The 72,089-nt window shown below is 42.4% G+C and overlaps 2 long non-coding RNA genes and 1 pseudogene across 2 annotated transcripts; 2 read left to right on the forward strand and 1 right to left on the reverse strand.

The window, feature by feature from the left end:
- Positions 1-2,255: 2,255 nt before the first annotated feature.
- LOC120296826 lies at positions 2,256-44,341 on the forward strand (annotated as a pseudogene).
- On the reverse strand, positions 38,592-43,775 carry LOC120296827. Its single transcript, XR_005553593.1, has 3 exons — positions 42,723-43,775; positions 40,677-40,715; positions 38,592-39,066 (listed from the first exon to the last, which is right to left on the reverse strand). It is a non-coding gene; the product is annotated as an uncharacterized LOC120296827 (long non-coding RNA).
- Positions 44,342-45,712: 1,371 nt separating the features above from the next.
- Positions 45,713-46,105, forward strand: LOC120296828. The gene is made up of 2 exons (XR_005553594.1): positions 45,713-45,845; positions 45,881-46,105. It is a non-coding gene; the product is annotated as an uncharacterized LOC120296828 (long non-coding RNA).
- Positions 46,106-72,089: the final 25,984 nt, after the last annotated feature.

Raw genomic sequence — 72,089 nt, forward strand, 5'->3', positions numbered from 1 at the left:
GGAGGAGGATCTGTTCTGTTGATGGAAGGGGGGAGGCTCTGTGTTTCCTCTGCTTTATTCTTTAGTCTTTTGATGCATTAGGGTGTGAATGGAGGAAGGAATGTGCCATGGGTCATCTGCCTTATCTCCACTCTGCTCTGGTAGGAGCAGGATGTCATGAAATGAAACCTATAGGATTACGCCTGGGAACTCTGCTTATCACCTTGGTTCCCATAACAACCTCACACCTGGGGATTGGATGAAATTAAACTGGACATTTGGCCGTTGGGGTGGGGTTTGAATGGGATGCTTTAGTATAATGTTTTGTGTGGGAAAATATCAGATCTTGCTTTATTTTCTTGCTATCATTGCCTCTCAATAAAAGTTCCTTTTGAAACAATGCCTGTTTCAAGAATTCTGCTTTCTTGGGAGGATTAGTTGAAGTAGGACCTTACAACTTCCTCTCAAGATGGCTGCTGCACAGTAAGAGTTTCTTCTTCCATTTACCATTGATATCTTGATTTCACTTCCAAAGATTCTAATTCTCTCTGGAAGCAATTGAAGTCACTTGGCATATACATCTTCCAGTGAAGCAGTTTCATTTTCTAAGCATGCCTGAGTATTAACTTTCACTTTTTGGATTTATTTTATTTTGCTTTAAAAGTTGATTGGTGGTTGAATGCTGATTTATCTCAACCCCTTGTTGGATTCTAATTGCTTTTTTCTTTTTACTTTTTGATATATTATTCTAGATAACCTCTGTCCCTTCCATATGGAAGCAAGGCAGCATTTGCGTGGGTGAAGAGCTCTCAGACTCTCACCACTAGATTCTGTATTTTTTGAATTTGCAAAATATCTGGAATTTATTTTTATTGATTTTTTTCTTATAACCTTCTTATAACTGAAATATAGAGGAAAACATATCTTGACTGTTCTTGTTCCCTGGTCAAGTTTCACAGATTAAAATAGCTGAAGAGTGGCTGAAATCTAAGAAAGGAGAGTGAGGAAATACTCAGCCTTTAGCTGAATTTCTCTTTAAAAAACTGGACGAGACTATAATCTTTTTGCAAGAAATGTTAGGGCATGGAACTTTGGATGAAGACACACAGAAGGACTTTGATCCAGTTTGAGATCAAAGAGATATTTTTGCAGCTGGAGAACTAACAAAATGGATTTCATCTGTTGTCCCAAAGCTCAAGCCTATATGTTTCTACTACAATATCCAGCCTCTGACTGAAAAGGGAAGTGACAAATTCTTTTCTTCTATGAAGATTGAGAGAGACTGGATGGATTTATTACAGGGTGGGAGCTAATGTAGTAATGTAGATCAGTATTCAACTAGAGGGGATAATCTGTCTATATGTATTGTTTTGATGCACCTTTTTAAAATGTTTTGATTGTTTTTGTTTTTTGTCTTGTTTTTTTCTTTTTCTTTTTTTGTTTTCTGTGGGATTTTTTCTTTGGGGTTTTCTATTTTGTATTTTAACCTTGTCTTGAATAAAATAAAAATATAGATTAAAAAGAAAAATAAAAGATTTCTTAAACTCTTCCCCATCATCATAAAGGTCAAGCTCTCGACATCTGATAAACTTCACCTTTCAGCATATTAAATTACAACTTAAAATGCAAGACGGCAGCTTCAGTCAGATGATGGGAAAAAGCTTTGTCATCATGTTATGTGGAACAATACAATCATGCCTGGGAGATCACGCTTAACCATTTCCAGGATCTGAGTTAGTCACTGAGTGATTTGGCTTTATTGTTTAAAAGTTTTCTGCCCCGAAATGCTGATTTGGTATCTATCATCTACTCCCATTTACAGAGAGCTGATCCACAAGAGGAGGAACTGGACCATCTTTGTTGTTTCAAAGTATTAATTTTGAGACATGACTAGTAGGTACAGCTAATACTGTTTTATAGTCTGTGAAATTAAGTTAAGTGGAATGGTGTCACTACGATTAGTGGTCATGCCAGAATCTATACTTGCAGTACAAGATCTACAGGACTGATTGTATTCACTTTGTACATTTGGATGCAGTTTTGCCTCTCATGATTTGGACTATTTTATTTTTAAAGATAAACATGATACCAGTTGGAAAATTTCTGCTTTTAAATCAGAGGGTTATATCAGATAAGCGTAAGCATCTTTAAACTCTCATGCACTGGTTTTAATGTAACTGTTTAGATAGACAGATGTTGAGCCAGATGGCATTGTGTCTCCCATCCAGTCCCATCAAGCATTATTATTAGTGTCCAGTGAGATAGAGTATATATTTGCTATTGTGTTGGTTCCAGAGAGCTGGGGCTCCATTATAGTGAGAGCTTGCACTGCTTTGTGCTTTAATATTGATGTGCTACATAGCTCTTCAGCAAGATTCTTTCTGCTCCCCCTCCCCATTCCCCAATACTTTTTCTTTCAATGTCTGCTTATATTTCCAACAGTGCCTTGGAGTTGCTCATGCTGGCACTTTGCCTGGTGTTTTTCAGAATTCTGTTATGAGAAGCACAAGACAACAGTAAGCAGTTTCAGATTTGTCAATACATTCAGCAATTCACAGACTCCAAGTGTTTGTGTCAAACAGCATATGCTTTCATCCCTTTGATGTGTAAACTTTTAAGAAGGCCTCCACATGGTTCTGGAGTGTGTAGATAGGACCGAAGTGCATCCTGAAAACAAGCTTTTTATGTGTGATAATATCTGTGAAATAATGGAGGAAAGGTACTGGTTTGCTTATTGCTTATGTATTCCAGGACAGAGGTTTTTTGTGTTTGTGTGTTTTGTACCTCAATCTTAAAACATAGTCTCTCTCAAATTGAAGTCTCAGGCTTCACAGTGTTGGCAACAGTTTGGAGATGGCTAGCTCAGAGCTTTATTCTGGGATGTTGCTTCAGTTTTCATAACCTGTCTTAGTCTGTCATCTCGGTGTTAAACATGTCTGATTCTGCTTAGTTTTTGTGAGTTTGCAACTTATCTGAGTAACTGAATGCCATTTCTTCCAAGTAACATATGCACATATCTAGATCTATGGGCATTCAGTGTCCTTTCTTCCAAATGGATTTCCCTACATTTCCCTAGATGTTGGCCACTTTATAATAACATAATACTAATTATAAGTATCCAGACTCAGTTCTTGAGAATAATAAAGAAAAAATTGTGTTGCTTTTTGCCTATAGTCTATAGATTAATACTGGCCAGGCGTGGCTGGGTGGTTCCTGCTATTTAGTATGAATGATTCCCAGATTCCTTTGCCATTGACTGGGCTGAGCAGTTTGATAGGAGTTGAAGTTTAAAATATCTGGCAATTGCCAAGGTGCCTATCTGTGCAGAAAATCACTAGGTCTCCAGTACAGGAGATGGATAATCCACTGATGGGTTTTCTTTGTCTGCCTGCTCTTGAGACCAAGTACCAAAACTTGACATGCCCCCACTTCCTGTGGAGTCCATTCTTAACTTGGTCTCTGCTCGAGAAGACTCGTTTTGGCGTGGCTCTCAGCTTATCAGGTTAGACCAGTGGTTCTCAACCTTTCTAATGCCATGACCCCCTAATACAGTTCCCCATGTTGTGATGACCCCCAAGTGGGTGTGGCCACCAATAAGAGGGAGTAGGACAGCTAGGGAAAAGGGAAAAAAATGGCGGACAGTGTGGTTTGGCGACCCCCGTGAAATGGTCGTTTGACCCCAAATGGGGTCCCGACCCACAGGTTGAGAACCACTGGGTTAGACAAAGAAATCCATTGATTGATTATCCCTTAATAATTGGCTTCCCCTTCCAAAAAATTGCCACCTATAGGAGTTTAACCAAAAAATTTTCTGGAGATCAGTTCTGATCTCAAACCTAAAACTTAAAAGGGGATTGGTGGGGGGGGTAACTTCCCCACAGATATCAGCCAGCCCCAGGGCTCTGGGGGTGGAAAGGAGGGGGGAAGAAGGTATCAGCAGAGACCACTTGCTGAACCTTTTCCCCAACCACTAATTTTTCCTTGGGATCATCCCTGATCTCATATCTAAAATTAAAAAGGGGTGTGTGGTGGGGAAAAACTCCCGATGGATCCCAGCCAGCCCCAGGGCTCTGGGGGTGGAAAAGGGGGGAAGAAGGCATCAGCAGAGACCACTTGCTGAGCTTTTCTCCCCAACCTTCCACGGGATTTTGTTTTTTTCCTCAATTTGGGGAAAAAATAACAATCTCCAGGTCCGGATTCAAACTTGAATTCGGATCGTCGAAGATTACCTAGCAGCCCAGGGCAACCGCGGGCACCATTTTAGTTGCCGCTTTCAGGCAACAAAGGCAATCCCCGGCTGGGATCCCCCTAAAACGTCACCAGCGCGCTAAATTTAACTCCCCGGGCACAAGCAGCTTCTGGGAGGCCGCGGAGCTCATTTTCAGAGGGAAACGAGCTGCGGCCACCCTCCTTTTTTAAAAAAAAGCCGAAGGGAAGGGAGTAAGCCCCAACTAAGAACTGGGGGCTAGAGAACCTTCCTGGGACCCGCGGAGCTCGTTTTCAGAGAGAAACGAGCAGCGGCCGCCATTTCCTACCAGAGGAAGACAAACGGAGATTAAGGAAGCTCCACAACATACCTGGAAGCCCTGATAGCGATGGAATAGGAGTGCACAGTCAGCGCTCCACCCCCGATATATTTATATAATAATAGAATAAAATATAATAATAATAAAAATAAATAATTAAAAAAAAAGATTAACGCTAAAAATTAAGCTACTGCAAGGCCAACAGGCCTAAAGGCAGAACACACAATATCATCATCATCATCATCATCGTTGTTGTTGTTGTTGTTATTATTATTATTTTATTATTATTATTATTATTATTATTATTATTATTATTTATTGAAAATTTTTTAAATTTTACAAGACAAATCCCCTCCCCAAACCCACCCTCCCATACCCTCCCCCAGCTCCCCAAACCTCCCTAACCCTCCCCTAGCCCTCCCAGAGTTGATTACAGGCTTGTCCTAAATGTTTCAAAAAAAAAAGAAAAGAAAAACTTAAAACGCATATAAATCCTAAACAAATATAAATACCTTAAATTAAATAGATTATCTTCTCTAAAAAAAATAATATACTCTAAACATCTTCTAATCATACTTATAATATTATCCATCATTCTATATAAACTCTTACCAAAACACAATTTTAAACACTACTTTCTTTGAACATCTATACCTACAATATAAAATCTAATATGAATAAACAAATCTAAATACATTTAGTTAAACAAGTTATACTCCCTCCAAAACACAAATTTAAACATTACTTAAAACTTAAAACATTAGAATAAACAAGTTATACTCCCTCCAAAACACAAATTTAAACATTACTTAAAACTTAAAACATTAGAATCCCCTTATACGCATTTAATCAAATTCCATCTTAAAAATAGTAATAATAATAATTACTGATATTATTATCATTCTTTAAAAACTCCCTCCAAAGCACAAATTTAAACATTACTTAAAACTTAAAACATTAAAATTCCCTTATACACATTTAACTCTTTATCAATAACAAATTCCATCCACAATAAACACATTAAACATTTAAATCTTCACCAATAACAAATTCCATCCACAAGAAACACAGTCCTTATCAGTCTCAATTGTCCATTTTCATTCTCCATCCTTATCATACTGATATTATTATTATCAGTCTCAATTGTCCATTTTCATTCTCGATCCTTATCAATCTCTAATTTTCATTCTCCGTCCTTATCCTTATCAAACTCGAGAGAAATGCTTTGAGATCTGCCTTTAAAGATTGCTCCAAAATTCCTGAATCTCCCAACGACTCCGAAGCCAATACATGTAAGGATTCCTTAAACTCCTTATTCTGTTGGTCTTTACAATTATATGTTACACAAGTTGTCCTCTGCCCCTTCCTCTCAGCTTGTTGAAACCCCTCAACCTGAGATTTCCCATTTTCCATTTCTTCAGACGACAATTCCACCCTTGAAGATTGCTCCAAAGGCTTTATAAGTCTTGCTTCTCCCGCAGATTCAGAAACCACTAGATGTGAGGCTTCCTTAACCTTCTTCTGTTGCTGCTTTTCTTTACAGTTATGTGCTACACAAGTTATCTTCTGCTCCTCAACCTGAACTTGTTGAGGCCTCTCAAACAAAGGTTCCCCAATTTTCATTAATATAGGCTCTTCAAACTGTAATTATTTTATTATTATTATTGTTGTTCCTATTACTATTATAATAGTAATAATATTAATAAGAATAAATTCCGCTCTTGGTGACCGCCATTTGATAACTTGTTGTGGATTAGGTCAGGCCTACAGACCCTTTTGAGGTCGCCACTGATATTTTTTGCCTCCCCTCTCTTGTGCCTACTGGTGCACGTTGCCTGGTCACCTAAGGCCTCCGGGCGGAACCCAAAGAGTGGTTCCAAACGTGCCTTCGGTACCTCCCTCAGCTACCGTGACCTTAGCCCAGAGAGAATATTTTTGTTGTGGTCGGGTGATCAGGGGAACAGTCCTGGTACTTGTTCCAATTTCGCTCCCGCCAAGACTTGCCTGCCTGAGCGTCTTCTCAGTTTTTCTGGGACTGCTCAAGCGGAATGGAGGGACCCTCGTTGCCTCAATCCATGAGCACGACCCCTCCACCTCCCAATTTCGGCTGCAACACACCTTCTGACCAGAAGGCGGCAGGCAAGTGCAAAGCGAAGACAAAACACTCGCTCAAGAGGCCCTCCAAGTTGGCGGAAAAGCAAGCCAGCCATAGGTACCAGGCCCTGGAGAAGGAGTTCTCCAGAGTGCAGAGGCAGGCCCAATTGGAATTGGTTCAAATGGCGGCCACCGAGGTGGAATTACCATTGGGTCCATCCACATCAACCCAGAGCGTGTGGTCCATTCCAGGAACACCGCAACCACTGGATTCGCCATCCACATCGGCCCAACAAACACCACGGCGGCAGGCACAACCACTGAGTCCACCTCTCCACCTGCAGTCACCACACCCAAAGGTAATGACATAGGGGACATCTGGGCAGATGGACGGCTAGAGGCCCTATTAACCAAAGTGGTGGACCGAGCCCTAGCACAGTGCTCCGCCCACCACGACCAGGGGCCCTCCACCTCAGCCATGCCACACTCGGAACTCCCCTCAGAGTCCTCAGGCATTCAGGAACCCGTCTCCCCGGCCCAGTCCTCCATGAGTGGTTATTCTTCCCCACAAGAGGAGGATCAACCTGGGATCTCTATGTCAGAGGATGAGGAACTTCCCCCTGAGCCCCCCTCAGGGGGATTATTTAATCCCAACCGCTTCCTCACGATACTACGCAAGTCCACAGCCATTGCGGACATGGGGACGGATCAGTTTTCTCAGCCGCAAGCGACACCGGCCACCACATCCAGACCCGTATTCGTAGAAAAGGTGACAACGCAGCACCATGTACCTTGCCCCGTCATTTTCCTGAAAGGGATCAAGAAGCCATGGGACTCTCCCGCTTCCTTCCCATCAGTGAGTGGTACGGACAAAAAATTATACAGCACTGCCGCAGACCTCAATGAGGCCTTAGAAATACCTAAAGTAGATGAAGCCTGGACCCCCTTGGTCTCCCAGACAGCCATGGCTGGGGACCTAGTGGAGGCCCTTAAGGCAGATGACAAAAAGTGGGAACAAGCCTTTCGCAAAACCCACCAGACAGTGGCATGGGCCATCAAAGCAGTCACCTCGGCCTCCTTTTTTGTCCGGGCCACCCTCATCTGGTTGCAACAACTACAAGCCATAGTTCCTATGGATGACATACAAACACACCAGGACCTGGCTACGATGGTAGCAGCCACGGAATACGCTGCAGACGCAACGCTCCACTCGGCCATTTTTTCATCCAGATCCATAGCATCCAACATAATTGCCAGGAGAATGCTATGGCTAAAACACTGGCAAGCTGACACCAAGGCTAAGTGGCGGCTAGCGACCGCCCCTTACTCAAGCAACGGTCTGTTTGGGGAGGCCTTGGACCCCTATCTTGGAGAGACCAAAGACAAGCGGAAGGTCATGGCACACTTGAACAAAAGGTCAGACAAACGTACCACACCTTACTTTCGTAGGCAGTCCTTTCGTCAACCGACAACCACGCCTATCAGTCAGGCACCCAAGCCATTCACTCCCAGGCAGAACAAACCGTACGGCCGCCCCTACGACAGACCGGGGTTCCAGCCCAGACAACAAAACCAGTCGAGACGACCCTTTCGTGGAACGGTTCGTCCGTACCGGAAGACAAAATGACTCCTACATAGACCTACCCATTGGAGGAAGACTAGCTCACTTCTTCCACCAGTGGGAGCAGACCTCCACGGACAACTGGGTACTACAACCCATCCAGTCCGGGCTGTCCCTGGAGTTCCTGGTCACACCCCCAGACCGACTCATCAACTGCTCGGTCTCCAGGAACCCCACCAAACGCAAACTCATGCAGGAGGCCATCCAACACCTGTTGGACATTCAAGGCATAGAACCGGTCCCAGCGGAATACAGAGGCAGAGGATTTTACTCCATCCTCTTCGTGGTTCCAAAGACTTCAGGAGGATGGAGGGCAATTCTGGACCTCAAAAACCTCAACCGCTACATAACATACAAAAAATTCAAGATGCAATCCCTTCAGTCCATCCTGGGAAGCATCAGAGAAGGAGACTTCCTGGCGTCAATAGACCTCACGGAAGCCTACCTTCACATCCCCATCCACCCAACCCACCGTCGGTTCCTACGTTTCTGTTACGGGGGGAAACACTTCCAATACAGAGCTCTCCCTTTCGGTCTATCTTCGGCACCCAGGGTATTTACCAAGATACCATTTGTGGTAGCCGCCAAACTGAGAAAAATCCCAATATGCGTCCAATGTTACCTAGACGACATACTAATCCAAGCACCATCTCTACAGACAGCTCAGGCGGACGTAAGGACCGTCATTCGCGTCCTCCAATTACACGGATTCTCAGTAAACTTTCAGAAGAGCCAGACAGGTCCCTCGTCCAGGCTGCTGCATCTGGGGGCCACGATAGACACAACCAACTGTATGGTCTATCTCTCCCAGGGGCGGGTGGCCGGAATCAGGGAACTGGCTCGCTGGGTTCACAGGCAGCGTTCAGTTCTGATACTAACACTTTCCCAATTATTGGGCAAGATGGTATCGGCCATAGCCATTGTACCCTGGGCCAGGCTCCACCTACGGGACGTACAGTGGTTTCTGCTCCCTTACCAACGGCAGAACACCAGCGCATCCAACCACCTAGGCAGGGTCACGCCACAAATCTGCAGGGCGCTACGCTGGTGGTGCTCTCGGGCTGTGACCAAGGGCTCACCCTTCAAGGAACCAGTCAGAGTTACCATCACTACAGACGCCAGTCTGTACGGTTGGGGAGCCCATCTGGACCCTCAGTTTATACAGGGACGTTGGTCCGCCGCGGATCTGAGAAACAACATCAACTGGCTAGAACTCAGGGCTATCCACCTAGCCTTGCAACAATTCAAAGACAGAATCAGAGGCCACCACGTTCTAGTCCTAACAGACAACGTAGCAGCCAAGGCGCACATCAATCGGCAGGGGGGGACCATATCAAAAACCCTGATGACAGAGTCACGACTCCTATTCAGCTGGGTAGAGCCCAATCTGAAGTCACTAAAAGCGGAACACATATCGGGGGTCAACAACCAGCAAGCGGACTTCCTAAGTCGCACCACAGTGGACCCTTCGGAGTGGGGGCTACACCCGAACTTGTTCCTAGACATCTCCCGCAGGTTCGGGTATCCGATCCTCGATCTGTTCGCATCGTCAGACAATGCCCAGCTCCCCAGATTTTACTCTCGTTACTTCAACCCGCGAGCAGAGGGGACGGACGCCCTGAGAACTCAGTGGCCTCAGGGTCTGCTTTATGCCTTTCCCCCACTCCCACTCATATCGGCGGTCATCCGCAAGCTGATTCACGAGTGGGCAGAAGTGATCCTAGTAGCACCATATTGGCCACAGAGACCGTGGTTCGCCGACCTGATGAACCTGTCTCAGTCGCCCCCATGGAACATTCCCCCTCATCAAGTGTCCCTACACCAGGGAACCATCAGTCACCCAGAACCCCAATGGTTACAACTGACCGCCTGGCACTTGAGCGCCAGATAATGGCACAGGAACTATTCTCTCCCGGGGCCATTACCATAATTCAAGCTTCACGCCGTCCGGCAACAAACCGCATTTATGATTCCACTTGGAAAAATTTTTGCCTTTGGTGCAGGGAACGGCAGTTTGACTTACACAAACTCTACATCCCTCAGATAGTAGATTACCTCTTGGAGGGACTAGACATAGGCCTCGCCCCCGCGACCATCCGCAGGCAAGTGGCGGCCTTGTCCACCCTCCTCACCTGCACGGATTCGGTTCCCTTAGCTCACCACCCAGGATCCGCGCCTTTATCAAGGGCGCCTATAACACCAGACCTCCAGTAATTCACAGGTACCCGTCCTGGGAACTACCGCGAGTCCTTCACGCACTCACTCGGTCACCATTTGAACCATTGGCGACCGTTTCCTTGCGACACCTGTCGCTAAAGGTGGCGTTCCTGATTGCCATCACATCGGCCAGACGAATTTCGGAACTGGCCGCACTGTCAGTCAGAAACGACCTATGCATTTTCCACCAGGACAGGGTGGTCCTTAGGTTAGATCCTTCCTTCATACCGAAGGTGAATTCACTCTTTCACAGGACACAGGAAGTAATTCTCCCAAACTTCTGCCCAAATCCAACACATGACCGGGAACGGCAGTGGCATACATTGGACGTCTGCAGAGCCTTGCGGCGTTATATAAAGCGTACAGAACCCTTCCACAAGTCGGAGGCCCTATTTGTGTCCTTCCAAGCGGGCACCTTGGGGCGGAAAGTTTCCGCAGGCACCATTAGAAGGTGGATCCGAAGTTGTATTGCAGAAGCTTACAATGTATCATCCCTGCCGCCCCCAAGTCATCTCACGGCCCATTCCACCGAAGCGCTGCAACTTCGGCGGCATGGGCTACCCAGGCGTCAATCGAGGAAGTTTGCAGGGCCGCGACATGGTCCTCGCCTTCCCCGTTTATACGACACTACAAGATAGACCGCTTTGCATCGGCGGACGCCTCCTTTGTTAGGAGGGTCCTCCAGCAAGTTGTCTCAGAGATCAATCTACCGGCCTTATCTGTTGTTTTGCATATGGTTTTTGATGTTTTTTTTTTTAAGTTTCATTTGTTTTTTATTTTTTATTTAATTTTTTTTTTGAAGTTTTGTTATGGAGTGTTTTTTAATTTTGTTTATTTAGATTGATTATTTTTTATTCTTTTTGTTGGTTTTTTTTAATTTTTTTTTGTGTTATGTTTGTTTTATTTTATGGTTAATTTTTTTTTTTTTTATTTTTATTGATTTCCCACCCCTGGGGACAGTGAGGCTTTGGTACGTCCCATCGGTGGATTATCCATCTCCTGTACTGGAGAAGGGGCGTTGGTCTTACCTGAATGCCTTTTCTCAGTACGGAGATGGTTAATCCACACCCACCCCAAGGCCAGCAGGCCGCTAGTAGGGAGCTGAGAGCCAATACCTCATCAATCATCAGCCAATTCGCCCTCGTTAAGAATGGACTCCACAGGAAGTGGGGGCGTGTCAAGTTTTGGCTACTTGGTCTCAAGAGCAGGCAGACAGAGAAAACCCATCGGTGGATTATCCATCTCCGTACTGAGAAAAGGCGTTCAGGTAAGACCAACGCCCCATTTCATTCAGAGATTTTCATAGCATTATGACTGGGGATGCTAAGTATTGAACTCAGCTTTCTGTTTGCAAAGTAGCATTCTGCCACTGGACTATGGCCCTAATTTTTCCCATAATGCTGGCAAATCAACCTATCACCAGTTAATTCTACTGTGAATATATTTTAGGAAAAGGGAGGGGGAATACTCCTAAAAGCCCATCCAGTGACTCAACTAGGATAGGATTTTAATTTGGATTTGTGAGGTTCCAAAGATGTGACCACTATGCTACATTATAATTTTGTTGTCCATGGAAGGAAATCTAGTCTGTACACATATGAAGAAGTGAAGGTTCTCTCCATCAATAGGAGGTCAGAGTTTAAAAGAAATTCACCCTGTGGTTGCTGTGTTCTGCTTTTAAAACTGTAGTGTTCAGAGTTCAGGAAGTCTTGTGACAAGATCAGCCTCAAAACCAGGAGCTTATTTTCTCCATTCTACCCCTACTTCAGAGGAGCAATGCAGCTTTTGCCCTTGGTCTCCTGAGCTTCCATGACCCTATTCAGACACCTACCCACCTCAATGGAGTACATGGTGTTTAAGCATTAATTGTATCAGTTTGTGTTTGCTTTAGGGTGGAAAGGAGTTGCTAATGTCCTGGGGTGAACCTGTGGTTACTGGTAAGTGGACTTCAGAGGAAATGAAATAAAGGGAGGAAAAGAAGGATGGGAATTGCAATATAATAAGAAATGTAACACTTTGCTAAGTGTTGTGGGGAATCAAGTTCCCAGGAACTTTGGGGAAGTCTTTGGAAGTATATTTACACATATCCAAATCTAGGCAAGTGATGAAATTTGGGGTGGTGAAACAATTTTATTACTGGTTGGATTTTGGGATAAGCTATATAGGGCATTTGCGTGAGTCACCTTCATAAATTATTGCTTCATAAATGTGTTTCCGTGGCTAACTTGTGTTCTGCTTATAATGTTGTGGCACCTGCATGTTTTTAGGCCAGTTTCTTTTGTTCTTCTTAAGGGAGAGGGGAATTATTATTGACCATTAAAGGCTTTATTAAGAGGACCCAAAAGGTTGTCTAATGAAGTGGTCAGTAATAAGCCAGGTTTTTTTTAGTCACTACCATCATGGAAAATATTTCTTTTTATATTCCTCACAAATAGAGATGCCTCTTGTCACTGCTCAGCAAACCTAACTCGTAGGGTTCTTGAGGAAGAAAAATTGCTGGAAGGACAGTTGGAAAGATCTTGCAAACTGTTCACTCCCCATCCATACTCAAATGTATATTCACCCACCAATATCTACTTTTGAGTAAATAAGTAGGAAAATGACAGATAGCCTAGACTACTTATCAGCAATTCTGATTTGCTTATGTGGGGCTATGGTAAAAATTCTACTTTATGTTTATTTTTCCTCAGGTTATCATGTGATGTAAGTGTGAGACGGAAGCAAAGATAAACATGCAGTCCAACCACACAACTAGGAATGGCTGCCGAGTACAGGAAGTTATGCAGGTGAATACAGATTCCTGAACTGATATCTGGAAATAAGGCTGCTTTGGGTGTAGGAACTCATATCCAATAGGTGGAAGAAAGTTGTCCGGTTAAAGAGCTGAGTTTAACATGGAAATGGTATAATTTCTATGGATAGTTAGTTCTCAACTTACAACCATTTGTTAAGTAAACATTCAAAATTACAATAGTACTGAAAATGTGACCAATGAATGGTTTTCACATTTAAATTGCAGCATTGCAGCATCCCCATGGTCACATGATCAAGATTTGGGCACTTGGTGACTGGCATGTCCTTATGACAGTTGTGTTGTCCTGAGTTCATATGATCACTGCTTGTAACCTTCCCAGCTGGCTTCTGACAAGCAAAATCTGTGGGGAAAGTCAGATTTGCTTTAAAAAACCACACTGAGTCACTTAACAACTATGGCAAAAAAAATTGTAGAAGGATGTGCAACTCATTTAACTAATATATTGCTTAGCAACAGAAACTATGGGCTCAAATGTGGTCATAAGTCAAGCACTATCTATTATACTATAGTATAATTCCTTTCTGCCCTATCAAAACAGCATACTATTTCTATACTTAATTCAATTTTGGAGTTCTGCTCTGGGATTTATTCTGACACGGCACATGGGGTCACCTTCGATTTTTCAGAGCAAAGCTTAACATTATTGGTACTTATTAATACGATTGGTGCAAATTTGTATCGATAATTGGTAACTATTCTTTAATTTTTTTATGTTCCAATTAGTATCTTCATTTATTTTCCTCTAAAACCCATCCTCATTATCTAAACCACCTTTTTACAACGCTATTATTAGGGGTTCTTGGTGCTTTCTGAGCTTGGTTGTTTTCTTGCGGACGTTTCATCTAGATAACATCTGTGCTAATAAGGAGTGGGGCTTGCTCTCATTCTAGTGGCTTATCCTGTCAGTGTTGCTGGGGGATGGTCTTGGAGGTTCTTTTGTTGAGCTGTTTACTGTTCGCTTGTTTGCAGTTCCTTGATTGAGGTATCGTTTACTTGATTGTTAGTCTGATGTTAATCTTGGAGTTAACCTATGCTCATTTGGGTGCTGATTGCTGGTGGGGAGATGTTTCGGTCTTTTTGTTCCTTTTTTGGCTTGTTGATTGTCTCTTTTGAATAGTACAGATAGTCCTCAAGTTATAAATGTAACGGAGCCTATCCATTCTATTTGTAACTCGAGGATTTGTAGTAATAAATCTCGTACCGTGAATGCGATTCACTCCCAGCTTCCGCCCACAAATTCGCTAATTTAATGCATGGACAAATGCATGGCTTGTTAAGTGAATATGAGGTATTTCAGGGTGGGGAAGGCCATGGCGGGGACCTAGTGCTTCTGATTACCCAAGGTCTCCCCGGACCCACTGAAATATCTCATGCTCCCTTCCCTGGGAGCCCACAATTGCTCCCCCCATCTTGCTGCACCGGGTTACTTACCTTGTGAAGATATGACTCCTCTCCAGCCTCTCTATTTCTTTCTCTGCTCCCGGCAAGAACAGAGGGAGGCCTCTGAGGCCCAGAATGGACCTCCGGAAACACGTGGCCGCCTCCTGGCCTCTGTACTGGGCCTTGGAGGCTCGGAGGAGGCTTCTGAGGCCCAGAACAGGCCTTCAGAGCCCCGCTGAAGCATCCCCCAGTGTCATTTCCAGGCAGCAGCAGCTTGGGAAAAGCTTCCGACGCCCAGATCAGATCTTTGGAGCCATGCTGAAGTGTCTCCCGACATCCTTTCTGGGTGATAGCGGCCTGGAAAAGTCCTCTAAGGCCTGGATCAGGCCTCCGAAGCCCTGCTGAAGGATCCCTCGGCCTCCTTTCTGGGTGACAGTGGCCCAGAAAAGGCCTCCGAGGCCCAGATCAGGTCTTTGAAGCCCTGCTGAAGCATCCCTTGGCCTCCTTTCTGGGGGACAGTGCCCAGAAAAGGCCTCCAAGGCCCAGATTGGGCCCTCTGAAATGTTCCCTGGTGTCCTTTCTGGGTGGCAGCAGTCCAGAAAAGGCCTCCGACACCTGGAAATGAAACCAGGGGACGCTTCAGCGGGGTTCCGAAGGCCCGATCCGGACATCGGAGGCCTTTTCCGGGCCACTGTCACCCAGAAAGGCCAGGGGATGCTTCAGCGGGGCTGCTATAAATTGAGCGAAAGCCTTACTAGCATTGATAATGTTAGCTAGTTTGGGTAATGAAACGAAAGAAAACAACCAAATTCAGAGAGCACCAAGGCCCCTTACTCCAACCCTGAGCTACAAATATTCTCCTTTATTGGTGCAACACTATTATGTTCCTGGACTTCAAGATTATGACAGAAGAAAACTTCAATATGAGGTTACAGTGTGAACAGGGAAAATTAGGTACAATTACAAAATTTATCTTCCCTCTCCTGCCACTTTTTTTTTTCATTTATTGCCTGTCAATAACTGGTAACTGGTTTTCCAATAGCAGAAAATTTATGGATTGTACTGAAACTTAGGAAAGAAGCAGAAGCTCCTTAAAACATGTTGCGCAATGGGGTATTTTAAAAGTCAAATCAAGTAAAGCATTTTGCATAACTTGAAAGTATAAATATTGGAAATAGTGCTTTTAGGCTACATCAACCTTAAGATAATAAGAGCCAGGGATTCTGGCTCTTATTGAAATGTCTTTAATCAGCCTCCTGTCTTTTGCTTCAAGGGATAATTCATAATATAATATTTTTTAAAAGTATTTTTATTATCTGAGACCAAAATTTTGAATGTTTCCAAGCCTATGCTGCATCAATGTTAAAACAAATGATCTGTTTCAAACAAGACTTAGTTTATTTGCTGCATTATTATTTTTCATATATTTTCTATTTTTTTAGCATCTTTCTTGAACTGCATTGCCCAGACGTTACTAATATATTTGCCCATTGAGATCTGCCAGTGTTTGCATAGTATTAATAGTAATTTGGAAGTAGGGTGCTTTATTTAATGTTGGTGCAACCTAAGACAACCTGTATTTATGTTACTTTAGTTGATCAGGAAGCAGCTGGTGAACTCCATCAAGGCTCTGCAGAAACATTACGTGACCTCTGATGCTCTTGTAACAAGTGATGATCAAGATGCTAATACTCTTTGTTGTGTATTGGAGGCTGTATTTGTACATGGATTGAAAACTAAGCACATCAAAGCAGAAATTGGAGCAAAAGGGAAAAAACATGGAGGGCGCCTTCCTCAGCCAGTGTTTTGGACTCTGCTAAAATCTGTCACACACAGGTGAGACTAAGAAATGCTACAATTTTGATTTGGGAAGTTACTGAGTATACAGTATGATGCAAGAGTGAGATTTTTGGCTGCAGAAAATCATATGATGTGTGGAATGCTAGAGAACTTGTCTCTTCTTGTCTAGATTTAGTAGATAAAAAAGCCCCATGTTGTAATTGTATGTGTCTCAGTTACCTCTTGATGTGGCAGCAAAATGGTTCATAGGTTAAGATGTTAACAATGGTATTTCAGCCATAGTTCAGTAAAGACAGGTTTGAGACATGAGCGTTGTGTGATAGAATGAGCTCCCATCCTCACCTAGCCATTCGAAAGCATGCAGATGTGCTTAGATAAATAGGTACTACTTCAGTGGGAAGGTAACAGCACTCCATGACATCATGCTGGCCACAAGACCACAGAAACGTTTTTTTGACAGGACTAGCTCAATAGCCCTTGAAATGGAGATAAGGATGCCCGCTATTGTTGGCAATGATTAGCGGAGTAAAATCCACAGGGTCTCCTTTATCTTTTTACCTCCTGATGTTTTCATCAGACAAGAATGCATCAAACCCAACTTTTACCACCAGTCATAACCTTGCTTTCCCTTGCCTTTGTGAGCTGTCCTTTTAATGGATGTTGTGTTTTCCCCTTCCTGGTTATTTCTCCTTTTTCAGAAACATAATTTCTGAACTGGAAAACTTGATCTTCATCAATACAGATGTGGGGCGTTGTCGTGCATGGTTGAGGCTGGCTTTGAATGATGGCCTGATGGAGTGTTATCTAAAACTCTTGCTTCATGAAAAGTCTCAACTCTTTGAATATTATCATTCATCTGCTCTGCTTCTGGATACTGAGGAGGTTGAATTTCTCCTCAGCTATTTGCAGGGCTTGTCTTCTTTGGCCTTTGACCTCTCGTATAAGTCAGCAGTATTGAACGAGTGGACCATCACACCTTTATCCTTGTCAGGCCTTTGCCCTGCCTGGGAACTGTTGGACCCTCTTGTGGGACTGGAACCTCAAAGAAAGGAGTCACTTAGTTCTCTCTCACAATCTTCTGGCTCTGATGAAGTTGAAGCTCACCCAGCCATCCTGCCTGCCCCTAAAAGTGAACAGGCAGATAAACTCACAGCTTCCAACTTGAGCATCAGCACAACTGGTTCCTCACAGCTCTCTTCCAGCCTGGATTCTGACATTCTTCTCCCAGCCAATTCTACCAGCACTCACAGCCCTGCTCAGGAGAAAGAGCCCATCTCCAATGACTCTGAAGTGGATATGACAACAGCAACAGCAGACTTGGACCAGGACCTCCAAGAGTGAGTATGATAGTGAAAGTGATATACCACACAATATTTTAACTCTGCAAGTATTAAAGCAGAATTTTAGTGAAATTCAGCATAACACTAAAATAATAATTCCTGGATTCTTAATAATGTGGTTGGCATGTCAATAAGGGAAATCAACCTGCATATCTTTTCTGCCTTTTTTCCAAGCCTAAAATAGAATGTTGCTTCTCCTATCATTAGTCCTGTTTCTGCGATTTTTCTTTGACCATATGTGAGATGCTGTCTTGATCAAACAATCTTTCCATTTCATTCATGCAAGTGTTCTGATTTTCTTTTCAGCATTTGTGTTACATCACAGAAGTATAATCAGTAGTTTGTGGGTTTTTCACCGCATGTTACGTTATCTACAAACTTAAACATTGAAAGTGTTTAATGTTTATATATGACAATAAGAGTTTATCAGTTATAGGTTTGACAGTGGCACCCTTTTCAGAGCTTGAGAAAGCTGTAGTCTTGTCTGGATGATTCACTCAGTAAATCCACAACTAAGGAGCAATTTGAATTCGTGGCCAGTTTCCTATATATTTTATCTGCAATTAGAAACTTCACTCTCAAAATACTGTGTATAATGGATATTTACCTTGTCAGTTCTAATCCTTTAGACCAACTTAACACATAGTATAAAATGTATCAATTCTATTCATGTATTAAAACAGTTTATTTTTATGCTTGAAAGAGCAAGTTAACAGTTATTGAATGTGCTGAATAATATGTGACTAACCTCAGTCATCTTTGATACCTTATCTTTGGACTCCATGTGGTACATTAAGAGATAGAATTACTGGAGATGATCTCTCTCTTGCAAATGTTTTAAATTTTTCTATTTCTTTCTAGGGTGTTAGCAGAATTTACCAGGACACAGAGAAAGTTGGAAACTGTAGGAGTTCATGAAGCACACATCATCTCTCAGTCTTCCCCACCAGAGTGCCCCTGCCCTGCTACCAGTTTCTGCACTGTGCACCTTCCTCATACTGTACTGGAAAAAGGCCCTGTTGACATCATGCTACCTGCAATAATGATAAATTCACAGCTTCCCAATTTACCTAAGACTGGAGAATCTGTTAGTAGTACCAGTGTCCAACAGACCTCTATGCTAACCACAATAATTGTGACCAAAAAACCTGTGGATGTGTCCCAAATTCATTGCAACAAGAGAGGAGCTAAAAGTCGGACTGATGAAGTCAGTGGTTATGAAGGAAGCCTCCCAGGAACAGACCAGCTTCTTTCACCAATCTCACCAGTGGTCTGCCCTGTAAGAATTACTTGTTTCGTTCTGTTGTGTTTTTGCAGCTTCTGGAGCTCTTTCTGGCCACATTGCCAAAAATTGGCAATAAAACTGCCAAAAGAGTCAGTCTAGTTCTCTATTGTTTTGAAGTGGGGAACCTGAATTAGTGTAATTCTAGAACAAGCTTAGGATGGTTTTTAAAAAATAAGCTTAATATAGCAAAGAGAAATCTTGGCTTGTCTGGCTTGCTTTGTCTAATGAGGCTTTTGGCTCTCCTCAAATAATAAAGTGGTCCTTGGCCATCCTTTGTATTTCTGCCATAGTTTAGTAAGTTCTGGAAGGCTATTTATGTTGCCAAAATTTGTACACGAGGCATGCCAAATAGACCTTAATTTTCAGTACTCTCCCAAAAGCATTAATTTTTTTTTTATTTTTTGGGGAATCTCCCTGAAGCAGCCCTTTGGAAGTTGTTTATCATGGGATACTAACTCAATGTTTGGGGATCTGAGAACTCCTACATATTTTTTTTTAATTTGTATTTATTGAGCTATGATTAACAAACACTATCAGGTAATTAAATTAACATAAATCCAAGATAAAAAAGAAAACTACAAACAAATCTACTAAAATGCAAATAGACACTTGCTATACCTGTACAGATTTATCATACATGTAAAGTATTATCATACTGTTATTATCACTTTTTTATAAAGATGAGAAATAGCAAATCCTGTCACATTCACAGCTATGGGCCTCACAACGAATGTATGATGTTGATCAAGAAGTTCCTTTACAGCTCCAGAAATGCTTTTCCTGCAACTTCACTGAAACTTCCTGTCCTTGACTTCATTTCCTCTAGCTACAGTGCCTTATTCCTGGCTTTGAGCTAATCTGTATGTCATATTTAATAAGTGATGTCACCTTTCCCAGATCACTTTTCCCAAATATCACCTATCTAGTCCATTCACATCCAGAAGAAAGACTATGGAATACCTTTGTAAAACAGTGTCTAATATTTTCCCAGCCATTTCCAAATTTCTCTAAAAATGACTCCTGATAATATGAAAATTTAAGGGGAAAAAAAAACCAAAATTCCAGGTTTGCTTATATTTCTGTGTATATATGTGTGTGTTTAAATTGTTCAAAATTAATAGAATTTTAAAAATTAAATGCTGATGTCATGGTTCCGATAGATGAAACCAATTAAAAGAACTTCAAGGCAAGGATTTCTTCCTTAAAGATCATTTTATTCAGGAAACAAAGTATTGGCACTTACATAGTTGAACCCAAGACTAAAGTTCCCTCCCTCTGTTACAAAGTAACAAGCTGCAATTCCCACCCCAGAAAGGCCGTCATAAATCACATTCACCAATTAATCTAAAATCCTCCCCACTTTACAGCCCTCCAAAACTTTATCTAGAATTGACCTTAAAGCTCACCTAACTGCAATTGTTTAGGCCACGGGTAGGCAACCTTGGCTCTTTTATGCTGGCTCAGGAATTCTGGGAGTTGAAGTCCACAAGTCATAAAAGAGCCAAGGTTGCCTACCCCTGGTTTAGGCTAATTTAAAAAGCTCAAGCATTCCTCCCACCCACCCCTTCTACATCTGAGAATCCCAAGCAACAGAAAAAGCACAAATAAAGTAAAAGGTAAAATGGCTGCAATTTCTTAATTGTCACAGTGTTGACATCTGATTTGTCACAGGCTGAATTTTTTAAATCAGATTGTTTAAATTAGTTGACCATTTTTCTTGGTGCTTTAAATTGTATGATTGGATCTTTTTTTTTTTTTAACCTGATCAGTTCAACCAAAGACAGTAATGATAATGATCTGTAGTTAGAGTGCAAGGTCTCAGATCAAGTCATTCAATATAATACTCAATTAGAAGATGGCTGCTTTGCTGGTCACTTGCAAGAAAAAGCTCTCAAAAGAATATTGCTATTATCGAATTTGAATTTTATTTCTATTTAAATCTAGTAAAGCTCAGAATCATCCCGCCACGCTTTCCACATTTCTTAATCACCGCCCTTCTTTTCATTTATTCTTGCTTCCCATCTTGGCCTGGGCTCCATTAGATCTGAGCTATGTCAAAAGTAAATGCATGACAGCCATAAGAGAAGGCTGTCCTGCTAAGGACAATTTATTATTTTCTCGCATCAGCCCAGCTGCTTGAATTCAGTAAACTCAGAGCCAGAAGAATAGCTTGTTTGGGTAATAGCACAAATGTTATCTTTTGTTATTTCCCAACAGAAAAGAAGCTGGATCACTGAGGATGATTTTTACCTTCCTTCCCCTCCCGAGGAAACAGAAAAAAGCTTCTCCAGTTCTCCCAGTACCTCACTAGAGAGGCTTACCAGTACCCAACCTGCTATGCCATTGAGAGCCCCAGATCGAGGCAAGCTTTCTGTATCCTCAGCAGAGCTCAGCAAACTCAAACTGTCTCCTAGGAGGGAGCTGAAGGGCTTTAGTGTTGTTCATCGGAGAGAAATAGGTAACTTGTGTTTTGACTAAGGGAGGAAAGAGGAAGTGGAATGGGAGGAGAGATTTCTATGGCGGTTTGAAGAATTTATAGTAATGGAAGCGTCATCCATTTTGCTGCTTTACAGAAATGTCACTTGTGCTAGAGAGTGCATAAAGCTATTCCTCTCTTGTCCCACTTGTAGGTCTTTCCAATCCATTTCGGGGTCTGCTGAAATTGGTGACTCTGGAACGTCGAGGAGCTCTGGGCATTTGGAAGGAGTTTTTCTGTGAGCTCTCACCTCTAGAATTGCGGCTCTTTGTAGACTGTGAGGAGCGAGTATGTGTAGAAAACTATTCTCTGCTGAGATGTGAGTCCTTAGGACGGGCTCACAGTGATGGGCGCTTTGAGCTGGTCTTTTCCAACAAATGATTGTGTCTTCGGGCTTCCTCCCGGGATGAAGCAGAGGACTGGTTGGACCGGCTGCATGAAGCCCTAAAAAAGTTTAGATTACAGAAGGATGAAGGGTGGAAAACTCTAGAGTGCCCTGAGGCTGCAGAGGATTCTGAGGATTTCTTCGGAGGTGGACCACCTGGTGACTTGCCTTCCTTCTCGGTGTACAGTAGAACTGGCCCAACTGAGTTGGACTGGTCATGTGCCTTGAAACCCGAGCTAGATGCAGTCAAGGAATCTGTCCTGTACTTGGAGGTTGAGAAAGCATGGGTCCCTTTGGTGTTCTCCCTGTCCTTAGAAGCCTTGAAATGCTTCAAAGCCAGAAATGATAAAAAGATACTGAGCAACAGCTTTGGAATTGAGACCATCCAAGATATCCTGCCAGATGTGAACTTGGGTGGACCTTCATTCTTCAAGATCATCACTTCAAAAGCAGTGCTGAAGTTGAGAGCTGAGAACACAGAGGAGGCAACTGATTGGAGCGACCTGGTCCGCCGGATGCTCATGTCCTACCTGGAAGTGGCTGAGGAGGCCCTCACACTTGGAGGCCATCTGGATGGCAGTTCACAGGCAATCCTGAAGAATACTGTTAAGGAAAATGGATATTTGCTGCAGTATCTGGTTGCCATCCCCATGGAGAAAGGCCTGGACTGCCAAAGTTTCATATGTGCAGGTAGGCACGTATGGGATGCTTGCAAAAAGATAACTTATGTCAAGCCTTTTTTAAATAATGTATTTTCCCTTCTAGTTAAACAACTAAGATTGAGGATTTTACTTCTCCATGTGTTCATTTGTAGATTAATGTGATTTTAGAACACAAGATGTTGGTGGTCATTGTTATTACAGTGTTAACATAAGTTCTCCAGCACTGGAGATGGATAATCCACGCAGTGGGTTGAGATTGTATTCCTGGCCAATCAGATCAGTCAGCCAAAGTTGCCACGCCCTGTCCTGGACCATGATTCTCCAGTCTTGACTGATCTGGCCACACAGAAAGACCTACAACTTTGGCTCCTGGGCAGGTATAGTTCCTTTCCATTGGGGGGGGATTTCTTCTAGTAGCTGAAATTGCTTAGTTTAAAAGTTAATTAGAGATAATTTAATTCAATTTAATTGATTACTCAAAAATTTCCTGGCTAAATTGTAAGACTCAGGAAGTCAGATTCCCTACAGGGGAAACCACCCCCACTTAAAAGGGGGAAATCCCTAACTGCCCTCCCTAACCCAAACCCCAACCACCTTCCAGCAGCCGGCAGCTGCCTTAAACAAACGGGGAGGCTCGTGCAACCCCTCGCGTTAAAAAGAAAGAAAGAAAGACAGAAAGGCAGGCAATTAGCGAGGGGAGCGGAGGACAAAGGGGACGCATGCTGGGAGGGAGATTGATTAAGGGAAACAGCTGGCGTGCGAAGGAGCAGTCTCTTTCACTCACCAGGCTGCTCAGGATTTTTAAACGAGGCGCCATTGTCTGCACAGCTGGGAGCACGCGCGGCTCTTTGTTACAACCGCACGTGGCACAGGCAGCCTTTTTAGCACAGGCGCAATAATCTCCTGCTCCTTTTAACACATGCGCAGTAGTCTCCTGGCAGCGGCGGCCATATTTTTGTCCAAACAGGGGATCTAAGGCTCCATGTGAAGAATAGGTTCAGCCGCTGGAGTGAATTAATAGGCAAGCAGTACTGGGGTACTAAAGCATCTATTATTCATTCAGAGACATTCAAATCAGACACATAGCTGCGGTTCCAGGACTTGGTGTCTTCAATCTAAAGTAAATAAGAACCTTTCATAGCTAACTGTGTTTAGTTGCCTTTGGCTCCTTCCGGACTTCGGGTCCCCCATTAGTGGCCCGTACGCTTCTGGATTTAGTGGTGGGTTCCAGGCATCCCCAGTCGCGTGCCTGTCCTTACCCACCATAGTCAAGCCGGGTTCCAGGCATTCCCATTAGCGTGCCTGTTCTTATCCGTGCACAGTGACTAACTCTGACAATTTTGCAGAGTCTGCTCCTGAGTTCCAGACGCCCCCAGTAGTGCGCCTGTCCTTACTCAAAGTTGGAGCTCTCCTACTACCTGGGTCCCCCCTATCGCGGCCCGGCGTTAGTGGAGAATGGAGGAAGCAATCATTCCCTCCACTGGAGCCCCGCCTTCATCCTCTGGAGCACCTGCTTCAGAGGATTCGGAATCCTCTGCAGCCCCTAGAAAGGCTGCAAGGAAGTCATCAAAGAAGGCTGACAAACAGGCAATCAGAAGACACCAAGCCCTAGAAAAAGAGTTCGACAGAGCCCAGAAAAGGGCCAGAATTAAAAATAGGCAGAATGGGGGGATAGGTCCCGATCTACCGCTGGGTCTCCCTACATCCCCATGGGGCATTTGGTCATTAGGGAACTCATCACAGTCCCAAACAGAGGGCGGGATAGGCGAATTCTCATCGCTCTCCCGATCCCCCTCCCCACGGAGGTTACAGGAAACCCCGAGGACCATGCTAACCACAGCACCTGCAGGGTCGCAGGCAATGGTTACTCCTCCTGCATTGACGGGGGATCTGCTAGCTACCCTAATAGCGCAGGCAGTGGACCGTGCATTTGAGGCCAGGGCTCAAACTTCCAAAGCCAAGCCTCTAGGACTTAGAACGAGGCATCGGGAGGAAACGGAGGACCATCAGGACCTCTCCTCCTTCTCAGACTTGTCGGTCTCCGAGAAAGATTACCTGGACCAGCCAGATACGTCACAAGGGATTCAAATGTCTGAGGAAGAGGAGGACACCTCACCTCAAGGGCCGTCCTTCAGCGGCCTGTTTAACCCTTCTCTTTTTGTTACCATTCTGCGCAAGGCTGAGGCCACAGCCCATCTGGGGCATGGGACACCAGCGGAGCCTGTCACAGTTGACACGGAGGCTGAGCCGACGTTCGCCGAAAAGGTAACCACTCAACACCGCATACCATGCCCGACCATGTTCCTAAACACAATAAGGAAACAGTGGGCAGCGCCAACCTCCCTACCGCTTCCTAGCAATGCGGAGAGGAAGCTATTTAACGTAGCAAGGGAGCTAGAGGGAACATTGGAGGTGCCGGTGGTGGACGAACCCATAGGTCCCCTGATATCGGACACGGCCATATCAGGAGATTTTGCTGAGGCTCTTAAAGCCGAGGACCGAAAGAGTGAGTCCAACTACAGGAGAACGCACCAGGCAATAGCTTGGGCTACCAGGGTGACTACCTCCGCGTCCTTTTTCACCAGAGCCACACTTTGTTGGCTCCGTGAGTTACAGGGCTGGGTTCCCATGGAGGATATACGCACTCACCAGGAACTCAGCAAAATGGTAGCGGCCACGGAATATGCGTTGGACGCGACACTTTTAGCGACCAGGTTTTCAGCCAAGGCAATGGCGGCAAACAACACGAGCAGGCGCATCCTCTGGCTAAAGAACTGGCAGGCGGATACCAAATCCAAGTGGAAATTGGCTTCGGCTCCGTACCAAGGGGCAAAGCTGTTTGGTGAGGCACTAACGCCATACCTGACAGAGAACAAGGACAAGCGCAAGGTCCTTAAACACATGCTTAAAAGGCAGGACAAGAGACCCGGCTCCTGGGGAAGGAAACAATCCTTTCGTACGGAAGCCAGGGTCAACTACTTTCAAAATTCCCAACCCTTCCAAGCTAGACAGGATAGGGAAAGACAGGGGGACAGACAGAACACAAGACATAGGCAAACGCAGGGAAGACGGCCCTTTCGGGGGAGCAACCGCCCCTTCCGCCGTACCAGATGACTCCCACCCAGACCTTCCCATAGGGGGCAGACTAGCAGGGTTTGCTCCCCAGTGGGAAGAGACCACCACGGACGTATGGGTCAGGAACACCATACGTCATGGTCTATCTCTAGAATTTCTCTCAAAGCCCCCGAACCGCTTCCGCCCGTGCCCCTGTCCCACAAACCCAACAAAGAGAAGGCTCATGAACGAGGCCGTTCAGCACCTTCTAAACATACGGGCCGTAGAGCCGGTGCCTATGAACCAGAGAGACCAGGGGTTTTATTCTATCCTCTTCGTGGTCCCAAAACCCTCGGGGGTTGGAGAGCCGTTCTGGATTTAAAAAGGCTAAATTTCTACATAAAATACCGCAAATTCAAAATGCAGACACTACGCTCCATCCTTGGAAGCGTAAGGAAAGGGGATTTTCTGGCATCGATCGACCTCACGGAGGCATACGTGCACATCCCTATCTCTCTGGCTCACTGCCGTTTTCTACGGTTTGCCTACAGGAGGCACCATTTTCAATACAGGGCACTTCCATTCGGCCTGTCATCAGCGCCCAGGGTGTTCACCAAGATTCTGGCGGTTCTGGCAGCACACCTAAGAAACGTACTAGTCAGAGTCCAGTGCTACCTGGACGATATTCTAATCCAGTCATCGTCCGCCCAGCAGTCTCGGGCGGACCTAAAGTTAGTGATAAAACTGCTGCAGGACCACGGCTTCTCGGTGAACTTTCCAAAGAGCCATCTAACCCCAACTACGAGAATACTCCATCTGGGAGCGGTTAGACACAAAGGAGTGCAAGGTGTACCTATCACGGGAACGCCTCAGCAGCATAAAGAAAGCCGTAAAACAGGTAAGCCGCGGTCAGTCAGTGACACTGGTCTGCCTCTCCCAGCTGCTAGGGAAGATGATATCGACCATAGCAATAGTTCCTTGGGCAAGGCTGCACTCAAGAGAACTGCAGTGGTTCATGCTCCCGTTTCAGAGACAGCAAATCAGTGCATCCCAGGAAAAGGGTAGGCATACCTCTGAGAGTACGACACTCCCTCAGGTGGTGGCTATCTCCAGCTCTCCTCAGGAGGTCCCCCTTCAGGGAACCAGACAGAGTAGTAGTCACAACAGATGCGAGCTTATTCGGCTGGGGAGGCCACTTGGGGACCAAGTGGACACAGGGCCGCTGGTCAGCGGTGGATCTCCGACACAACATAAACTGGCTCGAGCTGCGGGCTATTCACCTAGCGTTAAGGCATTTTCACAGCAGCATAAAAGGCAGGCACGTACTGGTCCTGACGGACAACGTGACAGCCAAGGCCCACATAAACCGTCAGGGGGGCACACACTCTCGCTCGCTCTCGGCCGAGGCCCTCCTACTGGGGGCCTGGGCGGAACAAAATCTGGCCTCCATAAAGGCCGACCACATATCGGGGGAGGCAAACATCCAAGCAGATCTGTTGAGCAGATCAACAATAGATCACTCGGAGTGGCAACTACACCCGAGGATCTTCAGGGAGATCTGTCACCGCTTCGGGCTTCCCCAGGTGGACCTTTTCGCCTCTCCTTCCAATGCCCACCTAACTCGCTTCTCCCGATTCCCATCCAGGGGAGCAGACCAGACGGACGCGTTACGGAGCCCATGGCCAAGGGGACTCCTATACGCGTTTCCACCCTTACCTCTCCTTCCGGCGGTAGTACGCAAGATTCTGCGGGAAAGGGCCGAGGTAATCCTGGTGGCCCCTTATTGGCCAAGGAGACCTTGGTTCGCAGACTTGAGGAGTCTCTCCCGCACGAATCCATGGCGGATTCCTCCGGAGAGGATCTCCCTCAAGCAGGGGGAGATCTCCCACCCAGAGCCACAATGGCTACAACTAGCCGTCTGGCTCTTGAACGGTCAATTTTAGCCAAGGGGGCTTGCTCACAGGGTGTAATTAGGGTCATACAGGCATCAAGGCGCCCCTCCACGAACCGTATCTACGAGGCCACGTGGAGAAGCTTCCAATCATGGTGCTCTAAACAGGAATTGTTACTCAAAGGGATCACAGTTCCCAAGATCCTAGAATTTTTACTAGATGGCCTAGAGAGGGACCTCTCGCCAAACACGCTGCGCAGGCAAATCGCCGCCCTCTCAACTATACTTTCTGCCAGCCCCGGTGAATCCTTGGGCAAGCATCCCTTAATACGATCCTTCCTCAAGGGGGCTGCGAACATCAGACCGCCAACCGTGCACAGGTATCCATCGTGGGAACTACCACGAGTACTACAAGCTCTTACCAGAGCGCCCTTCGAACCACTCAAAACATGTGACATTCGCTACCTGACCCATAAGGTAGCATTCTTAGTAGCTATCACGTCAGCTCGACAGATATCCGAGTTAGCTTCTCTCTCAACGAGGAAGGACCTGTGTCATTTTCACAGGGACAAGGTAATCCTAAGAATAGACCCTTCATTCATTCCAAAGATCAATTCCTTTTTTCACAGATCACAGGAAATAGTCCTACCAGACTTCTGTCCAAACCCAGCTCATACCCTGGAGCAACAATGGCACACCTTGGACGTACGAAGGGCACTAAGACATTACATTTCGCGCACAGCGGAATTCCGACGCTTGGAAGCGCTTTTCATATCCTTCCACCCCGTTAATAGGGGCCGGAAGATCTCGTCCTCTACCATCGGTAGGTGGATTAGGGCATGCATCACTGGGGCATACCAGGCGGAGTCCTTGCAAGTCCCCAAGCATATCATGGCCCACTCCACAAGGAGTGCTGCCACCTCAGCAGCATGGGCCATGCAGGCTTCTATTGAAGAGGTATGCAGGGCAGCCACTTGGGCCTCGCCCTCTCCATTCATTCGCCATTACAAAATCGACAAGTACTCCTCTGCAGAGGCCTCCTTCGGGAGGAGGGTTCTCCAGCAGGTTCTAGACCAAAGTTACACACGGGACCAGTCTATTCCCCAACCCAAGGGACAATAGGCTTTGGTATGTCCCACTGCGTGGATTATCCATCTCCAGTGCTGGAGAAGGGGCGTTGACTTACCTGAACGCCTTTTCTCAGCACGGAGATGGATAATCCACACCCACCCTTATAGACTAGGATAATAGGGTATATTTAGTGGAGCCAAAACATCTTACTGTCAGTCAATGGCTGCGCTCGAGTCAAGACTGGAGAATCATGGTCCAGGACAGGGCGTGGCAACTTTGGCTGACTGATCTGATTGGCCAGGAATACAGTCTCAACCCACTGCGTGGATTATCCATCTCCGTGCTGAGAAAAGGCGTTCAGGTAAGTCAACGCCCCTTCAGATTAATTGTGCAGTGGTAAGTCATTGAAAAACGTAAGTCTTAAACAAGTCATTATTACCATAAGCCTTTGTTTCACTAGATCTCTTCAGTCTTCTAATGACTAAATATTAATTTAACTAATAGAAATAACAAGAAATTCTTAAGCTGGAATAACTGAAGGGGAGGGGGGCAATCCTTAAATGTCTGATTGTTCTGTTTTTTTTGTAATTGATTCATTTTGAATGCCAAAACCACACTTTATTTTCAGGGCTATTTGCCCAAGAAGATGGTAAAGTAAAGCTTGAAAAATTTTAGAGGCGCATGCATAGATTATTGGAAGTGATTTTGTTTGTGAATCTCTAATTAGCATAAATTCATCTCTGGCTCAGTGAAAAGCTGGTCTATTAAATGTTCAGAGGTTGCAAGTAGACAGGAAGAAAGATGTAGGAAGGTCAGACAATGTGTGACAGGCAGGTCTTATGAGCAAATGCAGTTTGTGAAGCCAGCTGCTGATATCGTTCTCTAATTCATAATCTTCATTGTCATCTCTAAATAGACCATAGACTAATCTACTTGTTGACTTGACTGCACTTTTCTCTGTTTGTTTGAATGAATGAATAATGAATTTCCTTGCTTACATTGGGCTATTCCTGTATCTGTAATTATTCAAAAATATCCAATTTTTGCAATTTGAATAACTGGGAAATGTCCAAGAATCCTTCAGTATAGAGTTCAGTCTAGAAACAAGATAGTGCCTGTGAGCTTCTCACAATGAAATGCAGGAATTTTTATTGGCCAGAAAATACGGGAATCCATTTTACTCCTAAGATAGTTTTGTGAACCAAAGGAAAGCTAAAGATTATATCTTTCGTAGTAAATCTGATAATAAAGCCAAAGATCAGGCCACATTTCCTGATTTCTGAAGAGATCTATCTTTCCTTCCAGCCACAGAGTAGAACAGTTATTATATTTCTATCCACTAAAATCAGAATAACAAATAGTTCTGTTCTAAAACAGTTTTGGTCTTGACCTTTCTTTCTGCTAAAAATAAAGAGCAATAGATAAAAATATATTGATGTGTAATAAAGGCAGGAGGCGTGCGTGTGTATGTGTGTGTGTGTGTGTACACATATTACACACACAGGCACATCCATACTTGAGAAACACAGATCTAGAGACTAAGGCTGAGCAATAGCTGATTTGACAACTTTGGTTCAACTCTAATAGCTTCCTGTTATTATAGGCAGTGGCCTAATCAGCAAATGGATTGTGGAAACGGAAAACTGACTTCTTTGGAGACAGCAATTGGGGAATAGGCTGTTTAAATGCAAAAGCTTCTCCAATAACCAGGAGTCAGATTCTGGCATTTTAAGATATCCCTAACATTTTGTCTTTCCTTTCCAGGCTGCTCCAGGCAGATTGGCTTCTACTTTGTGAAACCTAAGCTGTGTTCATTCACTGGCCTCTATTTTTGTGACAATTGCCACCAAGATGAAGAGTCTGTGATACCTTCATGTCTAATTCATAACTGGGATCTTTCCAGATATCCGGTACGCCCAGTTATGGTGGGAGGGGACATAGAGTATATAAGCTCTGTTTGTGAAATTGTCTCTTTTAAATCCCAGCTGCATAACTATAGTCACAAAATGACTGTTGTTTTCATTATGAAAGAGAGAAGCTTGAGAGTATCTGTAAGGATCTCCTTCCTTTGTGTCCTACCTGCATTGCAAGTTAGCTCAGATAGGTGCAGGTTTTAAAAAGCAGATTAGCAAAATTTGACCTCCCTCCCTCCCTCTGAGTGTTTCTCCTCCTTAACAAGTGGATTCCCCAGTGCTGGCTGGGGAATTTGGGAAATCAGAATATACACATTTTAAATTTGTTGAGGTTGAGAAACACTGATTTAGCTTAAGATGTCAAGGACCATAAAGTATGAAGTCTATGAGCAAGGTAGTATTCTGATTAGGATTTTTCAATTTGTGAGCTGCAACTGTTTTTTTTAATATACATTCTGTTGTATACTGGGATTGGTGAAGCATTGAGTAGTCGGAAGGTTAACAACTCTTTATTTGAATCAACACAGAAGCGATTCTAACAACCGCTTGGCTTCTATTTATATTGGACTGCTGCTAGGTGGCAGCCAATGAATTTAAAGCACTATTTGCCACCTCAAGTGCTGGCTTGTAACAATACACAAACGGTTAGAGACTTGTTTAAACATAATCATTTAACTGCTTTATAACTGCCATTGTAAAATGGTTCAATACACAACACCCCTTCCCCCTAGGTAATCACATATCACAATAATGTATATAGTCTTGTAAGTAGGCAGGCGGATTTCGCGCTTGCCCCAATCGTTGTAGTGCCGTTGGAGGCTCCTGGTCTACCAGTCCCTTTGATAAGCCGGGTATATCAGGGTTCCTAGAGCTGCTCGCCTCGGGTAGACTGGTGCCTTCCTGGACGTTCTGGCTGGGTAGACCGGTGCCTCTCAGGATGTCCTGGCTGGATAGACTGGTGCTTGCATCACCCATTGACAGTCTGGGAAACAAGTCTGTCAACAAATCCCTTTCTGTTGACATAGTCTCTGAAGTTTGTGGTGACTTGGACATGCGTAAGTCACCTTGCCTCTCCCTGCGAGTCTCACAAGAATCGGGACTCAGGTGTGTTGCAGTCACCTGGCACTCACCGGTTCTCCTCACTGTCAGCGGTCAGGGTTTGATTAGCCTGCTGCTGTTGCAATTGGTTGATGTGGCACCGAACCACACGACCATCTTCCAGGGCCACCTCATACAACTGTGGCCCTGATACCTTACAAACCACAGCTACCACCCATGGTGCCCCTTGACCATAGTTCCTCGCCCAAACTTTGTCACCGATTGCTGATTGTGTGGGGGGCTTGGGTTGTGCTATTTCTGCAGCTGCCCGGTCTGGATGGAGGCGGTCCAGCTTCATGGTTAGCCAGCGTTCCCATCTCAGGCCCATTGAAGTGCATGGAGTTGTGTGTTGGCAGAGCAAAAAGTCTCCCTGCCGATGATGCCAATCACCAGTCGTTGTTCTTTTTAGCGCTTCCTTGGCATCCTTCCCTAGCATTGAGGGGAGATTCGGGCAAGTCCTGAATGGACAGGATGCGGTTGGCAGGTGCTGGATCTGCCTCTACCTGCTGTAATGGCAACCTGCTGAGACCATCTGGATGGCCCATGTCTTTGCCTGACTTTTGAACCAGTGTATGGTCATATGCACAGGAAGATGGACCACCTCAGCTTTCGTGAGGATATTATGTGTGGGGTTTGTGAACAACCCCAGCAGTAGCTTATGGTCTGTAAAGACTGTGAAATGGCGGCTGTATACGAAGTCATGGAATTTCTTTATGCCAGCCACTATGGCTAAGGCTTCACTATCTATCTGTGCATAATTGCGTTCAGCTGATGATAGGGTTCTAGAGTAGTATGCTATTGGGACTTGTGTCCCATCAGCCTTCAAGTGGCTTAACAAAGCCCCAATCCCATAAGGGGCTGCATCACAGGCAATGCACACCGGCTATTTCTCATTAAAATGCGCTAGGACTGCATTTGAAGAGAGCAAGGCCTTGACCTCTTTGAAACTTTTTTCATGTACTTGTGTCCACTGCCAAGGGGCCTGTTTGTCCAAGAGCCAGTGTAATGCTCAGCCACTGCAGCCTTGTGGGGAAGGAATGCATGGTAGAAGTTTAACAGTCCCAGAAAGGCCTGAAGTTCACCCTTGGATTTGGGACTTGGGGCCTGCTGAGTTGCTTGCAGCTTGGATTCAGCAGGGTGGATGCCCTGAGCATCAATGCAGAATCCTAGAAACTCAGTGGAGCTAACCCCAATCTTAAGCGTCTTGCTTAAGCTTCAGCCCTGCTTGGCGGAAACGTAGCAAAACGGCTCTCAGCCTTTCGGCTAAATTATCAGCTGAGTCCCCAGCGATGAGGATATCATCAAAGTATGGGCAAACACCAGGGATATTCCAGAGCATTCGCTCCATTAAACTCTGGAAAATGCCAAGGGTCACGTTTGCTCCAAATTGCAATCTTTTTACCTTGAATGCCCCCTGTGAGTCACTATAGTTTGGGCCTCAGCTGTTGCCTCATCAACTGGCAATTGTTGATAGGCCCGAGCCAGGTCAAGCTTAGCAAAGATCTGTCGTCCCCCCCTTGAGGAAGGCTAGAATGTGGCTGACCACAGGTATCGGGTATGAATGCTGCTGCAGTGCTTTGTTAAGTGTGCACTTGTAGTCCGCACAGATTCGGACTTCACCATTGGCCTTCAGTGGGGTAACTATGGGGGTTTCCCATGGACTGCTGTCCACAGGCTCTAAGATACCCTACTGAATCAGTTTATCCAGCTCTGCATCTATTTTACCCCTTAGGGCAAAGGGCACCCTGCGTGCCTTGATTCTAATGGGGGCTATAGCTGGGTCTAGCCTCAGAGAAATAGGAGGGCCTTTGTAGGAGCCAAGTTCTGGACTAAACACATCTGCAAACTCCTTGCAGACCCCTGCCAGGCCTGTTGTTTGCACTGTTTATTCCAGTCACCTGAATCCCAAGGGCTTCAAACCAATCGAGTCCAATCAGACTCGTGCAGTCTCCCCCAACCACAACTACATCTAGCAGCCCCTCAAAATTCCTCCACTGCACCATGAGCGTGGCATCTCCCCTCACGTTGACTCTGGAATTTTGGAAATCTGTGAGGATGAGGTTTGACCCGTAGGCCGCTTCTGCTGCAGACCTTGTTAAAGGTGTCTAGGGAGATGATCGATAGAGCGGACCCTGTGTCCAGCTCCATCAACAAGGGGACCCCTTGCAACTTCACGTTGATGTGAAACTTCTTCCTAAGTGGCCTGTGGACCTCTGTTCTAAAAATGCTCCTACGTGATGCACAGAAGCCCACCTGGCTGTGGACTCTGGTTCCTTTCTAAGGCAATTCTTCTGGGTAACGTTACTTCTGGCGACCCAAACAAACTGAGCAATGTTGCTTTGCCTACCATAGACCCTGCAGATGGCGGAGTGGAAATGGCAGTCTGCGTGGCGATGTCGGCCTCCATACCCGACACACCTAGAGGATGATGCTGGCTGGGCCTTCCCTCTGTGAGGCCTTCTCTCCGGAGCCTGATGCAGCTGGTCCACTTCCGATTCTGGATCCTGTTTGGATTCTTCGTGAGCGACCTCTTGATGGACGGTGGCTGGAACTTGAGGGGGCTTGGCAAGCCGCAAGGCCTTCACAGCTCTGCCTGCTGCTTCTTCAGCTGAAACTTCCCTCAGGGCATCTTGGAACGTGAGGCCTTCCTTCGCGAAGAGCTTCTGCTGCAACTTCCGGCTTCCGAGGCCACAGACCAGCCGATCTCTTCCAAGTCTTTGAATTCGCAGGGCCTAGCTGCTTGTTGCAAGGCCGCAACAAATTCTGCAGCACACTCACCAGGCCTCTGGTCCCTCTGCTCAAACGCGTGTCACCAGGCAATCACTGAGAGCTTGGGTTCGAAATGCTCTTAAAGCATCCTCTTCAAGTCAGTGTAGGTGATTGATTCCAGTGGTGCTGGGGCGACCAGATTCTCCTCAATATCGAAGGTCTCTTGTCCCTCCCCCCCCACAGCAACGTGGCAGCTTTGAGGCCGTCTTCGCGCATTTGATTCACCCGGAGGTAGTTGTCCACCCGGGTCACGTACGAGCTCCATCGTTCTGGATGAACTGTGTCAAACTTCGACAGCCGGCCTATCTTCGCCATCGTTGCAGCCCAGGAACTTCGTCCACACCTCTTGCTGCAGGGTTTGAGAAGGGCCCCCCTTCACTAAGCTCACCTCCAGCATTTCTGTGCTGACAGGCCGAGTCGCAATCGCCAGACACCCCTCCTCCAAGCTGCAAGCCTCCCGTGGTGAGTCAGCCTAGCTTCTTACTTCATTTCCCCTGCAGGCATCCCACCTTCATTGCCAATGTTCTTGCTGGAATATTCATGAACAGGAAAAGTCATGTGGTAACTCAGTCAGCCAATGGGAAGAAAATGTTTTGTCTCTGGTCTGTCTCTGTAAGAAGTCTTCATTAAGCTATGTTGCTGTAAAGAAGAATGGTATTGTAAATATTTTTATATAAATATAAAGTTATTTGAATCAGCTAAATGCAGTCAACTGTGAAAGCTTCTGATTTATTTTTCACTAATAGAGAAATTAAAATTCTCTAACAGTTCTGTTCTTGAAGAAGAGGCATTGAGACAAAGCACGGTCACACAGTCCTTCTTTATTGCAAACACCAACAGAACAGATTGCAAAATGGTGCAGCCCCCTTTTATAGCCCCCCTGCACAGTACCCTGCTGGCCAATCATTGCAAGGGATCTTTTCCTGCCCGGCCAATCGCTGCAGCCTGTGCCTGTCGGCCCAGGATATAACAGTCACCATATATAAAATCAGAGTTCCAAATTTTTTTCCCAGTTCTCTTTCCATTAGGCCAGAAGGAAAGTTTCTGGTTTAATGTTTATGTTCACTTTAAGAATTTTCTTCATTAATATATGAATCCTACTCCCAATATTCTTTGCCTTATCACATGTCCAACATTCATTTTAAATACTTCTATACCAGTGGTTCTCAACCTTTCTAATGCCGCGACCCCATAATACAGTTCCCCATGTTGTGGTGACCCCCAACCACTTATACATCAACGGGTGCCAGGGGCGTGGCCAAAGAAAAGGGGGAAAAATGGCGGACAGCCTTGTTTGGCGACCCCCGTGAAATGGTCGTTCGACCCCAAATGGGGTCCCGACCCACAGATTGAGAACCACTGTTCTATACATTCTAGATAACTTAACTGGTGTTAAATACCAATGATACATCATGTTGTAGAAATTTTCTTTTAGGCTATAATTTAATGTCAATTTAAAACTTTTTATCCACATATTCTCCCATGGTTCAAACATCACATTGTACCCAAAATTCCTTGCCCACTGGATCATATGGTGTTTTACATGTTCATTTTCCAAATTCAATTTTAATAACATTTTATAGACCTTGGCAATTATATGATCATCACTACCACATAGTAGGATTTCCAATTCATTTTTTTTATTAAAAGTTTTACAATTTTACAATAAAATCCCTCTCTCACTACCTCCCTACCCTCCCAAAAACCCTCCCCCCCTCTTCCCAGAGCTGAATACAGGGTTAACTAGAACTAAGAATACAAAACATTTAAACTTAAGTAAACCTCAAACAAAAGTTACATTTAAAAAAAAATCCAATATATATATATAATAAAAAATCCAATATATATATATAATAAAAAATACTTATTATCTTAAACTTTAAACTTTAAACATAAATTATTCAAAAGCTAAATAATATCTTTTAATATCATACTTATACTATATAAAGTTTATCCATCTTTTCCACACCAAGAGATATTTCTCTTGCGATTGATCTTTCAAATAAGCCGAACTTTTTGCCATTTCAGATAAATAAGAAACTTCAAAAAACCATTCCTCCAAGGTAGGCAAAAATTCCTTCTTCCAATATTGTCCTATCAACAACCTTGCCATTGTAATTAAATTTAACATTAAAATAATTTCTTTATCATTACAATCAACAATAATATCTAACAATAACAATTGTGGAGTGAATTTTAGCCTTCTCTTAAAAAATTTTTGAATATTCCACCATATCTTTGTCCAAAAAGCTTTTATACTTTTACATGACCACCAAATATGATAATACATTGCATCCAAACAACCACATCTCCAACATTTAGGTTGCAAATTTGAATACATATCAGACATCTTTTGTGGATCAAGGTGCCATCTATAAAACACTTTATAAAAATTTTCCCGTAAATTTTGAGCTTGCATGAATTTAACATTCCTCTCCCATGTTTCTAATAAAACCGGCTCATCCAAATTTTGAGCCCATTTAACCATGCGATTTTTAACTAATTCTGTTTCTGAATCCAACTCCACTAATACATCATAAATTCTTTTTATGAGATGGACTTTGATCTTTAATTTGTTTCAACAAATTTTCATCCTCTCTAATCAAACCCACTTTATAATCTATCTTCCACCTTTCCAATAATTGTCTATACTGAAACCACGAATAAATAATATTTTCTTGTGCTAATTCATCTATATATTTTAATTGCCAATTCTTCCCATCCCAATTAAGTAATTGTTTATAAGAAATACTATCCATCTTCACTCCTTTCCTTATTCCTTCTATTTCATGCCCCAGGATAGCCCATAATGGAATTCTTGAGTCTATTCTATAATATTTCTTCCAAACTCGAAGTAGAGAAATTCTTAAAATATGAGGCTTAAAAGCCCTATCCACCTTCTTATTATAAATTAAATAAGCATGCCATCCATATAATAAATCCCACCCCTCCAAAAGGAGTATATCTACATTTGTTAAATTAATCCAATCACTAATCAGTGTTAAAACCACAGAATCATAATACAATTTGAAATTTGGTACCTTGAATCCACCTCTCTCTCGTACATGTTGTATAATTTTAAATTTAACTCTTGGTTTTTTCCCTGCCCAAATAAATTTATTAATACCTTTCTGCCATTCATCTAAACTTGCCTCGTTCTTCAAAATAGGTATCATTTGAAATAAAAAAAGAAACTTTGGCAAAACATTCATTTTAACCGCTGCTATTCTCCAGGATCGGAATCTAGTAAAGAAGCTGATAAATTTTGCTTAACATAAATAACTACACCCCCTTTTTTCCCAGAAGCAAAGGATACAAAATGAGATCCCAATCGGGCATTAACTAAATATTTTTGGTCTTTAGAAATAATATGGGTTTCCTGCAAACAAATAATATCATTATTATGTTGCTTCAAATAATGAAATATTTTCTTCCTTTTCTGTGGAGAATTAAGGCCGTTAACATTCCAGGTCAGGAGCTTTGCCATCTCCTCCATCCATTAGCCTAGAGAAGACTACTTGGAGATCTGCCATCGAGGATTGCACCGATGATCTCTTAGGTCTTGCTCCTCCCACAGGCTCAGAAACAAATTCTTGTAAAACTTGTTTAACCTCCTTCTTCTGTTGTTCCTTTTCCTTACGCTTATGTGCTGCTCGAGTCATTCTCTGCTCCTTCATCTCAGCTTGTTGGTACCACTCAGTCTGTATTTTCCCAGCTTTCATCAATACAGCTTCTTCAGACTGCTGTTCTACCTCCTTTTCTTCCAAAACTTTCAACATTATAGGTGGTGATGAGCGCGCTCCCAGGACCGAAGTATAAAACTCTCTTGCTTTAAGAACAGTATTAAGTCTATAACGTGTCCCTGCGTGACTCACCACAATTCCAGTCGGAATATCCCATCTGAATGGCATCTGCCTCTTTTTAAGTTCATCTGCTAAAAAAGCAAACTCTTTTCTTCTTCTTAGAATTTTAGATGGGATCTCCTTTAAAATTATTACATCTTGTGCAGCAATCTGAAATCTCTTATTGTAAAAAGCTTGTATAATTTCATTGCATAAAGATCTTTTCCCAAAATAAATTACCACATCTCTTGGCAAATTTCTCTGTTTTGCCACCCAAGAATTAACTATAAATATTTTTTCAATTTCTCCGAGTATTTCCTCCTTTTCTCTGTCCAAAATCACAGCAAAGTCATTTGCCACCATCTCTCTCACGTTTTCTTGCGTATTTTCCCTCAAGCCTCTGATTCTTAAAGCATACTCCATCTCTCTGTATTGAGACATAACAATTTCATCTTGTGAAATTTCCATCTTTTTTTCCATTCCTTCAAACTTTTCCTCCAATATATCCACTTTATCTACTACTTCTTCAACACAAGAATCCAACTTTTCAACAACAGAAGCAAGTCCTTTTAGGGCCAAAACTATATCTTGCCTCAAAATATTGTTATTCTCCACTAAAATCTCCTTCACTTCTCCTCTAATTTGAGATATAACATTTCCCATGACATCTTGCAAGTCTTTTACCGTGAGTGGTTGTATAGGAGGAGAAGATGTTTGTTGGGCTGGTAATATCGCCGGAGAAGAAGCCATCTTAGGTACTGTGGAAACTTGATGTTTTGAAGCCATTTTAAACAAAAGAATTTTTTTTTCTTTCCTCCTTCTTAAAAAAAAAAAGTACAAAGAGATCCCTAGCAAAAATAAAAAGATAAACAAAAGAGAGGGAAAATAACTAAACCCAAGTCTCTTTCAAAAAACCATAATAATAAAAAGCAAAAAAAAGAAAAAAAGAAAAAGTAACAAAGTAACAAAATCCGTTCCGTTTCCTTTCAAGCATTCAAAAAAAAGCCTCACATCGCCATTTTACTTTCCCTCTCAACCAAAAAAAAGAGAAAGTGAAAATAATTCTTTAAAATTAAAGTCCAAATAAATCTAAAAAGTAAAGATTCCCCGATCAGCTTTGTCCGCTTTTTTTTAAAATAACTCACCAGTTCTCTTTAATCGTGGAGGTGGGAGCGGTGTCTTGCTTTGTCCCAAACGACAAGGAACAAAGACAGCTGAGAAGCGGAGATTCCCTGAACTCCATGGGAGCACTCTTTTCGCCCCCCCCCCAAAAACTTTTTGGGGGGTTTCAGAGGCTCTACCACTATTCAGGGTAAAACTCCCCTCCTTCCTTTAGCCCAGGAAGGAGGTTTTAAACCGTGGAACAGCTGATATCTGATAGCCGCCATTCACATCGCGACACCACCGGAAGTCGGATTTCATTATTAACAAACTAAAAACCATGGCCTTTTTTTGTCTAGCTTAAATCTTTTCTTCATTTGTTAATATGTAAACCATTCTTCATTTGTTAATATGTAAATTCTTCCCTAGACTTGAGGATGGGGTCTCCAGAATTGAAAGATACCATTTTACCATACATCCACTAGTCCGGCTTCACCACCATTTTTTTTCTAAAAAAAAGTTTCTTGGGGGACACCCATAGGGGCAATTTTGTAAAAAAACTTGTTTTATATTTATTCCAAACTCTTAATATGGCGCGTCTAATAAAATGATTATTAAAATCAACATTAAGGTTTGAATGACATGAGTATTAATGGTATGATAAAGTCAAATATAAAGGATTTCTATTGCAGTTCCTTTAGGACTGATGCTGAACCTGAAAGCTTCTACTCGTTAAAGGCACATCTGTTCACACATCATATTGATGTTCACTCCTGGAACTGGTTGGACTTGTCCCTGCAGTTTTCTTGGAAAGATTTCAGAAGTGGTTTGCCATTCCCTCCTTCCCAGAAAGTGACTGATCCAAGGTCACCCAATTGGCATAAGGTGAGACTAGAACTCACCATCTCCTGGTTTCTCTCCTGGTGCCTAAAACACGGCATCAAACTGGATCTCTATCAATTGTAGCTGTTTCTAAAATGTTAATTTAATTTTATCCTCACTTTTGGATTGCTAAAATATGAGGAAAATATAGTTACATTTGAAAAATAAAGCACTGTATTGCAGGTCATAGGCCCCTATATACATAGTATAAAATACCTAATATATTCAAAATTTAAAACATTCAATGAAGTACCATAACTGTTCTTACAATACCTTTAACTCTGCTCAGTTAATTCAATTATGTTGGAAACAACTCTTCTAATAATTTTATTTCAACAAAAATGCAGAAGAATTGCTGTGGTGCTTGAAATTTTAAACAGGTAAACAATATTAGTAAAGTAATCTCCCTTTAATTCTTTGTCAGTAAATATAAATTTAACACACAAATATTAGTAACTGTTTTGTAGTTACTTACAGTTTTTCCACAGGAATAAGCTCAGGGATTTCTGGAGGTCTGATAAGTAAAGAAGAGCAGAAATTACAGAGTTTGTTGTAGAACAATAAGGTGTAATTTTTTTTTTGCAACTTGTATGGTTAGTTTTAATGTACAGTTTTTGTATAAGAAGGTTGTAAACAAACTTATTTTCAAAACAATATTACATACATTTCCTCTGCCTATGTTCAGAGAAAACAGCCACAGCCAGAAAAGCAAATTAGTATCCCCAGCAAACTATAGAAACAGTGTATGAATAGAACAACCAAAGTTTGCAGTCTGCAAAGGCAACATCTACAGTTTCACACATTATTAATTCTTGCAGTATTGTTGTGGTTTTTTTCGATGGAAGAAAAAGTTCTATAGAATGCCACACTTTTACCTCTATTCAGTTTATTTGCAAAGAAAAGCAACTAAGATGATTAAAGGCCTGGAGAGTAAAACATATGAAGAACTATTGCAGAATTTGAGAATGGAAGAAGAGAAAAGAAGGACTAGGGGGGACATGATAGCAGTATTCCAGTATTTGAGAGGCTGCCATAAGAGGAGGAGGTCAATTTATTTTCCAAAGCACCAGAAGGCAAGACAAAGAAATAATGGATGGAAACTAATCAAGGAGAGAAGTAACCTGGAATTAAGGAGAAACTTCCTAACAGTAAGGACAATTAACCAGTGGAACAGCTTGCCTTCAGACGTTGTGGGTTTTTAAGAAGAGACTGGTCAGCCACTTGTCTGAAATGATATAGGGTCTCCTGCTTGAGCAGGGGACTGGACTAGAAGATTTCCAATATCCCTTCCAGCTCTATTCTGTTCTGTTCTGTTCCACTCCGCTCCGTTCCGTTCTGCTCTGCTCCATTCCATTCCACTCCTCTACACTCTACACTCTACCCTACCCTGCCCTGCCCTGCCCTGCCCTACCCTACCCTACCCTACCATACCATACCATATTATATTATATTATATTCTTCTCAACATTTGCCTGGCTGCCCATAATTCTGGGTGGCTCATAACAATGAAACCAATAACTATAAGACCCTAAAATGAGAACAAAAATCCGTCTTCTCAGTCATCCCATTGGGATGTACCACCATCAGCTTCAAACATTCTTTCTTCCATCCCTGCACCCAGGTAAAAACTCAGGTATTGACAGCCTTCCAAAAGGCTAAAAGACTGAGGGCTTGCTGAATCATTTGGGGAAGAGTATTCCGTAAGGTAGGCACAGCCACAGGAAACGGCACACTTCCAAGCTCCCACTAGAGGGCAAGACTTCAGGGAAGGGACCTGGAACATACCTACCCCATCTGATCTGGTAGGATGGGCAGATACTGTCAGGGAGAAGTGATCCCACAAATATCCTGGTCCCTGCCATGTAGGGATTTAAAAGTGACAACCAGCACCTTGAATTACACCCAGAAGGAAACGGGGACAGCACACCTCCTACCACAGAAGTGTAACATGGGCAAACACAGGAACACCCAATACTGCACGTGCCACTGTTTTTGGACCAGTGCCTTCAAGGGCACTTGAAATGATCTTCAAGGACAGCCCCATGTAAAGTGCATTGCAGTAATATAAATTTGAACAAATCCAAATTTGTCCCAAGAATTTTGTAATGAAAAAAATAAAGATGTCCTCTAACTTACAAAATGGGACTATTCCCTCTATAATTTTACTTTGGCCATGTCATGCAGGGGAATTCACTGGAGAAAGCAAAGGTATTTGGAAGAGTTAGTGGTAAAAGGAAGTCAGGTCATCAAAGAACATGTGGCTGGACACCATCAAATCTGACATTAGCCAGAGCAGACAAAAACTCAAAGAAGTTATTGCAAGATCAGAAGATATGGAGAGGATTGGCCCATAGAATCACCAAGAGTTGGACATGACTGAATGCATCATCATCATCATCATCATATTTTTTTTCAGTTTCTTTCTTGAAATATGCGCCAAAGGGAAAAAGAAAAGGAAAGGGAAAGGAGAGGGGAGGGGAGGGGAGGGGAAGGGAAGGGAAGGGAAGAGAAGAGACAATACCTTGCACTAGCCCAATTGTATATGTTTTCCTTTTCTGAGGACTCTTCATCATGTAATTTATCAATCATGTCTTTTTTCCTTATTTCCTCCAGAGGTTGATACATATCTTTAAACCAAAGAGGCTTTTCAAATGACGATACTGACGTCTGAGCATGAGGAAAGGATGTTTAAAATGATCATAAAGCTTCAAAGATTTTAATTTACATGTTGCATTATCATTTTATTTGTATCTCAAATTCCAATTCGTGGAATGGAGGTTCTTCCTGAAGGAATATGTGACTAGCAAATTAGAGCAAACTTAATTGTGAACTCCTAATTAGGTCACCAGTTTTAGCTCCCTCTCTATCTATGATAGGGAATCCTGGAACATATTTTGTATTTCTGCCAATTAGTGTTAGTAGCCATTAACCTTAGTAGTTAGTAGCTATAATTAAAAAAAGTTCTCCAGTCCTAGTATTCCTAAATTTTGCAAGTGGTGTTGGGCTTAATATATGACATTTAATTTGGGTTTAGTTATGATCTATGAGCTGAATGCATGCTTTAATGTTGTTTGGGAATGAGGCTTTTATCAATTCATCTGGTTGATACAAATATACTTGCAGTATACAAAACCTCTACAAGCCATGTTTGTTAATATTGGTATATTTAATAAGTCACAACTGGTTGTAGCAAAACTTTTCTTCTGAAAAGATCCCATAGGAATAATAGACAAAATACATAAAACTGTACAACATGGTTTGTGTACTTGACTCAATACACTTCACACATTAAGTTATAAACAAGCCATATTTTCCCTTCAATTTTTTGTGAATCCAGCCATTGTGATTTATTCCAGAAATAATTTTCTGGTCATTCACAGTTTGGCACAATGTGGGAACTACAGTATGTCATAAAAATGTCTACCAAAAAGGTTCAAAATACTGCTTTTTTCTAAATACTGTAGCATATATTTGGACATTTCAAGTTGTCAGTCATCTAGAAATCACAGGTATAGGACAGGCTGGGATCAAGACCATTGATTATTACAACTGTCTTTTTCTCCCTCTACACAGAGAAGCCAGAGTGGTTCTGAATTACTTCTATGTGGGCAGAAAACCAGGGTGCCTCCTGTTCCTGAAGACAACAGATTGGCTTACAGGATCCAGAAGAAATGGAGACAAGTGAGGGAAAGTGGCAAATTCAGGAGGAATGACTGGGAAACTGCCATCTTTATCCACACTAGTGTCAACATGGAGTGATGGCTTAGATGACTTTAAAATTCAATGGGTGAACAGTTACATTTAGAGAGTACAACAGATGGCTCTAGACATCAATTGCCAAGTAAAAGCCAACCTATGTTAAACACTGCAACCCAATCCTAAAGTATACGTACTCAGAACTAAGCCTCATTGAGTTTAATACACACCCAAAATGACAGGATTATTTATTTATTTATTTATTTAAACAAATTTATGTAACTGTCTGATTCACACATAAGTATTCCAGGCAGCTTGCAAAATCTGCAAAAAATCCACCATCCAGTCACACTATTATTATTTTATTATTATTATGGATCATCGCACAGTCGGCCAGATTTTGTCTACCTATCGAGTCCTTACCCAGGACCTGGGATAGGCAGATGTGAATGTTTGATGGTATTACAGGTATCGTCGCAGGATGGAAGCAGTTCCTAGTAAGGCTGCCTTTTGCAATTGACTAATAGCGAATTTGCCAATGCCAATGGTGTTCAAGTGGTGCTCCAGTTGTTTTGGGATTGCACCCAAGGAGTCTATTACTATTGGTACTACCCTTGCTAGCTTTTGCCACAGTCTTTCTATTTCTATTTGTAGGTCTTTGTATTTTTTTATCTTCTCCAGTTATTATTATTGTTGTTGTTGTTGTTGTTGTTAATTGCGAAGTCGTGTCCGACCCATCGCGACCCCATGGACAACGTTCCTCCAGGTCTTCCTGTCCTCTACCATCTTCATAATAATTATTATTATTATTAAATTATTATTAAATTCAGGCTTGCCTAAGCCACATCTATAATACTTGTGGGGCCATGTTGTTCAGATCCAATAACTAAGTAGCAGATCACCAATGGTCACTTATGCATTTACACACCTGTTTTTCAAGTGTACCCCTCTCCATTCTATCCAGAAGTGTCCTTAAACAAACAATTAAAAAGAAAAATGGTGAGATCCTAGCCTGAATAAAACCCTTTTGACAATATTCAAACAAAACGTGGCATATATTTCTGTATTGGAAGATTACACAAACTCTTATCATTTATATGAAAGATGTATACCCTGTTTCCCTAAAATAAGCCTCAGTTAAGATCATCAGCCAGACGGACGCATTTAGTACCATATTTTCTCCAAAATAAGATCTAAGTGGAAAATGAGCCCTAATGCTTCTTTTGGAGCAAAAATTAATATAGGACCCGATCTTATTTTCGGGGAAACATGGTATATATTTCTCTTTCTCAAAATGGACTCAAAAGACCTTTTCAGTCACAAGACACTTCTGTGCACGTAGAAGCAGTGTGCAGGTAATAGAAAGCTTAATTGCCTCTTATGCTGAAACACACACTGGCAATTGTCTCCCAAGTTTTAAGAGTGCATGTTGCAGGTAACCATGTATTTCTTTGGGGATTTTTGGCTTTGTTAGCATGCACGCTTACCTTGGCAATCTCAAGTTTAGCATTAGTTCAGCACTAAAAATAGTTTAAAGTTGCCAAGAGGAGAGGGGGACATATGGGACCAGTTGGGGAATGTAGCAGGAAGCCAATGCTATACATACAAATTCAGCCAGCAAAAACACAGATTATTCAGCCATATTCTCAGTGTTTTCATAAAGAGGATTTTTCAGAGTAGAGAGTTGCAAATAACTAAGTATCTCCAGGCAAAAGTTACCGTTTTTCCAGAGGAGTTCCTTCCATTCCTTTGGCAGTTTGATGGGAATGGCTCTGTTTAATCCAAAAAGAGAGATGTGGTTATGAGGGATAAATGTAAAAAATTTTCGCAGTGAGGAAAAAGAATCAATGACTGGCACAGAGAGCAATGTTTTTTCCTTTGTTTCTTAATGAGAAACTCTTCCTTTTCTCCATCTTCTGGAGATGGTTTTGATAAAGCTTATAAAAAGGTCTTATGGACCTTTTTGATAAAGCTTATAAAAAGGTCTTATGGACCAAATCAAGCCTACCAGCCAGATGTTCCCTATCAGAACTGGAGGTGGAAAGAATCCCACTCAATACACCCATTTGGTTATCTCTATTTGACCCCCCTCACCAATAATTTTTCAAAAATCAATGCCACCCTTTTTTGTGATGTTGCTATATCACTGCCACATCTGCTGTGGCTCTTTGAGGCTGAATATATAATATTAAATCCTGGCTGCAGTAATGTGGTTTCCCTGAGTCAGTGTTTAAGGAAATGTTAGCTCTGGGGGACGTCCAGTTAGGCATCGCGGTGTGACTGGCACAGGAAGATGGGGTTCCATCTTCCACATTCAATTTCACCCTGCTGGGGACCCTAAAAGGGTCAAAAGTCACCCTGGAGAGGCGATGAAGAAGAAGAGGACCTTCGTCAATTGTGGAGGGACAGCCCTTCTGCTGGATCTGAGGAAGTCCTCCAAACCGGTAGAGGAAAGATTGGCTATATTTTTATGGCCAGTCAGAAGCTCCTGACAACCGAAGATAAGCACTAACTAGCAATTTTTGAGCAATGTGGATGGAACTGGGTGAGATTTTATCCTCTTTTTATGACCTTAATACTACTTTCCTGGAAAAAAGAATGCCCAAAGCAAGAATCCTCCCTGATGAGAGAGGGAAGAGAAGTTTTTGCCCTGCTCCATCAGGAAAAGAAAAGTGGCAAATTAATTGCTTTGGAGAAAAAATAGAGAAAACTACAATTTCAGTTTGGAATTAATACAGATATAAAGCTTTGAAATTTGGGGACTAAATACCTTTGAGACTTTTTTTTAGAAAAGATATTTAAAAGTCTGCAAAATAGGCTTAGATTTGGAAACCTGGAAAGTGGTGTCAATGACATCTAGTGCCAAATCATGGCATTACAATTTATTATGCTTAAAGGAAACTTGGCTTGAAGACCAGACTTAGATAAGACTCTGTTGTTCCTGAAAACTTTCACTTTTGCAGACTGCAGCTGGGAAAAGGAAAAAAAAAACCTCTTGGGCTGCTTATCTGTGTTGGACTATAAAGACTACATACAAAAATAAAATGGGTGTTTCATACTTGGCCTCAAATGATAAAAAAAACATCTTTAACGCTTGTCTCTGAAGCCCCCAGCTTGATATACCAACAAGAAAATGTTAATGAATCTCAGAAAGAAATTCTTTCTATTTGAAATCAATCCAACAGACAATTGTTTCATTTCATGATGAGACTAAAAATAATGAAAATGAGATAAAAGAACAATTTTCTAAACTAAACTTACAAATCCAACAATGACTATAAAGAAGGAATTAGTAACTCAGAAAACAGAAGGAAAATTAGAAGAAACAAGATCTAAAGATGGAGGACCTGAAGGAAGGAATTAATAGACAGATACAGACAAATGAAAAATTAGAAGATGCGGTGATAAAACCGGTAATGGAAAAGATATCTTACTTGTCAAGATCTCAGAACACATTTGGAGCTTCCGGTGGGAGGCGACGGCGATGGCGGCTAGCTTTTAGCCGTCCAGCTGGGGAAGTGTCAGAGCCGCGGAGCGCAGCGCGCATCAGCTGGCCCGCGGCTCGGAAATCCCTTCCCGGGCAAAGGGAAGGGATAGAGAACGCAAGAGTAGAGGTAGAACCCCTGAACCCCCTCTGGATTTATTTCTAGAGGGGGTGAAAGGAGTGTTCCCTCGGAGCTCTTGCTGATCTCCGCCTCCCAGCTGTTTTTGCTTCTTAGGAAGCAAAAGAAACCGCCGCTTCTATCTCCGTGTTTACAGCACTTTGGTGAGTAATTTTTAAACGGACGGAGCAGTTTAAGGATTTTTTGTTATATTTTAGGTGTTTATTTTTTTATCTTTTGATTTTTACTATTTTTCCTCCTTTTCTTTGTTATATTAGTGAAAGGATTTAAGATGGCGTTTTGAAAGTGTCGGAGTTTTTTTTTCCTTTCTCTTTTGTTTTACTTTCCCTTTTTAAGGACTGTTTTTTGCTTTTGCTTTTGCTTTTGGCTTAGAATTTTTTCTTTTGAACTGTTTGCTCTTTTACCACTTATTCCTTGGATTTACTCTGGACTTTAATGATTATAGTTTATCTCTTTTTAAAAAAACTCTTTTTTCCTTTTTTTTTTCTTTCTCCTCCTCCCTTTTTGGCTGGAGGGGAAAGGGAGGTGACAATTGTGCTTTTTAAAATGGCTTCAAAGAGGCAGCAACCTTCCTCAATACCCAAGGTTATTTCTTCTCCTATAACTTCCACTGCACAGCCACAACAATCTAAACATGCACCACCGGCTCAGCCACCACCCTCCCCTCCTCTACCTGGACTTTCAGCACAAGAGGTTAGAGGCATAATGGGAGAGATTGTAGTTCAAATGAGAGAGGAAATGACTCAATTTGTTTCACAGATTAAATCAGAAATTAAATCTGATCTCAAAGAAGAGATAACGGGGATAAAGTCTAAATTGCAAGAAAATAATAATGAATTACGACAAGATATACTGGCAGCTGTCTCAGGTTTGGCTACTGTGGTGGTTAAGCTCGATGCAAGGCTTGAGGAAGTGGAGGACAAAGTTGACTCTTTGGATGACAAAATTCAAGACGTGGAAAAGAAGGTGGACTCCTCACAAGAAGATATTTTGATGTTTCAATACAGACAGATGGAGTATGCCCTGAGGATTAGATACAATAGAGAAAGGTACTAGACAGGGGTGTCCTTTATCGCCATTGTTGTTTGTTTTAACATTAGAAATATTATTGATCAAAATTCGAGAGTCCCAGGAAATTAGAGGAATATATGTTAACAAAAAAGAATATAAGTTGAGAGCTTTTGCGGATGACTTGGTTGTTACTTTGTCGCAACCTGACTATTCTGTAGTAAACTTATTACAGTTGATTCACCATTATGGTTTGGTTTCGGGTTTTAAGATTAATGTAAATAAGACTAAAATTTTACCTAAAAATACGTCGAGTCAGGAGAAGCAGATTTTGGTTAACTTGACGGGCTTTGAGATTGTTAATAAGGTAAAATATTTGGGGGTGATGCTGTCTGTTTCTAATGCAAAATTATTTAAAAATAATTATGAAAGGTTGTGGGTCAGGGTACAGAAGGACTTGAAGAACTGGGAAAAGCTGCAATTATCCCTTATGGGAAGAATTGCAGTGATAAAAATGAATATTCTACCCAAGTTTCTTTTTTTGTTTCAAATGTTACCAATTTTGAAAAATGAGATTAATTTAAATGAGTGGCAGAAGGGTCTCAATAAATTTATTTGGGCAGGGAAAAAACCAAGGGTTAAGTTCAAAATTATGCAAGATTTTCGTGAGAGGGGTGGACTCAAGGTACCAAATTTGAAATTATATTATGATGCGGTGGTTTTAACATTAATTAGTGATTGGGTAAATTTGACAAACTCTGAGATACTTTATTTAGAGGGATGGGATTTACTTTATGGGTGGCATGCCTATTTAATATTTAATAAAAAAATAGATTGGGCTTTTAAATCTCATATTTTAAGAATTTCTTTACTTAGGATTTGGAGAAAATATTATAAAAGTGATTTTAAAGTACCATTATGGGCTATACCTTGGCATGCGATAGAAGGAATAAAAAGAGGGGTTAAAATGGATATGGTGTCTTATAGACAGTTACTTAAATGGGATGGACAAAATTGGCAATTAAAATCACGGGAAGAATTAATACAAGAAAATTTTATTTATTCTTGGTTCCAATATAGGCAACTACTAGATAGATGGAAGATGGATTGTAAAGTGGGTTTTCTTAGAGAAGATGAAAATCTTATTAAGCAACTGAAGGATCAAAGACAAACCCACATTAAGAGAATTTATGGGGTTTTAGTTGAATTGGACTCAGAAACGGAACTAATTAAAGATTGTATGATTAGATGGGCGCAGAACTTTGGTGAGCCAGTCTTATTGGACACCTGGGAAACTATTTGGGTGAGAAATGTCAAATTTACTCAAGCACAAAATTTAAGGGAGAATTTTTATAAAATGTTTTATAGATGGCACCTTGATCCACAAAAAATGTCTTATATGTACCCTGACGTACAACCCAAATGCTGGAGATGTGGTTATAAGGAGGCTTCTTATTATCATATTTGGTGGTCATGCAGAGAGATAAAAGCATTTTGGATCAAAATATGGTGGAATATCCAGAGAATTTTTAGAAGGAGGGTAAAATTCACTCCGCAATTATTTTTGTTAGGTATTGTTACAGATTGTGATACAAAGGAGGTTGTATTGATGTTAAACTTGATCACAGCCGCGAGGCTGTTAGTTGGACAATATTGGAAGAAGGAATCTTTGCCTACATTGCAGGAATGGTTTTTTAAAGTAGCTTATTTGGCGGAAATGGCAAAGATTTCGGCTTTCTTAAAGCAACAAACGCAAGAGAAGTTTTTTGCTATTTGGGATAAATGGATAAAATTTATACAATTTAGATTGGGTATACAAAAATATCATATAGCTTTTTCATAAGTTTTATTTTCATATATATTATAGATATCTCTTTCATATATATAAATATAAAGTTTTTAATTTAATTTTTATTTTTTTTTATTTTTTAAGCCTATATTCTGCTCTGGGAAGCTCAAGGGGGGGGGAAGGGAGGGTTTTTGGGAGGGGTGTGGGGTGGGGGTTTTTTTATATATGTATTGTTTAATTTTTCTTTTTTGTATATGTTGTTTTTCGTTTTGTATTGTTTTTGTTTTTTCTGTAAAATTTATAAAACTTTTAATAATAAAAAAAAAAAGATAAAAAAAAAAAAAGATCTCAGAACACATTTGAGGATAAGGAAGAAGAGCTGATTGAATAGATGATAAAGCTGTTAGGAGAAATGCTGAATACTGACAAACAAGAAAGGAAAAGAAAAACTGAAGGAAAAGGATGGAGGCTGTTTAATGAATATAAATGGGTTGAGCATTCTTCCAAAAATATTTCAATCAAATTTTCTTCCTCGTTCCAAACAATATATACAATATATATATAATTAGAAGGATAGAATTTGTAACTAGAATATTATATTTTGTTATGAGATGGGAAATATGAAAATTCTAAAAGGGTTGAATAAGGGAAGATTTTGGTTACCCAAATATAATTTATTATGAGAAAATTATAAGCAATATATTTTGAACGTAGATGGGAACTTTTTTTAAACAAAAAGTGGGGAAAAACAGGATATTGATTGACCAAATGGATTTTAAGTGCAAATGCAATTGAGATATGTACTGGCTAGAAAAGATATTATAAACTGACACTATGTATAATACCAAAGTAGGGGCAAACCCCAGGCATTCCTCTGAGCGTGTGCTCCATGACGCTCTGAAATCTACCAGGAGCAACATTCACCCCAAATTGTAACCTCTTTACCTTGAAAGCGCCTCTATAGGTCACTATTGTTTGGGCCTCCACAGTTGCTTCGTCAACAGGTAACTGTTGATAGGCCTGTGCTAAATCAAGCTTTGCAAACAGCTTTCCCCCTTTGACTCACTACCAGTACAGGATATGCGTGTTGTTGCAAAGCTGTATTCAGGGTGCATTTGTAGTTTGCGCAAATTCGGACTTCCCCGTTAGCCTTTAAAGGCATCACAAAGGGGGTTTCCCATGGACGTGAGTCCACCAGTGCCGAGATGCCTGCTTGAGCAGCTTGTCCAGCTCTGCATCAATTTTTCCCTTTAAGGAGAATGGCACCCTCCTGGGCTTGATTCTAATGGGTGTGATGGCTGGGTTTAATCGCAAGGAAATAGGAGGCCCCTTGTAGAACCCAAGCTCTGAGTTAAACACATCTGCAAACTCATTGCAGACTTCTGCAAGGCCTGTAGTTTGCAGACTATTTATGCCATTTACTTGGATTCCTAAGGCCTCAAATCACTCAAGTCCAATTAGACTTGTACACTCACCCCCAACAACCACCACATCTAATAGACCCTGGAAAGTCTTATGCTGCACTTTGAGTGTAGCTTCTCCAAGTACTTTGACCCTTGAATTTTGAAAATCCATGAGGATTAAGTTAGATGGCCTGAGTTTGACTCTAAGACCACTACTGCTGCAAATCCTTTTAAAGGTATTGTGTGAAATGATCGATGGAGCGGACTCAGTGTCCAGCTCCATCGACAAGGGAACCCCTTGTAGCTTCACATCAACGCGAAGCTTCTTCTTAAAGGCTTGTGTGTCCCTGTCCGCAAAATGTTTCTGCACGATGTGCAGAAACCCACCCTATGTTGGCTGGGGACCCTGGAAACTTTCTGAAGGAATTCTTCCTGAGGTTGCACCTGCTGGTGATCCAAACAGACAATGGCAATGTGGCCTTGCTTACCACATGCCCGACAAATGGCGGAGCGGAACCGGCAGTCTGAGTACTTGTGGCACCCTCCGCATCTGAGACACTGAAGGGCTGCCAGGGTCTTGACTGGCTTCTCTTGTGGCCTTTGTACTTCAGGCTGGTGAACTCTGTCCACCTCTTCTTCAGGATCCACGTCTGCACTTCTTGAGCGACCTCTTGATGGATGGACGCAACTGCTGTAGTGCTTTTGGCGAGTCGCAAGGCCTTCACAGTGCCACCTGCTGCTTCTTCAGCTGCAACTTCGCGTAAGGCATCTTGGAATGTGACTTCAGCTTTAGCAAAGATTTTTTGTTGCAGCTCTCTACTTCTAAGGCCGCTGACAAAACAGTCTCGTAAGTGTTCTTCCAGGTCCTTGAACTCACAAGGCCTGGCAGCTTGTCTCAAGGCAGCAATGAATTCCGCAGCAGACTCACCAGGCTTCTGGTCCCTCTGCTCAAAACCATGCCTCCACACAATTACAGATAGCTTTAGATGAAAATGGTCCTTCAGCATATTCTTCAAGTCTGTGTACATGACAGACTCAAGCGGCACAGGAGCTACTATATTTTCGGTCACATCAAAAGTATCCTGCCCGCAGACGCACAGCAGGGTTACTGCCTTCAAGCCGTCTTCTTGAACCTGGGTAACTCGCAGGTAGTTTTCCACCCGGGCCATGTAAGATTTCCAGTGCTTCGGATGAGACACGTCGAATTCAGACAACCAGCTGATCTTCGACATTTCTAGCTTCTCTTCACCTCACTGCAACTCCGGCTGGGAAAAGGCCCATTTGCCAAGCCCACCTCCAGCATTTGTGTACTGGCAGATGAGTGCAGATCTGGGCACCGACTTCCCAGCTTCCAGCTCTTTTGTAGAGGCTAGGTTCTTCGAGTTGTCTTCTTCTTTGCAGCAATCCCACCTTCATTGCCACTTGTACGTATTGGGGTTTGCAGCATTGAAGCGACACACGAGTTGTTAACCAAGTTCTTTCTTTATTTGTTTCACTGTACCACTCTGCAAATAACAGGCATGCAGGCCTTTTATAGTCTCCCAAAACATCCTATCACAAACCCCCCTTTTCGCGCCTTGCGCATACGTGCAAGGCCAGCACCAACCAGTCTGGTCCCGGGCTGCTTTTAGGTTTCCTGGGACCATTTGCAACATTTCTGGGCCTGCTGAATTGCCTCAGCAGGCCCAGGACACAACATCTACTGTATATTATTGTCCAAGTTTCATTTTCACCTACTGTTTAGGAAACCTTTGCCAAATGTAGTACTAAAAAAATTCTTTAGATATTTATTACAATATCCATTTTGTCCCTTTAAAATAGTGTGTCAAATTTCAAAAGCATTAATTAAGTGATAAATCAGTCAGAGACAATTATTCTTCATCATTGTCATCATAGTCATCATCGTCATCGTCATTTTCATCATCTTGTGCAGGAAACATTTAACTCTATCATTGTTCTGTAAATCCATTTTCTTTAAACACCAGTTATCAATTTTACACAAGAAATATTTCAGACTCTTGCAGTTCTTCCAATCCATAAAAAAACCTCCCTTCTCCGGGGGGGGGGGGAGGAAAGTATATTTGGGTCAACTTACCTTTTAAAAGCAACAACAGTTCTACCAATCTAGTTTTTTAAAAACCATATATTTATATCTGAAATCTCTGATTTAATTCTGATGAATCTCGTTCTGTTTTTCTTTGTTTACCTTTATGCTATATGCCACTCTCCCCAGATGCTGATGAGCATTTGTAAGAACTTTACATATATACACATGTCACTTTTGCTTGAGTACAGACATGGGAATTATAAGATAAATGGTGTTTGCACATTACTATAGGCAATCTAAAAGGGCTTTTACTCTAAAAGAGTAACTGCTTTTACAGAAATGAATGTGCAAATAATTTACACCAATTTGGTCTCCTGGAAAAAAGAGAGAGATACATGTAGGTAATCAAATCTTGGTAAAGCTCCTAAGAGTGTGTTTCTTATGACTACTTATCTAGGTCACTTTTACCTCATCAGAAGGCTTCTCCATTTTTCTGGAGCTTGCTGTAGGTATATGGTTTACTTTTTTAGCTGGCAACAAGTAGAACTTCCGCAGAGCAGATAACCTCTCAATTTCTGCGGATTTAATGATTTCTCTCATGGTATGATCCACTGTAGCGATAAATTCAGGACAAATCTGGATAGGGAGTTTGTTGCAGTGTGTTTTGATGAAACGCATAAACTGGGCAATTATGTTCTTGGAAACCTCATCCGGAAAGATAGTTGCCAACTTTTTTTGCCACTCAGATTCAAAGTCATAATGCCGAAGAAGAAAATTATTAGTGGTTGACAAAAAATCAAACGAAGGGGGAACAGAGGTGGTTTGTTCATGATGCTCCCAATGTGTCTCATTAAACAATATTATATCAGGTGAGAGTTCATCAGTAGGAATTTGGGAGTTGCTTCCTCCAGTTATTAAGTGGCTGAGCGGGTTTTCCTTTCTGGATTCCTCAGACTCAACTTCTTTCTTGATAACTTTCTCTGTGTTTTGTTCACTTGGAGTATTTTCCTTTTTTGCCTGCTCGGTGATTATAATATGTTTTACATGGCTGGGCCTTGCTGATCTGTTGGTGGACTTCAGAACAAAGACCACCTTACCAGCCCAGTCCTCATCACTATCCTCTACTACAATAGAAGAAGTCAAAGGAGGGAGCTCTGTTGGAAGATGTAAAATGGAGCGCTTTTGTAAGGAATGACCTGGTGCTCGATGAAGCTTGTTAAGGGAAGAAACCTGCTGAGGCTTCCCTATTTCTTCACCCATAGTATGTGAAGTAGGTTTTACTTGCTCTCCGGCAAGTTTTCCAGTGGTCTTTGCAAACTCTCGCCTTTTTCTTAGGAGTTTAACAAATTCTGTTAGATTTTTTCCAAGCCAATGGTCTCTCTGTAATGTTTCCTGATTGCTCTTTAATCGTTCCAGAGGGCTTTTACTTGAAGTAGGTTTGATTTGTTCTCTTGCATTTTTCCCAGTGGTTTTTGCAAATCCTCGTCTTTTTGTTAGGAGCCTAAGAAATACGTCTTCTCCTGTTGGATGTTTTCCAAGCCATTGACCTTTCTGTACTGCTTTATAGTGGCTCTTTAACCTTTCCAGATGGTTTTTAGTTTTCAAGCTGATTTCACCAGAGGGTTTTGAAATTTCTTTAGCCAATTCCTCTTGGATTGCCAACTCGTGAGTTTTCTCTTCATATTCTGCATTTTTTGCTTTGGGAGCCACCTGTAGCCACCTCTTTTCCTTTAGAGGCACTAGTCCCCCTGCCCACTTCCTCCATTTTTCAGCCACTGTAACTGAAGCAAGTTTCCCTTGCTCTCCCTCAGGATTTCCAGTGGTTGTTGCAAATCCTCGCCTTTTTGTTAATAACCTAAAAAATAGGACTTCTTCCCTCGGATTTTTTCCAAGCCAATTATCTCTCTGTACTTTTTTCTTATGGTTCTTTAACCTTTCCAGATGTGTTTTAAACCTCAGGCTGATGTCACCAGAAGCTTCTGAAATTCCTGTGTCCAGAATAAGTGTATTATCCAAACCGGCAGAATTGGTAGTCTTTCTGCAGTTAATATTTGAAGCTGGGAATGGATCTGTAACTCCACCCAACCTCTTAAAAAGTACCACTAGGATCCCAACTAAGAAAAGTTGTGTGCTAGCCGAGATGGCAACCCATCCCATTCTGCACATCTCCTTTTGCTCATTTGATCCCAAAATGGATGCCTTAGAGTATGGCAGCCAACATTAGGTCACTCTCTGTGGTTACTAAGCAACCACATATCATTCCATATGAAGGCTGCAGGAGAAGGCCATGATATTCCAAGGATTCTTTTTGGTTGTGACATCATTTTACAATAATTGTTGATATCATAGAATTGCCAGAACCATGGCAACAAAATAGGTAGAGGTCTCTTTTTTAGATAATGAGTTGATTTTATGAGATCACTCAAATATTTGCATTTTTATTTTTTTTTGGTCAGCATCACAATGGGGAATATCATATATTTCAAAGGGAAATCAGATTGTAAGACCTGGCTATCATTCTCCAGCTACTAAAATACATTATTGCAAATTACGTAAAGCTAGAAAAAAGGGGGATATGTAGTGAGGGAGGAGGGTAGGAGCACTTAGACTTATATCAGCGGTTCTCAACCTATGGGTCGCGACCCCATTTGGGGTCGATCGTCCATTGACTTAAATTTAATGATTTAATTAGTTAGGATGGATTTTTATAAGTTTGATATATGTATTGAAAGAAAACCTTAAGGTAGTTTTGTATGTATAAAATGAGTTTGTAAATGCATGTCTTGCTGAATAATCTCTGAAGTTTGTAAAATACTATTGATTAAATTTGAAAATAAGAGAAGAAAAAGATTTACTCCATGAGGATAAATTCGAGGGAGAGATTTGAATTCATTGAGCTAATTGGAGTTAATTGAATGAAAGCTCTAATATAGTATTGTGTTTTGGGTTCTGAGTTTAAAATGAAGAGCGTTTTTTTCCCTTTACATATAATACTTGAGTATTTTTTAAAGTTAGTAAAATATCAAAACTAGAAAAAGTGTTTTCTCCCTTTAGAGTTAAAAAAAATTGAAATAAAATAGAGGATTCTCTTAATATCAATTATGATAAAGATTAATGAGTTAACAGAAGCATATATTATTCCCCACAACAAAGAGAAGCAGAGATGATCTAATTGATTATTTTATCTAATGAAGAGACTATATCAGTGATGGCGAACCTTTTAGAGACCAAGTGCCCAAACCGCAACCCAAAACCCACTTATTTATTGCAAAGTGCCAGAGCCGCATCAGCATTGTGGTGCCCTTGGGGGGCAGGGAGATGCCTCTGAGTGCCGCCTCTGGCATGCAAAAACCAGGGGTGCAAAAATGGGCCACCGTGCTGCAAGGAGCAAAAACAGCTGCCACCGCACTGTGGGGTACAGATACAAGGCGCTGCACCATGCAAGAGCAGGGCTAGTGAGCATCATTCTGCACTAGCCCCACCCCATTTGCAGTGCGTGTGTGCTTGTAGCCCTGTGCGTGCATGCACACATGTAAAATGCTTCCCCCCTCCCTTTTCTTCCAGTCCACCAATTGACAATGGTTGGTGACCTCTGCTCTACCATCTCTACTCGAGCTTGCTAGTTGGTCACTTTGCCTCCTTTGTGCTGGGCGGGGCTCCTGCTCCGGGCAGCGGTGGCAGCCTGATGGACCTGCTACTGGCGGTGGTGGCGCGTATGCCAACAGAGAGGGCTTCGAGTGCCACCTCTGGCATGCATACCATAGGTTTGCCACCACTGGATTATATCTAACCTTGTTTCTATTTTGAAATTGCTTTTGTATCTTGTGCTTGCAATGAAAAAAAATGGAACTTTGATTTTGTTTTTACTAAGTTTATTGTTATAGAAATGGCTTGTACATATTGTTGTGTAAATATAAAAAGCTGTGGTTGTACTGTTGCTATCATCTCCTGTGTTAAAGAGAATCGGAGGTTGGTGCCTTTTTCTTTCCTTTTCCCTTTTTACGCCATATCTTTTTTCTTTTCCCTCCCCTTCCCTCTAGTTTTGTATTACTTTTTTCAATTTCTCTTTATATTTTCATATTTTGGTAAACCAATAAAATTTTGATTAAAAAAAAAGAAAAGGAAGAGCTAGCAGAAAAATAAATAATTAAGGACTTAACTTAATGACTAATTTAAATTTGTTGTTGTTGTTGTTAATTGCAAAGTCATGTCCAACCCATTGCGACTCCATGGACAATGTTCCTCCAGGTCTTCCTGTCCTCTACCATTTTCTGGAGTCCATTTAAGTTCATACCTACTGCTTCAGTGACTCCATCCAGCCATCTCATTCTCTGTTGTCCCTTTCTTCTATTGCCCTCAATCTTTTCCAGCATTAGGCCCTTCTCCAGTGAAATTTAAATTACTTCCCTGCATAATAGGATGTCCCTGTTTATAGCATTGACTGATCTCCATCTATATCCATTTACAATTCTTACATAGGGAAACTTCTCTCACACACACAAACACAAGCCTATAGGCCCTAGCACCCCCATTCATTTTTTCCTTCCTTCCGACAAATAAAAGAGACAATAGGGTAAGATAGGGAGCTGCATGGGAGAGAAAGTCGAGAGAAAAACTAGAGAGGGGAAAGGAAAAAGTAACTGGAAAGAGAGGAAAGATGTTACAAAAGAAAACTGTAATTCATTCCTACAACGATGGTATGACTAGACCAACCATTGAAATCAAGGTAGCAATCAGGTAATTCTTGGCATTTGTAACTGTTCAAAGGTAATGTTTGCTTTGCAAGAGCCCCTTCTGGTACAAATGCAAACTGAAAAAGAAGAATCCCATGTCTTGTTAGAGGGAGGAAATAAAAGCCATCAAAAGCTGAATTTTAGTCTTGCTAAGACCTGTTGAAGGAAAAGTCTTCATCAGGCTCCAGTCCAAGACAGGAATAAACAACATGGAGACTGCTTTAGAAAAAAGGTTGTAGTTTATTGAAAAGGAAAACCAGACAGAAAGATGGCTCTGGAAGAAAAGAGAGAGCACGTGTAGTAGGGAGTGAGTTTTATACTTTCTTGAGCTTTTGTTTGGAGTTGTTCCTGTGGCATGAACTTTGACTTGAGTCTGAGTGTGCCTTTCTGGTATTCTGATGGTGGTGGGTTAATCCTATTATGTTCCAAAGATCATATCCTGCTTCCCTGGGGCTGTGGCTGATGTCTCTTGGATTTTTGGTGTGAGGGATTGTTGATTCTAGGGATCTTTTTTCCTAATCCCAGTTTCCTGACTCCAATCTTTCCGACAAGATTATCAGATCTGCATTTCTGCAGACTTGATTTCTATTTGGGCAGAGAGACTTGTGTGTGGGGGGGTTGGTTTCTGTCTTTAAAATCCTTTGGGGGAATATATTCTGCCTTTTTAATATTTCCCAAAATATTTCTTTCTCTGGATTCTTCCTACAAATCCCCCATTTGTGCCATAAGAGTGTGAGTGACACACTTTCATTGGCACAAGATTAAAAATGCATCTGATCAGGGAGATTTGATAAAAAAGCTTTTAAACTCTTAATGCAAAAAAGGAAGGCACTAATAGAGGCAGCAGAGAAAGATCACTGCAGTGGCTCCCAAAAGGGGAGCTTCCAACCCATAAAGTTCTAAAAGTCAGGGCAAAAGTTCTGTTAGATCAGCGGTTCTCAACCTATGGGTCGCGACCCCATTTGGGGTCGATCGACCTCTTTTATGGGGTCGCCAAATGCGGCGATCCGCCATTTTGTCGCCTCCGGGGGCGCGCTGCGCCTCCGGGGCGGCGGTGCCGCGCACGCGCGCTGCGCGTGGGGGCGGCGGCGCGCCTCCGGGGGGCGGCGGCACGCCTCCGGGGGGCGGCACCACGCATGCGCGCTGCGCGTGGGGCGGCGGCGCGCCTCTGGGGGGCGTCACCGCGCATGCGTGCCGCGCATGGGGCGGCGCCGTGCCTCCGGGGGATGGCGCCGCGCATGTGCGCCGCGTGCGGGGCCCCGCCCCCCATGCGCGCCGCACCGCGCATGCCCATAACGTTTGTGTGACGGGGGTCGCCATCACACAAACGTTGAGAACCGCTGTGTTAGATGGAAAAGAAATTTATAGTGTCCAATATTCTGTGCCAATTCTTTTTAAATGTTTTGTGTCACTTTGAGCTTCCAGTCAGGTTTGCACATTCCCCAAAACTCCTCACAGCCATGTTTTGCCTCAATACATAACCACTGGCTGCCCATTTTCAAGGGTTGCTTACTGAACCTGCCTTAGCTCTTAGTTTAGTTGTGCATCCAGGTTTGTGATGTCCAATTGAGGAATCAGTATGCAAGCCAGTCTATTATTTTTCTTAAATTGTATACAATGAGCTCTAGGACTCCCACTCTGAGTCCACCAGTGCAACATATTCAGGGCTTGAGTTTGGATATCTCTTTCCTTCTATCTCCTCAGTGAGAGCATATGAATTGCAAATCTGAGGGGGACCTGATTCCCTCCCCCTTGGAATGTGCAGGAAGTTGTGCATGCAAAGCTTTGGTGCCACAGAGCAAAAATAAGTATAAAGAGCTTTACTGAAGGTAGGTGAAGGGAATAGACTCAGTGTGGTTCTGAATGTTGTGTGTGTGCATGTGAGCATGCAGCTACTTCTATGAAACAGGCAATACAAATATCCTTGACAAATTTTCCCTCCCACTAGATAGAAGTCCAAAGTGTTCAGTACTTGCTGTGCCAACTATTCCCAAATGCCATCTCTCCATAAATACATTCAACTGGCTTATTACAATACAAATGGGGCAAAAAGAAAACCTTACAATGAATTTCTGCCCTTCCCCACCCCCGTAGTCTTTCCAGTTGTCTTCTGAAGCTTCACATGGGGGCTGCTGGCTCCAGGACTCCTTCCTTCCTCTGCAGCTTTCACAGGCATCTGGGGGAATGGTAGGACTTGAAAAGATCTGTTTCACTGAGGTTGCATGGTGGCTTTTTAGTGAATGGCTGGATTCAAAAGCCAATTCCATGGATCAAATGGATGGAGGCAGCATCTGGGTCAGTGTGCTCTGCTTCCAAATGTTGGGGGGGGGAGGTCATCTGTGTAGAAAGGCGTGAGAACAAGATCTCCTTCCCCCTTTCTGGTGATTCTCCCAGGAGAGGCAGACAAAGGCATGGAGAACAGAGAATAAGAAAAGGAGAAATAGAACTGGGCAAGGGGGGGGGGGGTAGCTTGCAGGCAAAGTTTGAAAAGATATTACTGCAGTTGTTAAAGAAACAGATAAGCAACAAACTAGGCACACCACAGATGAGGACAAAAGAGAGGCTGGATTCTGGTCTAGACACTTAAACACATTTCTATTCATTTTAAATCCGTGATTTGCATCAGGCAAGTTGAGGGGAAAGCTCTATGATTCTTCCCCTTTTTAGCAGTTATGAGTTAATTGCCTGCCTCTTGGCTTCTGGCGACAGAAAGGAGGGGAGGAGGGGGGTAGCTGCTTCAGTTCGAAGATCCTTTAAACAACGTTTCTTGCAACTAAATAACATTTCCTTTCTCTTTTTTTCAAAAGAGAAGTGGTGACAAAAAGTGGGGGCTAGGTTGCATTCCAATCTCTCCCTTTGGCTTGCGTAAAGACACAGCTCCAGTCTTTCATTACATTCAAACAGTACACAAAGCACTTTATAACTTTTCACCTTTCTTCCTTTAAAGCTGAAGTTAATATGAAGATAATTTACTGATTTTTACTTTTTGTACTCTAAAGTCAATATGAAGGTAATATAATTTCTTACTTAATAAAGATGGACAGATGTATAATATCCAGAAGCAACAACCATAACTACAAGTATAACTCCAACTTCTAACATGGAATGAGACCATCTGACTCCTCCGGTAGTTCCATGCTTATCTCAGACAAAGGTCATTCCAAACTGGCATGTAGCCAGTACAGTATATCCTGTAAAGAGCTCAGTGACTTCTCCTACAGATCTATTAACACGGGATTGTTGACTAGCTAAACTACATTACCCATAAGCCATCTCTTAAGGAGAGAGCACTTAACCCAATAAATGCCAAACAATCTAACATACAGATCCACATGCTCTAGTCAGGGTTACCTGATCCAGAACAGGGACTCAATTATGTTCAGCCTGTTTTCTGGCCAAGCAAACTGTCTGAAGGTGTTTTCTTTGGCTTATTTTAAGCAGAATTTCTAGCAGAATTTTAAAATTCTTTTTTCTTTGGATTAGATGCACTTAACATCACATTTACCTCACACACAAAGCCTTTGACACAAAGACAAGGAAAAGAGAACAGAAAACGGAAACAGAAGTCTTATTTTTACACAACCTGGTAATTTCCACCATAAATCTCAACTTAGGGAACTCAAATTAGGGAAGGCACAAATCTTAAACATATCATGTGGTTGGAGAGAGAGAGAGAGACTATTCCTATATTTTAATTTCCTTTTAAGTACCTTTATTTAGCCGAATTGGTTTCCCAGCAAATCCCTGAGCAAAGTCCAATTTTTTACACAAATCTTTCACCTTTTTCTTTTTCATACCTGCCTGGACAGGCAATTGCCTCCTGTCCCAGGCATCAAGCAAGTCTTCCAATGGGAAGCCTACTATGACCCTCGAGCTAAAGCTTTCCATGTTTCCCTATTCCCAATGTAGGGATTCACTTTGTCTCCACTGGGCCCCAGCAAATTTTGGACTTCCTAGTGAAATCCTCACCCCTTAGTTTTGTCTTAGTTTTCAGACAAAAGAAAAGTCTGGGAGGACACTGCTTCCTTTTACAGAGTACAGACTCCTCCTCCCAAGGGAACTCTGCCATCAATTTTCAGATCAAAAAGGGATCTGGGAGGACTCCAGCTGCTCCGTGCAGTGAGTATGGGCACCTCTTTCCCTGGCCTTTTCCTTTTCCTTTCTTAGTTTTTGGACTCACTAAAGTCTGGGAGGACTTCTGCTGGCTTCCCAGAGATATAGACTCCTCCTTTTTTTCCAGGGCTTTGCTTACAGGGCTTTACCAGCTGGTTGCCCAAATCCTATTCTCTCATTCATTTTCCCATTCCATCTCACACAGCCTCTCCCTTTCCCTTAAGAACAGGTCCTGTGCTCTGGCCAAACCCCCATGCTTTCTAGGGTCTGTCACTTAAACAGAACCTTTCTGCGGTTAGGAAAAGCCAGAGGATGCAAAATCCAACTGTGAATGGGAAAAGGGTCTCACACAGAGACATACACACATTTCCTTTGCTCCCCTGGGCTTTAAAAATTAAAATTTAGAGGTACCCACCTTCTTTCCAAAGCAGTCCTTGAGCTCAAACTCAAAACTTCCTTTTACCACCCTTGCTCCACATGGCCAGGGTCTGGGAAACCCATCCACAGGCACAAGGGGTCTGCTGCTGGCGGGGCTTACCAGTCTCAGTCCATTGGAGAGGTTAGCTTGGAGTCCCATCCTGGGTGCCAAATTGTTGAAGGAAAAGTCTTTATCAAGGTCCAGTCCAAGACAGGAATAAACAACATGGAAACTGCTTTAGAAAGAAGGTTGTAGTTTATTGAAGAGAAGAGCCAGACAGAAAGATGGCTCTGGAAGAAAAGAGAGAGCACATTTAGTAGGGAGTGGGTTTTATACCTTCTTGAGCTTTTGTTTGGAGTTGTTCCTATGGCATGAACTTTGACTTGAGTCTGAATGTGCCTTTCTGGTATTTTGATGGTAGTGGGTTAATCCTATTATGTTCCAAAGATCATATCCTGCTTCCGTGAGGCTGTGGCTGATGACTGTTGGATTTTTGGTGTGAGGGATTGTTGATTCTAGGGATCTTTTTTCCTAATCCCAGTTTCCTGACTCCAATCTTTCTGACAAGATTATCACATCTGCATTTCTGCAGACTTGATTTCTGTTTGGGCAAAGAGACTTGTGGGAGGGTGGTGCCTTTAAAATCCTTTGGTGGAATATATTCTGCCTTTGGGGAAATATATTCTGCCTTTTTAATATTTCCCAAAATATTTCTTTCTCTGGATTCTTCCCACAGACCCTAACAGGAAAGATACTATCACCAATCCTCACATGGATCTTCCTGTCTTTTACAAAAATATAAGAAGAAATGGACATGATATTTGTATATCATTTTTTGTTTTCCATAAATATTTAATGATATTTATATTTCAATAAAATATGTAAGAATTGAAAAGAAAACTATGTTTCTTGGCAATGTAAGAACTGATAAAGCAAAACCCCATTCCATGACAAAACTGTCAAATGATGCAACAAAACCTTTCCTGAACTGGTTGTCTTCAGATATGCTGAATTGTAACCCACATAATTTTTAGCTAACACAGCTTGATATTGTAGCATTTCATATACTAAGACAGCTTACCATTTTGGTGCCAAGGATATACATATTCCCAATTTCTGCAACCGGACTATCTATATACAGATTATAGTCCACAATTCAGCACCCTGGGATATTTCAGATATTTTAAAAACAGGAAGTACTGAAGGTCACCAAGAGAGCAAGGAGGGCCAGCATTTTGTACCAACTGCATCCTGAGTTTACCAGAGGTCTTAACAAGTGTAACCAATGCCTTCTTCATGCTGGCATTCAATCTAAAACCTGACTGTAGGAGATTGTGGGAAGTTTTATATCAAAATATATTTTATTCTTTATACTGTTTCCATTTTCCCTTAAAACATTAACAGAATCCACAAGGGACTGAAAATCAATGTCTCCATTAGATAATTGACAGTCAAGCTAAAACTCAGTTAATCAAGTAAAAATAAGGAATGAGGGAAAATCTTTTACCCAAACTTCCTCAAATCCCCAAATAAGTTACCCAGACCTAATCTACATATCAAGGGATATGGTCTGTAAATACAAAGAATTTATTAAATTAACTCTCCCAGCTGAAGTGCTTGTTCACAAGAACAAATATCATAGATGACATACCTACACACACATACACACACCTCAAGTGTCACCCTAGAATCAGCATGTAGATACCACCATGCCAGGACAAGCTCCCCTATAAAAGTATGTACCTGTATCCCATTTCTTTGCAGCTGTCCTTAAAGGCAAACTCTTTGCTTTTAGGAATAAATATTTCTTATTTCCTTGCAGCTGTCTGGATCTCATTTTTATTTATTCTTGCACAACCCTGGCTGGAGTTGGATCCCCAAATTATTCTTCTGCCAGGATCTAGATAATTTGCTAAAATGTAGGTTCCTTGGAGCTACAACTTTATCTAAAAAGGGGAAATGGAGATAGGCTGAACATTATCCAGTACAGTCAGTTCTTGAGGAAGGGATGGACCACTGTCTCCTTAAGTGCAGGCAGAACCATTCTCCTCTCAAGGAAGCATTCACAGCTTCTGAAGGCAGGATGTTCCACTGATTAATTGTTCTGTCAGGAAGTTTCTCCTTAGTTCTAGGTTGCTTCTCTCCTTGGTTAGTTTTCATCCATTGCTTCTTGTCTTGCCTTCAGATGCTTTGGAGAATAGCTTGGCTCCCTCGTCTTTGTGGCAGCCCCTGAGATATTGGAACACTGCTATCATGTCCCCCCTTGTCCTTCTCTTCGTTAAGCTAGACATACCCAATTCCGGCAACCGTTCCTTATATGTTTTAGCCTCCAGTCCCCTAATCATCTTTACTGCTCTTTTCTGTACTCTTTCTAGGGTCTCAACATCTTTTTTACATAGTGGTGACCAAAACTAGATGCAGTATTCCAAGTGTGGCCTTACCAAGGCATTGTAAAGTGGTATTAACACTTTACGTGATCTTGATTCTATCCCTCTATTAATGCAGCTTAGCACTATACAGTATTTATGGGGACATTCCAGGAGATAGTGCCGGTGGTCAAGCCTTCAAAGAATAATATCATTAGTATATTAAAATTTGTTCTCTAGAATATCCCAGGAGTTTTATACAATATAAAATAAAACCTGATGGGGCAACAAGACCTCTTGCTCCATTTCTCGTTCTTGTGCTCCATTTCTGCGCACAAGCTGATCTCTTTAGGGTTTTTCCTTCGTTCTGCTTTTATTATGTGCCTCTCCTCCCAATCCTTGCTTTCATCAAGCCGTTGTGTCACAAGATACTTTTTACTTGACCCATATTTCTTGATTTCAGGTAAACCGACTTCTTACACCATTGCTCTATGCCTGTGCTGGTTTCTCTTCATTTCCCAGAGATCACAGGAAACACACTGATGATATTCAGGGCCAAATTGGATACCAATACATTGAGATTTTTTCTTTAATTTTCTAGCCACATTTTTTCTGCAATGAGAATGCACACTTTACACATATTAATTACTCAGGTTTGGGACAACCAGACCCAATTTAATTGTTTATTACAATATTCCAATTTAACCTTTAATATCCATAGTATTTAAATTTCGGGTAATCCAAATTTCCTTTATTTTACTACATATCTAGAATATACATATTACTTACTTAAATATATTCTTATCATTTCATAAACATGTTCTATTTCTCATCGTAATACATCATCACTTGCTGATAAGATGTCCTTTATTGTCTCAAGTCCATCACCTATATTATTTGGGCTAAACAATAGTTTGAAGCTAATTCCTATTTGTTAATTTTCATTTCCCTTATAAGTCTAAATCCTGAATATTAAGCCAGTTAATCCCTTATTTTTTATCCTTTAATAAGAATATTTAAATGCAATAATCATATTTCTCTTCATCTAAAAATCTCCATTTAGCCCATTAGTTGAGACTTTAAGGTCCTCTATCATAAATAAAAAAATCCCATTTTTTAAAAATCTAACTCTGGCTTTCTTTTTGTGCCAACCAGGCTTCCATACCAATGCCTTTAAATCATCAGATAGATCTCCCTTCATTTTTGCACATATTGCTTGAACCAAGGGAGATCATCTAGTTATCAATTTTCCAGAAAGGCTGGTCCATTCATAGTCTTTAGGCTGTTGTCCTGGTGGCTCCTTCCATACAATTTGGTCATCTTGTTCCTCAGGTTTCCTCTGGTTTATGTAGATAGTCATGTCCAGCTTTAAAGTTTTTCTTTAAAAGTTTGCACTTTAAAAGTGCAAGGTTTATCTAGGTTTCCAGTATGCTGTATTTGTTGGTTTTTGGCAGCCTTCATGTTGGTGTTGCTTTGTTCCACTGCTGTTGCTTTTTGGGTTGTGGGTTCTTTAGTTGCGGTCAGGGCTTGTCTGTCAAGGTTTTCAGTAAGTTGTATTTGTTGATCTTTAAGTTCCTCTGTCTTGGTATTGGTTTCTTCCGCCTCTGTTGATTTTGGGATTGTAGGTTCTTTCATTGAATTCAGAGTATTCTGCACTGTATAGCTCTATGTAACCTCGTATAGCTCTATGTAACCCTAACTAGTGAGCATATATCAGTATGTCAGTGGGAGGAGTTTCTAAAGGGCATTGGGAGACTTCCTGGATACAAGCCAGATTGGAATGTCTTTGTCTGAAAGAAGCATGGGCCATCAGATGTCACCACGATGAGTCTGCGCCGTTATAAAGATGATATGGAAGAGAGCATCATCCTTTTACCTGTAGGAATGGACAAAAGATGTAATTTCCAGAAGTAACAATACAGCATGAATGCAAGTAATCTTTGTAATCTTTGTGATTGAAATATATTTCTTTTATTATGAAACCATTTTTACTGAGTTGTCTATCTGACTTGATTTAAAGAAGGCGTTTTTAACTCAGAGTCAAAGTAGTAAAAGGATGCTCAGAATTCATATCAGCTTTATAAAGGCAAATAGTAATTGGATGTGGCTGAATTCCTTCAAACGCCTGCAAAGTAAAGTCAGTGTGTCTGTTTGGCAGACAGTGTTTCAAAGAAGGTGTGATTCAGATTCATTGTTTTGTTAATTCGCTGTTAACTCTGAAAGTAGCCACTGCTTGACAGAGTTTATCTGCATATTGACAAGCATCTCCTGGATACTTCTGCTAACTTACCTTTGGATCTGTTTACAAGCTAACATTTAAAGCAAAGAGATATTGTGATGTCTATGCCACTAAGTAGAAAAGGAAAAATCTGCACTCTTGTTTCTTGCATGTAAAGTTTGGATTCTAACACCAAAAGGAGCTTTGGGCTTTATCCCCCCTCCTTTCTTTGCCAGTGAATTAAACAGCCTGAAAAAAGAACTGTTTAATGACTGCCTCTAAGTTCAGATAAAGGCTTGGAAAAGGTGATACCCCCTCCCCTTGTTATATTCTACATTTGGAATGCAGCCAAAGGCAGGCAATTAACTCTTCACTGCCTTCAAAGGGGAAGCGTCTCTCTCTCTCTCTCTCTCAGCCTGCCTAATGCAAATCAAGGATTTGAAATTTAAGTGTTTAAAAATATGTTGAGTTTTTATGCTTGAAGAGTAACAAGGCAAAAACAAATTGTTTCTTCTTCATGAGTTTGGTAGCCAAGGAAGGCTGATTGCCTTTCGCAAAGCCATTCTCCCCTTCTGGCCCCAGATGCCACAACAATAAAACCATTTGTTGCTATAGCAACCCAGCATTGAAGAGAGGAGTGTTGGTTTGCTTCTAAGCGATCACAGAGATTACTGCCTATGTAGCTAGACCCAATGGAAAGATGTCTTTGTTCAAACAGCTCGCTGCCAAGAACGTGCTTTCTTGAATTCTGTGAGCAGCTAATTTGCCAAAGGAAGTGATCAGATTTAATCTTGTCAGCTAACACAGCATTGGAGAAAGAAGCTAAACTTCCCCCTCCCTTTGGAATTTCAACCAATGTCAATGGAATAAGAAGGCATCTGGTTTCAGAGGCAGAACCAACCCCAATAGCAATGCAGTAGCACCCCTGGTAGCCAATCTGCACACAACACCCTTTTAAATTTGAATTTGATTATGTTGGATTACAACAATTTAATAATTAATTTAGCATGTAGCAGGCTTATACCAAGCCAAGCTAAGAGCACCCCCTAGAGGGGAAGAAGGTACTTCACTGCATGCATCACTAACCAGGCAGAGTGAATCTGTAAGTTAAAGTGCAAGCTACTTAAATTTATCCCAACCTACCAACATCCCCTAAAGGGCGCAGTGTGAACTTACCAAAAGTATTCACTCACTCAAGCTGAAGACCAATTTGTTCCAGTTTGAGGGAAATTAAGCAGAAGAAAGCAAAGCCAATTGTCCTTGCTTATTATCACAAGCCGATGACCAAGCACTCACATCTGATGGAGAAATGAGACACCTTCCACAAGCGCCATGAAAGATGCTTGGAGAGATTATACAAACTCTACCAAGAACAGAAGGAGGAACTCTCCCCAGAACGTGTGCACGCAGTGGAAGGAGATAAGGAAGACGCCTATGCACAATGGATGGACTCTGAATGGCAACTCAAGGACGTTCAGGAGCAATTAGGAGACTCAAGAGTCGATAGCGAGATGCAAAGCCTCAAACTGTTAAACAAGGAATGTGAGAAGCTCCTAGAGAGTCCACAATGCCCTCCAGAGCGCGAGCCTCGCCTGAGAGACAAACTGGTTGAGAGGGCTGAGTCCAACATTTCCCGCCATTCACATGCACCATCCCAAAGGTCGCATGCGGCTCCATCCCACATGTCTGGAAAGGCCTCATCCTTTCGCCACATATCCAAGTCACATTCCAGCATGTCCCAACAATCGCATGTCACAGGAGCCTCCTGCCATTCAAAGGCATCTTCTCGCCAGAGCCAAGCATTTCAAGCCTCAAAGGCAGAGAGCATTGCCGCCCGTCTCAGGGAAGCACGAATCAATACCATAATGGCTGACGTCACTGCACAAGCAGCAGTAGAAGACAAGCAACATGAAGAAGACTTAGCCAAAGTAGAGACAGCAACAGCTCTATGTGTAGCAGAAGCAGAGCGAGAGCAAAGAGAAGTTCAGACCAACTTTGAGATTTTCCAGCAACAACGGAGAGCAAAAGAGGCAGCCGCAATAGAAGCAATCCCGCAGAAAGAGCTGGAAGATGTCACATCTACACACAGATTGGAAGGGCTAGGAAAAGAAAGCCCTCATAGCCGCGTGCAAGCCTACGTGGACAACCAAAGCGCGTTCCAGCATGAGCAGGTGAGAGCGCCACAGCCAACCACAAGCCTTCCAAGACCAAGCAGACGAACAGAAGAGTCTCAACGACCAGATGCGCTGGTCAGCCACAGAGTTGATGTCGCGACACCTAGGTCACAAGATCTTCCCAACGTTGCTGCCCCATTGAACCCACTGAACCACACCCTTGATGGCAACCAGATGGGTCCACCAGCAACAGCAATGGCTACACAGCAGGCAGTGCCACAAGATCTTTCCGCCGTTGTTGCCCCATGGAACCCACCGAACCATACCACTGATGGCAATCGGATGGGTCCACCTGCAGCGCCAACGGCCCTACAGTAGAACCAGCCATAGCTTGGGGATGAGATTGAAAGAACTCGAGCCACACTAGAGTCCCTGCTGCGCCAACAGGAGGCAGCGTCCCAAGGAACCACCACCAGATCTGACCATAAAGGAGAGTCTCGAACACCAGCCATGCCAACCTACCAGTGAGCTAGCTACACTCTACCAGAAAATTTGGCTCCATTGAGAGTAGACGCCCCCAAACCCTTTGCTTACCACGGAATGGTCAGAGATCCAACAAGCTCCTCAACTGCCATTAAAACGGAACTCGGATGGGCCATAGGAGGAACTGTTTGTGTTGATCAATCGCAAACCCCAACCCAGGTGAGTATCTCAAAAATCTCCATTTCCAGTAATGGAACAGCACCTCACCTAAAACCACACCTAGAACACTACACGCTTGTGACAACCAAACCTGTTTTGGAAGCAACAGTGTTCCAGACAAGCAAGAATTACAACAACTTAGCTTTGTCCATAGAGGACAAACAAGACAAACAACGTCTCCAAGACTGGGAGTCATGGAACGTACTCCCAAGATGTCTCCAAAGCATGCAAATGCAGCGCACATATGTCTCCATCTCACCCGCCATAGTGCAGAAGAAAGAATTGTACGCTTCCTTAGATGTGTCTACGAAGGTAAATGCAGCCTTAAAATGCATCACAGTCCACAGTGGGGAGAGCAACACTTACGTCTTATTTGCAACCATAAGATACATCAGAGTCTACAGCGGGGAGTGCTGCAGTCTCGGTGTCTTCTTTGGAAAAGCAAGACTAACAATGTAAGAAGGTTACACCGTACCAAGATTAGAGCTATGTGGTACTACTTTGACTGTAAAGCTCACCAACTTGACAGCGAAGACATTGTACCTTGAACTACAGTCCACCACCTTCTACGCAGACAGCAAGATGATGTCAAGCTACATCTGCAAGCAAAGCAGACATTTCTATGTCTATGTAGGCAACAGAGTGAAAAGGATTGAAACATCTTTAAGCCCTGAACAATGGCAACATGTGCCAACAAATAAGAACTTTGTTAACCAAGTGAAGTGGCCCAACCTTGCCACACAATTAACAGACTTGATCTGGCTAGAAAGTCTTGAGTTCTTGGCCTGTCCAAACAGACAGATGCCACAGAGACCAAAACGTTATGCACTTCCAGCTTCAGATCAACGTGCCAACCTTCAACCTCAGACACCCAGTAAACGTCAACCAATCTGCTTCAAAACCCTGTCTAAACGGAGACACCTGAAATTAGGCATAGTTTTGATCATCTTGATCACTTGTCTTAGTATCCCAAGAATTTACCGTACAGAAGCCTGCAAAGACCTACAGACTATTGGAGACATTTGCCATGACCCAGTGATTGACAAATGTCTGAAAGCCAAAAATTGCCTTACCCATGCATCTCACATGGCGAAGCATGCATAGACGAAGCGTGGGAGCACATGATTGGTGCACCTCGCAAATTCATGGACTCTATGTCATTAAAGACACCCACACCCACACATGAAGTCCTCAATACCCTGATAACAACAGTAGCAGTTGTCTTCAATACTCCATCAGTGGTGCCAGACCCTTCGGTTCTTGAGTATCCTGAGTCTTCTGCAGCTGCTGTTCCTGATTCTTCAGTTCCAGGTGTTGTTTCTGATTCTTCAGTTCCAGCTGTTCCTGAGTTTCCAGCGCCAGCTGTCCCTGAATTTCCAGATGTTCCTGATCCTGATTCTTCAGCCCCAGCTGTTCCTGTGTTTCCAGATCCAGCTGTTCATGTTTTTCCAGGTTCTTCAGTTCCTGAGTATCCTGTGAATCCAGTTCCCTTTGTTCCTGAAAAAACTTTGGGTTCCAGTTTTTCTGTTCCAGATTTGGTTCCAGTTTCTTTTACAGGAAGAAGACCTTGTCTCACTGAGAGACAAGTATGCATACCAGAACTATTGGCCTATGGGACTTACGCACCGGGCCCATCCACTTGATGAACTAGTTTGCCC

Source organism: Crotalus tigris, unplaced genomic scaffold, assembly GCF_016545835.1.
Source record: "Crotalus tigris isolate CLP2741 ecotype Arizona unplaced genomic scaffold, ASM1654583v1 scf7180000021589.104080, whole genome shotgun sequence".
Classification (NCBI taxonomy): Eukaryota; Metazoa; Chordata; class Lepidosauria; order Squamata; family Viperidae; genus Crotalus; species Crotalus tigris.